Consider the following 72,089-nt stretch of genomic DNA (forward strand, 5'->3'; position numbering starts at 1 on the left):
AATCAAATGCACTACAATAATATATAAAGTTTTTTAAATTTGGATAATTAGATCAAAAATTATTAAAAACTGGTACATGTATGTCTGTGAGAACTATGGAGACACTGATAAAAGAAATTCAATAATAATGTTATTGTTGTTCAAATTTAAAAAAAATTATATGGTTAGAAACCTTAGAAGATCGGTGAAAATATGGTGGCAATTTTAGAAATACTCACTTGATGAAGTGTAAACCTGATGATGACAAAGTCGAGAAACCAAGTTGATAAAATAAAACACGTCAAAAAGGAGGGAAATGGAGGGAAATCAAACTTCCGACCCGTAGCTTTGTCATCCAGGCCTATTTCCAGGCCTAAACAATCAAAAGCACGTACGGGGTACCTATGGTATAAGAAGCGAGTATGCGTTATCTTTACTATAAACAGTGCATACACACTACTTTTGTTTAAAATTTGGATGTATAATATGATATTGTATATATAATATGTGTATATGCATATAATATATAATATATAAAATATATATATGTATATAATAATATATAATATATTAAGTATATATACACACACATGTGTGTATTGTCTCTCTCTCTCTCTCTCCCCCTCTCAAGCGCGTATAGGGCACCTCTCTTTCTCTCTCTCTCCCTCTCCCCCCTTCTCCCTTCCTCCATACCCTCTCTCTCTCTCTTGCTCTCTCTCTCTCTCCCTCTCTCTCTCTTTCTCTCTCCATCTCTCTCTCCCTCTCTCCCTTCCTCCATACCCCATCCCTCTCTCTTCTCTCCCTCCCCACTCCCTCCTCTCTCTCTCTCTCTCTCTCTCTCCACTCTTTCTCTCTCCCTCTCTCCCCCACACCCTCTCCCTCTCTCCCTCTCCCCCCCCCTCTCTCTCTCTCCCTCTCCCCCTCTCCCTCTCCCTCCCTCCCTTTTCCTTCATATTTTTTTACTACAAATAACACGTACGGGGTACTGAGCCTATTAGTTCCCTGCCCTACCATAACATTTTTAAGGCATAGGAGCGCATACGCAGTAATTATGAGTTCTAAGCGTGTACAAGGTGGAAAAAAATATATCGTTGGGTTTGCCAACATTTTAGGGACTAACAACGTGTATGCGGTACTTAGACATAGTTTTATTTACCCAAGAGCCTCAACGGCCTCAAAATAATTTTTTGAGGTCGTTGAAGGCCCCACTGCAACTGTGTCTACACTTCTATCACTATTGTATACATAGAAGCTAGTGAATTTTTTGTTTTTGCATGATTTCAAATGATGGAATTGTTATTCTTATTAGTTTTGTCAATATTATTGTGATTGTTTAATAGTTTTGATTCAAAAAAATAATGATAAGATGCATATTTATGTTTATTTGTTTGTTTATGAACTTTTGTTTACATATATATGTAATATGATTCTATTTAGGAAAACTGATATCAACCATGGGAAAGAACAAGCGAGGAATGATGGAACAATGAGAGGTTGAAAAGGAAAGACAAAGGAAATGTATGAAGAAATTACGTGACATAAGAATAATGGGATAAGAAGGTATGTCATCCTCAACATCTCAATTTGATTTACTAAACGAACATAATGCACCTAATGCTATTGAAGAAGAGACCACATTGAATAATCAATTAAATAATGAACATACACCTGCTCTATTTGATGAATTGAATGTACACGATGCACTGATGTTAACACCTCCTAGAATCATTTGTAGGAAACCAAAAGTATCTAATTGACATTGATGAGAATATATTGAAGCCAATGCCCGATAAAATGAATGAACGAACTTGTAGGAGAATGGTTAAAAGAATATGGCAAAACTATTTTGAAAACTTGAATCAAACCACAAGATGCCAATTAATTGTTCAAATGATTACAATTTTGAATTTTAGAGAGACAATGAAAATTCTAGGCCTAAGATCATTTGAAATTAACGGCGAAAGAACTATTGTGAGAAATATTTTTGATGCATATCAAGCTATTGGTTCAAAATCGCGTACTAAAGATTCTAATGCTACTTGACGTGTCATTACATTAACCATAATGAGCAAGAAAATAAAAAAAGATTGTTTGATAAGAAAAACAAGTAAGTCATTAAACGTTAGTAGAACAACATTAAGTAAAGCATTACAGATGCAGAAAAAATAGAGGAACCTAACAATAATTCTCTTTGGGCATTCTCGAGTAGACTACCACGCAAAGATAAGGTTGTTGTTGATGCACTAAGAACATTAATTAATTTTTTTTGGCATGACAACACAAAAGTTTCACCCAACCAAAGATATGTTGTTAGAAGGCGAATCGGGTCTACAAATCATGAGTCACATGCCAAACACTATTTGGATATGACTTAAACAAAATTTTATGAAAGATTCCTTGAAAAGTTTCCTCAAATAAGAAAATCTCAAAGTTTTTTTGAAATGGCAAAACCTTTTTATATTAAGATTAATCATGTACACACCACGTGTTGTTGTAGGATGCATATTGAATTTTCCATGTACTATGATATTTTTCGTCATATTTGCTCTACTTTGCACACTAACGATGTTTTGCAGGAATGCAATATACAAGTACCTCCTAAGTCGGTAAGAGAATTTATTTCAAGTGTGCTATGTAATAGACATAATGGTTGCATTTATTATAAGATGTCTTGTTTGGAAGGTTCTTGTGCTATATGTGATGGTTTGCAACATTTACCAAGATGTGTACATTTGGAGAGCACAAATGAAATTGGTATGAAACTAGTTTCTTTTGGAAAATACAAGACAGTCACATATGGAGCTAAAGATGGAACAGATTTGAAGAAATGTGAGCTAGTGAAAAACGATATATGTGTAGTTGAATTTATGAAAAATGTTTCAAGAGAAACCAGTTTATGAGTACCTAATGCATACACATAGAGCTCGATGGTTAGATGAGAAATTCAATTTATGTAAGTACACATTTCCTCTTGGCACCATTCTCTCTATCATTGATTTTGCTGAAAATTATACACTACAACCTCAAAATGAAGTGCAATCTATGTATTATCATTCTTCACAAGTTTCTATTTTTCTACACATAACATTCATGCATGCAGATGATAGCATAGAGGAGGATAGAAAGTTTGTAAGAGAGTATCATTTTTACATAAGTGAGGATCGTACTCAATCATCGAAGTTTGTACAAGGATGCTTTAAAGTTTTCTATGATAATTTAAAGGAAAGAAACATACAATACAACCGACATTTAATATGGTCAGATAATTGCACCGTACAATTCAAGAATGCAAGGATGTTTTATTGGTTGACAAGGATGCATATGAGAAGCAGTGTACAACATTTTTGAAGTTTCACTGAAGATGGACATGGTAAGGGAGAGAACGATGGTGCAGGATCATGTGTAAAAAGAGCCCTAGCTAGAGAAGAATTGAAGTATGAAGGTGGTGCTGAGTTGATAGATGCAGAAACAATTGTGCAATGGTGTAACTTTACGATGGGTCCAGGTAATCTAGGTACATCAATGGTTCATAGATATTTTTGATTGATCACTGAATCTAACATTGAAAACTATCTAGATTGTTGTACAGTTGCAGGATTGAGTGACATGCACTCATTTTTGAGTTCAAATGCAATTTCACTACTAATTTATACGAGACAGATGGTATGTTTTTGCTCTTCATGCGTGTATTGTTAGTGGGAAGAATGTGAATCACAAGAGTGGGTTGACAAATGGTATCTAGACCGTTGGTTCCCATTGATACATATCAAATTCCCAAAGCACTATAATTGAGCCAGATGGAGACATCAGTCGGTTTTGACCATGTATTCGACCTAGTGGATTCATGTGATTTTTTGAGTTAATTTTTTTGCAAGTATTCTTATTGGTTCATTTTGTTGTACATCACACTTTATTTTTGGTATTAATTATCACTTTATAAAATGTAGGTCATGTGTATGTAGTTGTTGCAGAAAAGAACAATGAAGAAGGAATGAATTACTATTTGTGTCGTTGTGTTGAGCCTAAAAGAAAATTGACAACCATAATCATTGACGAAGAGGGTATTGAGTACCCAATAGGGTCTGTTGTCGTGACAAAAGCATGACTTAGGAGATACCCTATCAAGAATTTTGATGTTTGGTTGTTCAAGGATTTTGAAACACACAGACATATTCTTCATTTCTCTAACCTTGTTGTTGCAACAAATATTCATTTGATGAAGTATCGTGGTAGACCTCACAACAATATTTTATGGAAAGTTTGTGAATCTGACTACAAGGCAATACTTGACACAATACGGGTTATAGTCGATCCTGAAGGCTCACTTGATTGATTCTACGGTTCAGAGTAGAATGATTTTGAGAATTTTGTATATATCGTCGACGAATTGTTCTATATTTGTTTTTTGTATATATAAATGCCCATGAGCTGATTTGTACATGTTTAGGGGCATAATTTTGTATATTTAAATGACAATGAGCTAATTTGTACATATTTAGATGCCAAATTTTGTATATTAAAATGGCGATGAGCTGAATCGCACATATTGTAATGCCAATTTTTTTATAAAAGCCCATGAGATGATTTGTAAGACATTTTTTTTGTATATTCAAATAGCCAAGAGATGATTTGACCATATTTAGAGGCATTTTTTTTAATAATATGTGACAATGTTTTGTGACTATTTTTTGTGTCTATGTTTTGTGACTATGTTTTGAGTTTATGTGATGTGATAAGGTCAATCATGACCATTATTGATAAGGTCAATCATGAGAATTATTGATTCTTGTATAATCATGGATAATTATTTGAGTCATTATCAGGTCATAGAAGTCATAGATTGAGTCTAGATACAATTTAAGCCAAAAAAAGTCATTATTGCCAAAAAAATTGTCAAAAAAGTTGTCAAGCAACTTGTACATCACGTCGGTAGGGTATGACTCTCAACATTCCGGTGCTTTGGGATGCACGAGAGGAGCATGCCTAGCGTAAACCTTCCCAACCGGAAGTGATCATGACGTTGGTTTGTGCATAGGATGAACGGAATCAATTCTAGCCTATCTTGCAACTTTGCATTGCATGCAACTGACAGTTTTTGTAGAAGAGGAAAAAATGCTACCAATTGAAAATGGCTCCAAGTCATCAAAAACTGAGAGGCCATTGTAGAGGAGCCTCACACAACCCCACAGGTTCAAATGGATCGATCATATGTATCCTGGATTGAAAGAAACAGTCTATCAAAGTTTGACAATTTTTTGGACTCAAGGCACTTGAGAGATCGCATCAGTAGGGTATGACTCGACGTTTTTTTGCTTTGAGATGCACAAGAGGAGCATACCTAGTGTAAACCTGCCCACCTGGATATTCTCGTGATGTCAATTTGTGTACACGATGAACCGAACCAATTCTAGCCTATCTTGCAACTTTGCATTGCATGCAACTGACAGTTTTTGTAGCAAGCAAAAAAATACTACCAATTGAAAATGGCTCTGAATTATCAAAAACTGAGATAGACCATTGTAGAGGAGCCTCACGCGACCCCACAGGTTCAAACGGATCGATCATATGTGTCCTGGATTGGAAGAAACAGTCCGTCAAAGTTTGACATTTTTTAAGACTAAGGCACTTGAGAGATCGCATCGGTAGGGTATGACTCTTCATGTTCCGACGCTTTGGGATGCACAAGAGGAGCATGGATAGTGTAAACTTGCCCATCTACACACTCTCATGACGTCAGTTTGTGCACAGGACGAACCAAATCAATTTTAGCCTATCTTGCAACTTTGCATTGCATGCAACTAATGGTTTTTGCCGCAGGCGAAAAAATGTTACCAATTGAAAATGGCTTTGAGTCATCAAAAACCAAGATAGGCCATTGTAGAGGAGCCTCATGCGACCCCATAGGTTCAAATAGATTGATCATATGTATCATGGATTGGAAGAAATAGTTTGTCAAAGTTTAATAATTTTTTAGACTCAGGGCACTTGAGAGATCACATCGGTAGGGTATGACTCTCGATGTTCCGACGCTTTGAGATGCACGAGAGGAGCATGCCTAGCATAAACCTTTCCACCGGGACACACTCGTGATGTCGATTTGTGCACATGACAAACCAAATCAATTCTAGCCTATCTTGCAATTATGCATTGCATGCAACTGACGGTTTTTGCAGCAAGCAAAAAAATGCTACCAATTGAAAATAGCTTCGAGTCGTCAAAAACTGAGATAGGCCATTGTAGCGAAGCCTCACGCGACCCCATAGGTTCAAATAGATCAATCATATGTGTCCTGGATTGGAAGAAATGGTTTGTCAAAGTTTGACATTTATTTTGACTTAGGGCACTTGAGAGAGATCATGTCGGTAGGGTATGACTCTTGACATTCCAACGCTTTGGGATGCATGAGAGGAGGATGCCCGGTGTAAACCTGCCCACCTAGATGCGCTCGTGACGTCAATTTGTGTACAAGATAAACCAAATCAATTCTAACCTATCTTGTAACTTTGCATTGCATACAACTAATGATTTTTGCAGCAAGCAAAAAAATGCTACCAATTTAAAATGGATTCGAGTCATCAAAAACTGAGATAGGCCATTGTATAAGAGTCTCACATGACCCCACAGGTTCAAACAGATCGATCATATGTGTCCTGGATTGGAAGAAACAATCTATCAAAGTTTGAAATTTTTTTGGACTCAAGGCACTTGAGAGATCGTGTCGGTAGGGTACGACTCTCGACTTTTCGATGCTTTGGGATGCACGAGAGATGCATTCCTAGCGTAAAACTACCCACTCAGACGTGCTCGTGACGTCAATTTGTGCACACGACGAACCGAATCAATTCTAGCCTACCTTGCAACTGACGATTTTTGCAACAGGCGAAAAAATGCTACCAATTGAAAATGACTCTGAGTTGTCAAAAACCGAGATCAGCCATTGTAGAGGAGCCTCACGTGACCCCAAAGGTTCAAACAGTTCGATCATATGTATCCGGGATTGGAAGAAACAATCCGTCAAAATTTGACATTTTTGTGGACTCAGGGCACTTGAGAGATCGCGTCAGTAGGGTATGACTCTCGATGTTCTGACGCTTTGGGATGCACAAGAGGAGCATGTCTAGTGCTAACCTACCCACCCAGACGTGCTCATGACATTAGTTTATACACACGATGAACTAAATCAATTCTAGCCTATCTTGCAACTTTGACAACAACTTAGCAAATTTTACATATTTCATCCAAATGAAACCAAACTTTGATAACTTTGACAATTTTGACGACAATTGAGCAACTTTGACAACAATTGAGCAACTTTTACATCTTTGATCCAAATGACTCCAAACACGAGAACCAAAATTTGACCATTGCGAGCATGAGGGTGCTCTCGCACCACACACATATTGTTGTTTATATTCATATTGTTGATTTTTTATGTTTATATTCATATTGTTGATTACATAGGCAAATATTCATTTAAATTTATAAAAGGGTAGCCACCAAATACAACGAATACACAATAATGAACTGAATACAAGGAGTTTTGTAAGGTTAATTCAACATTTTAAAATTTTTATCAAATCATATTCCACAATTGCAATGTTTTATATCATAGATTTTTGTTGTTTATATTCATATTGTTGATTACATAAGCAAATGATCAATTAACTTTATAAAAGGAAAGCCACAAATTACAACAAATACACAATAATGAACTCAGTACACATTTATTGGATTGAATATCAACATTTATATATATATCAAAAAAAGGCATGTCTGCCAAGTCAATACAAGGATTACATAAATGTGGCATATGTCATGTCCAAATCGATATACAATAAAAATGTAGAATATATCTACATGTATTGGTCATTCTATGACCATAACTAACACTATATGATCCTAAACTTGTGGTGGATCATCAAAATCGAGCCTCTTTGATGTAGTACGCGGCTCTGTAAATGGCTACAAAACGACGATTCAAAAGCCAAGTTAGAATTTTTTTGAATTCAAAGTGTATTATTCTATTTTAACATGTTATAAAATGTATACCTCAGGCATCAAAGTTGCAGCTGTAGTAATTGCAGGAGGAGTATGGGATACCGTTGTTGCATCCTAAAATGCATATTATTTGTATCAATTTAAATTGATGTATAAATGAAAATTTCATTTATGTAATTACAAATTTAAAGTGACTGATAAATAAAATGCTATGAATTCAAATCAACACACCTATGTCTGCGGCTGATGGCCAAACAACATGTCCATCAACTCCTCTATCAGTGCCACATCCTTAGTCATGCGGGTCTGACATCTACTCCTACAAATCGTGCACGAATGAGGTGTGGATCCATCTGCAGCTGCTGAGTCATTCATCCCTGAGCATATACCTGACCAACTGACACACACATGTTGAATGGGCTCTCTATCACCACCTAAAGCAACTAATGGCTCATCATCTAGTACAAGAGGGTGTGCTAACTATGTCCCATGTTGGATGATGGCACCAGTCCATGTTGTGGCCTCTTAAAGAGTCTGTAGCTCCATCGACTCTTTCAGCTCTACTAGGACAACCTGATGCACCTTGGGTTTTGGTGCTAGGGGACGATGACTCTCCGGAGCTACTCGCCTATGGGCTCCAGATCTATCTTGGGCAGAGTTGCCCGCCACTTCTACCATGAAACTCTCTCATGTCAAAATAGTTTGGTCGCACATTGAGGACAAACTCACAATATACTTTTCTCAAAAAATACAATGGCACCTCATAATTATTACAAGATGGATCATCAAAGAGCATCCACCACCTCTGCCAAAAAAGATTTTTCATCTGCACATTGGTACACCAATGTATGGGAAACCTCTTTGCATTAAGAGGTAACGACTGACCAGTTTTAGGATCAACAAAAAGGGCACATATTTGTTGTTTACTAATATTTTTGTTTTTCACTCCCTTGTATGATAACCCATCAGCATAGTATTGACAACACATATCCCTAAAGTTTCCCCATTTTGTAATTTGTGTGGAAACGACTGTGACACCACTAGCTAATGTTTCTAAGCTAGTGGTGAGGGATTTATGATGCTCAAGCTCAGATGTTTTCAATTTATTAATCAGTCTATTTATTTTAGATGTGTTTTGCCCTAACTGATTAATCAATTGCTCCTATGTTTCAAGTGTATAGTCAAAAGGAGGAACTAGAGGTGTATCTTGTGGGTTTTGTTCGGGGTTTTCAGGAGGTGCATTTTGTTTTTGTTGTTGTGGATTATCAGAATTTGGTTTTTGAAACAAAAAATAAAAAAACTTAATCAAAACAAATGAAATTAAATTCAAAACGTAAAACAAATTGAATAAACGAGAAAGAAAGACAAAAATTAAGAAAAACTAACCTTGATCCATAACGTTTGGTGGAGAAATTTGGCATCCCGTTCGCGGTTTCGTGGAGAAAAAGGAGGAAAAAATGTTATGGTCATGGGGAAAATAAGACCCAATCCTTTTTTTTAAACTTTTTTTGATAGGTACCGTGTACGCGGTTTTTTAGGGCTTAGAGTGCGTACGCGCTCACTTTCCTAAAAGCAGCGCGTACACGCTCACTTTCCTCAAGACAACGCGTATGTAGTATCTTTCTTTAGGCTCAGGAACAACGGACCTAAGCGCGTACACAGTGATTTCAAATTTTAGAACTGCGTACACGCTGCTTGTTTTTTCATGGTTTTTTTGGGTGGTGTCCACTTTTCTAACAACCATCTTTATGCACATACCCTCCAGAATCTTCTCACCTAAAGTCTCAACTCCTTTGTCGATCACCATCTGATCACCTAGACCAGTTTTTGAACCTCCATCACCACCTATCTCCACATTTGTCTTCTTCTCAGAATCAACTTGAATAGTACCCACTTCTAGACTAGTACTTGTGTTTGTCTTCTCTGTAGGAGAAGACAAAGTCTTATTTATCTCTTTCACAACCTCAGTTGTTGCATCTTCTGTGTATTTAGCCATCCTTTAACAATCATATGGATCTTCTCCCATAATGATATTGACTCTATCTTTGGTTTTGAACTTTGTATCGAGAGCATGGACAATTTTAGCTCTGTCTTCATGGGATAAAGGACTACATATCATATCTAATGCACGTGTCCACACATTGGATTCTTTCATTACTATTTTTATTTCTTTCTTATTTACTTCCTTCTCCTTTCTTTTCTTGACTAGGGTCTCTGCCAGAGAGACCTTGGTTCTATTTATCTGGCTAAGAGTTATAGTGTCGTCTTCACTTTCAATATCTTCCTCTTCAACTTTTGTACTTATAAGCCTCTTCCTTATAACCAAATTCTCTTTTTGTATGTCTTCATTGTGTTGTTGTTGTTGTCTACTTTGTCCACATCTATCTTTGAACCTTCCTTTATTCTTGTTGCCTTTTCTTTAGGTCATTAACCTTTCTTCTCACTTGATACTACTCTCACTAGGGTTCTGGAGGAACCAATCTTCACAAGAGGAGAAGTAGAAATTGACTTAGTTCTCCTCTGCACTTTCTTTCCAAAGGCCTCTTCCACCATGGGTATATTTATCTTCTTGTATAAGTTCTCCATCTGCTTTGCATGTCCAGCCTCCTACTTCTTCATGATCATCTTGTTCAAAATCTCAATTGTAGTCCAAATTTCTCTACTTGTGGATCTACAGGTACCTGCAACAATGTCTCCATATTCTTCTCCCCATACTCTAATATCTCATAAGGTAATTCAAGTAGCCAAGAAACCCTTGGCTCAACTACCTCAATGTAGCAATGCTCCTTGCTAACCAAAAAGGTGATCTCATTTCTATATTTGCAGACCAAACTGATGGGAATCCTCTCCATCACTTGCATCTTATCTTGGAAATTCTTAAACCACCATGAATATAGGGTGTTGTATGCCTTTGTGTCTTTGTTAAAACTCCTAATATGCTCCTTAATTTGAACTCCAATAAGGTGGAACTTGTCCCATACGTTACTCCTAATCCCTGGAAAGTCATTCATTAACATAAATGCTAAACAAATGATCAAGGACCCATACTTGAATGGATACTTTGTGTTCTTGGTCCTCTCCAGATTATCAAGCAGTTATTGTCTCATTAGCTCACATAGATCAAACTTTTCACCTTCGACACCCATTTATAATGCAGAGTATATGCTTGTGGCGGTGGAAGAACCATCACGATTTTGATATATATCTTGTATACCAACCCTTGTTTATAGACAAGACACCTAAATCAATGATATCCTCAACGGTCATTGCTCTCTTATCAAAAGTCAAATCAATCAACTGAGTGATCATCTCATTCTTAACCATCTTTAGAATAGGGACAATACCGAAGGAGCTCAAACCTTTCAAGGCCCTTAATGGCATCCTTCATGATTCTATGTAGCCAATCCAAATACATCACATCTTCATAAATGTGAGTCAAAATCATCCTTATGCATGCATGCTCATAGCTAAAGTCAGGGAACTCCTTCCAAATATTTAGACCCATCTTTTAAATATGCTTATACTTCTATTTGAATGTCATCAAGTTGTCTTCTACCAGTTGTTTCCACAAATCATTAAACTTCACATGATTGGCCTTAATAATGGTGCATGGTTGTATGCCCTAACATCCTCCATGTATACAACATAACATTCTATATCTTTCTCTGTCACCACAAAAGGATAGGATTTTAATTGCAACTGTGGCTTCAAAGACATGTTGACAACAATCGATGCAACCATTTTGAACAAACAAAACAAAACAAATTTGCAATATACCTTGAAACACACTATCACTAGGGCTTGTACTAGAAAACTTCCTTCGCACATAATAGCTCTCAAATTCGCAAGATTACAAATGATTGAAATGAATTTGAAAACCTAATTTATTTATTAACCTCAACTACTTAGGGTTTTGCTTTAAATGCATTTTATCATTACACAAAAGTTGCTACTCTATTTTAACAATGATCACTAATACCTTCGCGGATTACCACAAACATCTGGAATCCTCTGAAAATATCTTCACAATGCCTGTCATACTAAAAACAATCCAACATCCAAACCAATAACTCAACCATATTATCATCAAATCATATATAAATCCTTCTCAATGTCTTATAGCATCAAGGTTTCGAATACTTATCTTAATCGCAAGCACATGAATAGTCATTCTCACTCTAAAAAGATTCCAGTGGCCTTGGATCCTTTACGGCTATAGCACCCCACAAAGGAAATCGGTTCTTATATAGAACTTTGCAATGCTTTCACAACATACAAATCACAACCCTAGTCAAGACACTCCCAGGTGTATATTGTACCCCAAGTTGGACACAACGCCAAGTTGGACACATGTTGTGTGCCCCTTCTCACTAATGCTCATAGCCCACCAAGCCACCACCTTCTTCTTCTTCCATGAGTGATCTCCATGCCCCTTTTCCAAGTCTCACATAAATGCCATATATAAATTTTTAAGGGGCGATTTCCAAACCATCACACCCTTTTTGAAAGGTCACATTTAATTATCTTTTAATAAATATAATTATTCCTCTCTTTAAGAGAGTTTTTCATAAATATTCTTTATTAATCTTTCCTTTAACCAAAGGATTATACTATCCTTTATTTTTCTCTTCCTTTTTAATTCTCAACTTATTATTTCAAAACTTGATTCTCTCTTGGAGAAAAAGTCACATAACAATTACTACACCCATGTTGATTATTATCGTCTTGATACCACAAAGACGACACAAAATAAATTGCTCCCAAAAACATAGCTAGATAGAATTAAATGCATACAACAATAACCCACAATTAAACATGCTACGCCATGGTACACCTAGCAATGGAAAAATCCAAGCAAAAGGGTATGTATGCAAGTATGTGTATGTCTAGATGTAGGGTTTAATTGGAGAAGGTGAATACTCGCAAGCTTCGAATTGACAAACATGGCAATCAAAGAAACAATGAGAAATTACATGGCAATTTGTATTCTAAATGAAAATTCGAATGGAACAAGAGCTGCATTGCAACATAGTTTTTGCCAAATGTTGTCAGAGCAAGTACGTCATGATGTTAGTGCTATGTCTAAAAATGTATGTTGTCTGAAATCTCTAATGGCTTTAATCGTGCATGTGGAATGAAGTTTGCAAGGTTTGCAAAGTGTAGTTGACAATGTTCAGATATAATAAGTCAATAGTCATTTCAACAAAGAGATAAATAAAAGATTGATAATAGAGAATTAGATCTTTGTTAACATTTGTAATAGAAAAAGAGTGATCATAAATTATTTTAAATTGAAAAAAGATTAGAATGCAAAACAAATAAATGACAAAAAGAAACACAAGAAGAGTTCTTGATAGGTTACAATCATGCTTAATATGTTTATTAAAATTATGTTCGCAACTAGAAGAAAGAATACAAGTGTTGAAACATAGATTAAGTTTATCATTTTAGTGTAAAAAATCGTTATCATTTGCATTCAATATGAACAAATTAACAAACCACTCATTTCAACATTGTTCTTGTAATTTTGCACAATCAATCCATCCTTCCAATACACATGTATAAAAGGACAACAAAATAAATTTGTTTACAAAGGCAATGACATCCATCAAAGACCAAAAACTTTGATACATACATAAGCTGAGTTGAAGACTACATAGAGGCCAAGAAAGGAGAAGACAATGATAGTTCAAAGAGTGATATTTAGACATAGACACAACCAAGGGGATGAACAAATAAATCCTTCTCACAGACTAGCATAAAGCTGAGCAAAATATTCCTTGATGCTGAAAATAAACAAGGCAACGTAAAAGCATAAAGTTGTGTCTCACCTTTTGATCTTCAAGAGCTGTTAGGTCTAGCGCTCTCTCCAATGGGCACCTCTAGAATGTTGAAAGTGACTCTTGAGAAGAGAGTGCAATGTTAGGCGACTACCTTAAGTGAGGAGATTGATTTTGACAGTTGAGGAGGCAGCCATTGAAACCCAAGGTCATACAATCTCAAATTCAGACATGTCTATAATTTTCACATGGAAGTTCCCAATATCTCAATGTCACTATAGCAAGGAAAGAAGTTATATAAAATCACCATAAAACACTAATATATGGTTTCTCCCTTATGCCAATGGCTGTATAACATAATCCAAAATCCAAGATGTGATTATAGACAAACACTCTTACATAATCATAAAGAAATTATACTTAATGTACAAGTGAGTCAATATTTCAAGTTCTTTTAGCAACCCTAGTTATACCCATTAGTCAACTTCATGCTTATTGGTGAATGCAATATACATTCTTAATTTCAATGCTATTGGAATAGTTTTACGATAGATCATTATTTTTTATGTTGTTCCTTCATATGATTCTTGCGAAGTCGTCATTTTACGGAACTCGCTTCTTGTTCATTGGATTCGTAGATTTATAAATGTTTTGGCTGAATCTAAAAGGCTAGCAAGGATGCCTCGAGGTTTATGTAGAACCGCTCTCAAAAATCAAAATACACAGTTGTACTAACGGTATTTTATTTAGAACTCCTTGAAACATTTATAAAATGTAATTGATTTCACCATTTCACTGATAATGGGCCTAGTAGGTACATATAAAACTTTAGAATTTAAACATGCTATGCAGTTTGATTCAGAAACATCGAGCATAGAAACACACCATTAACAAACCTCTCTCACGGCAAACCATTTATATAATACACTAACATGAGTAGCCAAGTTACACACAATCTTGAATACTAAAGAAAAAATTTGGTTTACGATTTGAAATTTTACCAACAAACCAATTCGAAAAATTCAAGCCATTAATTACTAACCTAGGGGCAATAAAGAATCTGGTTTAATTGTTCCCAAAACACGCTGAACGACACCCAATCCATAATATCATCATAGAGACACTGTCGGAGACGACATCAACAACAAGTGAAGAAATATTTCTCAAAGAGCACTACAAAATAACAAACTAACTACTAAACGAAGACAATTGGGTATACAATTAAATATATGCCAAAACAATATGGAAGAAACTCGTAGTCCAGAATAAAGTAGAAAGGATATATGATGGAGGGCTTTAAAAAATAAACACTTGAAAGTGACTCAAAAGTCATTTGAGAGGTTCTCAAATTCCCTCAAAGCCTCCATCTCTCAAGAGTGGCTAGGTTTACATGTAGAGTTAGATAAAAGTTTGCAGTGAAAAGAAACCCATGCCTTGGAATGTTTAGGATGTACTCACCTTGCATATTGAAACCAGATTTTGAGTTTTCAAATTTACAATTCAAATTTTATAATTTACAAACTATAGATGTATGCGTTCAGAAGATCCCATAGCTTCACACTCTTATATTTATAATTCTTATAAATTATCTTCCAGTTTGTAGGCAGTGATGAGAAAAAAATCGAGATTATATACTAATCCCTCAATTTAGGAACATCTAATGATATAACAATTATTAGGTGTCTCTAGTGTATTTTTTTCTGGATTCCATTGTGTGAATATTTTTCCATCAACGTTTCTAATCACACTCCGTGATTCATCATCAGGATGAAGAGAATTCCCAAGACATGAAAGATGCCTTGAATATTAACTAATCAGAAATCTTGTTGATACGAACTTAAACACCATTAATTTTCATTAACTAATCAGATATCTTGATGATACGAACTTAAATACTATGAATTTTCATCATCCGGTTATTGATCTAATCTGTTACTAGATATATTTTATTATTTTGATAAAGTGACAGTCTATTCCCTTCACAGAAATTAATTTTGTGTAATATCCAGAAAGTGCCCTTCATAGTAAAAGATTATCTGAAAATTTCTTATAAATTTTTTATTTGCATAAGGTAAACCAATGGTCGGTATATTATGATGCATTTAGAGTTTATTTCTGGTGTTGATAAAGTTGTTGAAATATTGAATTCTGGTGCAAGAGCACCCGGGCGAATTGGTAATCAGCACCACCAAAACGATTTCCAGTTTGTTCTCTTAAATTTTCGTTCATTTGGTTTTATTTTGACATCTCGCCATTCAGCTTTGCAGAGTAGCTCTATGACATGAGCACCTAAACCTCTTAAATTTCTACAATCTCATTACTTGAATTAAATGGAGACATTGGTTCTTGGGATCATGAGATATTCACAAAATGGTTGACAAGGCTGAAATGTTTTCCCCGAAATGCCTCAGAGTAATGAAGTGTAGTAATACATAATCTTTGAAGCAAATGCAATTGGCTGGTGTAAAGCCAATCTCCACAACTTTTGCCAGCACCCTCGCGGCCAGTGTTAAGGTGGGAGCTTTGGATCAGGGTATGGAGTTCCATCAAAGAATATTTGAAAAAGGAATTTTTAGAGATGCCTTGATACCCTGATTGATATGTATGCAAAAAGTGAAAGCATAAAGAAGGCTGCAGAACTGTTTGAGAAAATGCCTAACTCATGGAATGTGAGGATAAGGCTTTCTAAAGAAATGCCTCAATGAAATGTGGTCTCATTGACTGCATTGATTGGAGGATATGTACAAAATGGAATTGTTAGAAAGGCTTTACAAACTTTGAACTAATGCAATTCAACTCCCAGCGGTGGATGGGCATCGAGGTGGAAAGGAAATCAAAGGTCACAGGGGCCGATGGAAGGCTGGGAGTCATCGATTAGTCATGAACTATTCTCTGGCAGCAGTGCAGATTATTTTAGTTGCTTAAAAACAGAGGAACGAGGGGGGTTTCAAGCAGAATCGACCCAAGAAGAGGAGACTTGGGAGACAGCTGTGTTGGTGGTGCGTAAGAAAGTAAAAAGGAGATTGGAGTGGTTGCGAAGAGAGAAGAGGGAGACCTGCGTAACACACTGAGCAGAGGAAAGTTTGAATTGTGCAAGGAAAGAAAGAAGACTAAGGGCAAGAGTGATGTGTGAGAAAAGATGAGAGGGTGAAATAGAGAACTTGCGTGGAATAGGGATTACAGTCCAAGACAAACTTAACATTAATTGGCTGCATGGTCTGAGTTTATAAAGAGTTGCTTTGCACCAATTGGTATCAAAATTGTACAGATAGAAAGGCCACTGAGAGGCCAGGACTGTAAATATTGGGTTTGCACATTTGAAGAAATAAATTATATTTTATTGTTGTCTCTGTTACTGTCTTGAGTATTTTAAGTTTTGAAATCAAATGCTCGAGGGAGCACCTCTGCATCATATTCCTTTTGGAGCCCCTTCTTACTCTGTCATCTGAATTTCCTTCTGCCTGTGACTGAGAAATGATGCCATCCTGCCCGTATTGTAAAAAACTTTCAGCACTGTCCCTTCACTCAGGACAGTAAAAGCCTCATTCACAGCTGTGGAGGGATGTTCAGAGTCAGACACCCCATGCAGCTTTAAAAACCTTCATAACTGTTTGCAATCTGCAAAAAAGCCTTTATAATTTATGGAATATAAAAATCATAAATCAGATACGGATCAAAAAAAATCACAAATCAGACTGTAAAAATTGCATGTTTTTGATAAAACTTGGGCAAGTCACAGCAACTATACAGAACAGTACTAGCAAGGAAACCTTGAAGGATCAGCATGGTTTCATTTGACTCACAAGTAGCCCCAAGTCCATGTGAGTCTTCTAGCTAAGATTTTTATAAATTATTACCCAGTTTCCTGAAACCTTTTACTGTCGATCCAAATACTCAAAAATAGACTCTAGGCCAAAAAAAGCAAGGCTTGGCCGATTGTGTAATGAAAATAGTCCCAGACAAATTTAGCAAAATGTATAACTCTCAATCCTTGACCCCCAACAAAAGAAGGTCTATCCTCCATGCATATGGTACCAACAGGATGTTGAAGGTATTCAATTAAAAAAAAGTTATAAACCTTGAAGCCACTTTCTATTAGTTTTACTTCTTAGTTGATATTCTGTTATTCATGCAGAATCATTAATCCCATAAATTTTTATAGTGGTCTTTTCACAGTGCATTAGATTATATGATATAGCTTTTCAGGATTCAGCTACATACTCTTGGGTGAATCTAACTTGGCCCATGTTTAATGAGTTGTAACACAAGAACTCATCTCTCATGAGCATAGTTGAAAATCTCGGACTCGGCAAGCCAAAAATTTGGACTCAGACTCGGACTCGTGAAAGACTCGCGAAAGACTCGGCAAAAAAACCGTAGTTTTACAAAAAAAACATAAAGAAATTAATGCATTTAGAGAACATAAGTGCCATAATTGAAACATTACACATGTCATATGATCTACAAACATGCAATATTTGAAATTTCATCATTCATGGCAGCATATTCAAGTTTTGCAGCATATTCAAGTTTCAACTTTCAACTCTAAAATGTATAATACCATAATGGCAGCATAAGTATATAAATGTTCACAAAATTACATATAATGATATGTCCAAGTCCAACTCCAAATGTGAAAAACAACAATGTGAATGAACAAACCAAAGAGAAGACTACATCTTCCTCTTTGTATTTTTCCTAATATAGCTCAATTTTTCAGGCCTTGAGCTAGAAGTAGTAGCAGTGGGTGTTGTGGTATCTAAATGGTGAGATGATTCTTCTTCAAAGTCAAAGTCCTCATCTTTGTCCTCATCTTCATCCTCCATTTCATCCGATCTTGCTCCTTCTGCATCTTGTGCTGCTCCTCTCTCTATTTTTGCAATTTCTTCTTCGGTAAGGAGGACATCGTCACCATCATTTTGTTCATTCATGGTCCAATCACCATATGGATCAATTTCCAAGTCAATGGCCTCATGTGAAACACCCTCCACCTATCTAACTTGAAGGCGAAGGTTGTACCGAACAAAGACTAGATCATTGAGCCGCTTTTGTGACAATCTATTTCTCTTCTTTGTGTGAATGCTCTCAAATACACTCCAATTTCGTTCACACCCAGAAGCACTGCATGGCTGAGACAAAACACGGATAGCTATCTTTTGAAGATTAGGCATGTCAGCACCATAATTCTCCCACCATAAATCTACAAAAAACATTTAGAAATATTAGAATTGAGAAAACCTAGTTGTTGTTTTCCTCTCCTATCAATTGCTAGTTGTGATGAGAAGAGTCTCCCCTCTGCACTTTTGTAGATCTTGAACAATGAACATTTCCAAATTCAGAAATAGATACTCAAAGTGTCAAGCTCAAATTCAATAATGAACATTTCCGAATTCATAAATAAAGATAGAGCAATTGCAAATGTCAAATCTCACCTCCAACTTATCAAGAACCTTGTCTCTCAACTTGGGATCAGGTGTCATCTTATCAATGCATGTAATAACACCTGCCATGACCTCCTCATCAGCCCTAAATGAATCAGAGAAGTAGAATTTCAGGTTCAAAAAGTAGGCGAAGGCATGTATTGGTTGGTGGAGTTGGTTTGTCCACCTACGATCAATGATGCGCCAAAGGATTTCACATTTTATTGTATTTCTACGATAGTAATGTGAAATGGCCTCTTTGGCCCTATCCATGGCCTCATAAATGAAACCCATCGGCATGCCCTCTCCATCCACCATACGAAGAACCCTTACCAAAGGTTCTGTCACCTAAAAAAATGAAAACAAATTTTAAATTAGTACAAAATCAACCCCTAAAAAATAAAATCAGCAAATAGACAAGATTGTATAAACTTTACTTTTGTGTTTGTTACTTACCGTAGTCAACTCCTCTCCACTTTTATTGAACCCTTCATCAAAAACAATGCTCACAATCTTCTCTGCTTCAGGTCTTTTGGAGTATGCAGACCCCAACCAAGCATTTGACACAAACATCTGCTTAAGATGAGGAATGGCACTAAGAATGCTCTGCAAAGTGATGAAGTGGCTAGCAAATCGTGTCACTCCAGGTCGCACAAGGTCCTTGCCATTTGTGTGTTTTCTCATCAAAGCAAGCACCCAAGTATGGTTGTAGATGAATTTGGTGACACTTCTTGCATCTTCAACCACCTTCTTCACCCATCCAATCTTCCCAATGTCCTCTAGCACCAAGTCCAAGCAATGTGCAGCACAAGGACTCCATGTAATCGAAGGATGCCTCTCCATAAGCATTCTACCTGCAAATACATATGCAACTGCGTTGTCCGTGATAATTTGGACAACATTCTCAACTCCAACTTCCTGGACCACACCATCCAACAAATTACACAAAGTCTTTGCATTTTTTATTTCATTTGAGGCATCAACAGACTTTATGAATACCATTGCACCATTTGAAGCCACCAAGAAGTTGAGAAGAGTCCTATTCCATCCATCTATCCATCCATCAGATAAAATGCTGCATCCTTTTCTCTTCCAATACCTTTTTTGATCATCAACCACACCTTGTGTATTTTTCACAGCTTTCTCTAGCAATGGCCCACTGAAGTCATGACCTGTTGGGGCCTTAAACCCCTTACCCGCAACTATTACTGCATTAACAAAACCTTCCCAATACACATTGTTTGCTGCATTGAAAGATAGATTATTGTAAAACCAAAAGTTTGAAGCTGCTATCCGTGCTTGTTGATGCTTCTCTTTATTCCATCCTGTACCTTCAAGTGAAGGTTGTGCACCTAGAACATTGTGTGGTACAAAAAAATTAGGGTTTGATCTAACAGGAGTGCCACTAGCCTCACCCTCATTGTCACCAAAAGATGAAAGTGACTGACGACCCCGAGTGTGACCAATGGGACCCGAAGTGGACAATGTGGGATTCATTACAGCTGCCATGGCTTCTCTTGTTTTTTGCCTTTCTTCCTTATGCATATCATTCTCAGCAAGAATGGCCTTCATCTCTCTAATAATTTCAGGAGTTGATTTGGGGCATGCCTCCACACCATATCCAGGTATTTGTGCAAGGTGGTATTTTAATCTATTGATTCCACCAGTCATCCATTTTGTGCATTCGGTGCAAGTGACCTCCCCCTTTTTGCTTCCTGCAATCCCATATTTCCATGCTTTATCTCTTTGTCTTCCTGACCTTGGGGTTGCCCTTGGAGTTGAACTTGCCCTTGCTGCTTTAACATGAAAAAAAAAAATTCAGCAGGGTTTTATGGAAAATCAACAAAAAATATGACAATGAATCATTTGGAAAAAATAGCATTCAAAAACAAGAAAAAAAAATGATAAAATAACTTAGAAAAGAAAATAGAAAAAAATTTGGCAGCATATCCCCTTGTTTTTCAAGATTTTTTTGAGTTTCAAAACAATGAAATGATTCAAATGAAAAAAAAAGAAAGAGAAAAAATCCTTACCTAGATCTCTCTCTCTGATTTTTTCTTCTTCCCTCTACTCCTTCAAACCCTACAAACCTGCTAAAACCAAACAAAAATAAAAATGAAGTGAAAAACAAAAAAAAAGTCACTTTTAACCCATCACGTGCGTCTTTTCTGGGCCTACGAGTCCTTCCGAAAGACTCCCGAGTCCGAGCAAAAGACTCGTGCGAGTCCGTGGCGAGTCCGCGGCGAGTCGCCGAGTTTTAAAACTATGCTCATGAGCATGAATAGACCACTAGTTTTCAAATACTCTATCCACCTCTTTGATGCTATAAAGTTACTTAAATCCATTGGAATATGGACAAAGTAAATGAAAATATTGTTGTTAATTCATTAAAATCTGGACAGTTCTGTTAAATTGAAGTAATCTAATTTATCTATGTTGCCAAGGTATTTCTGCAATATGCAACCTTAAAATATATGGGACAGAAGAATAGGACTAATTTAATTGTTTTATACCCAACATTATCCCAATAGCTTTTTTCTATCAAATTAAAAATAATTTATATGAAGCTATACAAGATTTGAAATGGGAAATAAAATTTGTAAATTACGAGAAGTGATGGAATTTTAAGCAATCAAGAAAGGAACTATACCAATATCCATGAGCGATCAAAGCAGGTGAATTGGAACTCGGGGATACAACCTTGTAGACGTGATTAAAATAGGTCAATGGAACTCAGTAATAGATACAAGTATGATAGACAAGTGTTAGAGACAAGACATACCCTAACCCAAAAAACTGACAGTAGATTACTACCAAAGCCAGAGAGGGTAATCCAGAATTGGTATGCAATGCAGCTCACACCCCTATAAATGAAAGTGATATGGGTAGTGTAGTTTTACAGATTTGAAAAGAATTCATACAAAATTATTTCTAAGAGATGTTGAAACTGCAAATATCATTAAAAACATGCATGCAACTTGTAGAAGAATACAAGAATTCAAACGAATAGATTACTGAAAAAGTGTTTGGCAATCTCCAAGTAATTACAATGCTTTGGCAGGTTAATAAGAATGGACTCCCCCATGCCTAGTCTAGAATGGAAGGGTTGATACATAGGTATGAATGTTCTTTGAAACATCTCAAACATGGTAGTGATCATGACTACAATTTCTTCTCTTTTTGGAAAAGTTTTATAAAACTTAATTTACATTTTTTGCCCTCTGAATTATTTTACCAAATGATTTGAAGAAATGCATGCAAACTGTCTGACATAATGTCTTAGTATACATTTATGTAAAATATGAACATAGAGCTATCATGACAATTGTTTGACAAAATGGATCAGTAAATGTTGATACAAAATAAGGAAATTTGTATTCATATGCAAAGGCAGCTTTTCAAGAAGTATACTAGACCAGCTAAGCAACTCTAGCAGACATGCATGCAAAATGTTTTGGGGCAGCAAGGTATGTGAACTGTTTGACAGAATACCTCAAAGAAATGTGGTCTTGCAGCATTACCAGTAAATATTTATAAGCAAGTACGAATTTCAAGTTGTTGGAACAAGATATTATCACTTCTAGATTAAATATAATGCAATATCAGACAAGAGACATGGGACAATGCCTGCAGGTCTAGGGAAGGAGAACAAATGAACTACAAGTGAAACATATTTAGATGCATTTACAGGCTGAAATAGAATGGAAAAAGTCGTATGAATGCATTACCTACTCTTACAGGTCATGAGAAGATTTTCAACTTTTCAGTCAAGCAATATAAGCCATTGGAACAAACATTTTAATGCGTGCAGAGCATGGACAACATCTATTACATGTCTTTTACACCTCTCCACAGTAAAAACCCCTGGGCTGCATATGGAATGGGTAAGAGCAGAAGTGGATCAGTCGGCTACCAATACTTCTGAGAATAGGATAGGATCCCTACTGCCTACACCTCCATTTCCTTCTCCCTGGAAGACCAGGAAAGGTGAATTTTCTGGGTCATGAAGGTTCCCAGATGAACAAGCTGCTCAGGTCTGGTGCTTCAGATAGGAGAAGATAAGCTCACCTGAACCATGTTTGTTTCCAAATAAAACAACTAACCATTGTTGAAAGCATAAATGTATTTCTTCTAAATCTCTCCCATTATTGCCATCTAAGAGCAGCATGCAAGTACAACTCGAACCCTAACTGCCAACTGGAACCTACAGTCTACAGAGATTCTCAAGAATTCACAACCCCCGAGACCTTGTTTCCCCTGCCCAAGACCTTGCTTACCATGCGTTCTCTTAGCTTGATTTCTGTGAACGCCTCTGCACACCGTCTGAATGCCAAGCAAAAAAAAAATTATGCAACTTGTACATTGCATATTTATAAAATGATATATATGTAACAAATCCCAACGATTCCATTGGTCAGATAGCAAACATTTAATCACCCTTTAATAGTTTGGGCCTCCACTATAGTTCCAGCAGGCAGGAAATAATAAGGTGACTGCTTTAGTGGAGTTAAGGGGTCAGATTAAGGGGATGCGATAAGGGGAATTAAGCAGGCAGGGTATTCTTAGTCAAGAAAGGAAAGCTATTTCAAAAAAGATAGAAAACACGAAGAACATATAAACTAATAGTTCAAGCCTCCATGCATTTAAAATTTTCTATCATTCCAACTCCCAAAAATTCTTAGTGTCCCAATACTTTCCATTGGTCGGAGTGAGCCATATGGAAAACTCTATTTCTGCCAACTCAGCTTCCACAATTATGATTTACATGCTATTTTCTGCATGGTTTCATCTCCCTATCTTTATTTCCCCTAAAACAAATTTGCCATCACGCAGAGAGCAGCTCTCAACTCTCCAAATCAGGCCTTTCATTTTTCACAATAGCAAGTAGAATAATTCTCACCAACCATGTGCATTAGTAGTTGGTGGTACTATCAATGATTCCAGCTCCTTTCCCAATGATGGATTGCCCCATTCCTATTCCTATGGTAAACACACACTTTCCAACATCCGCTTTGCTAAATGTCTTTTCCAACAGAGATTTTGGCTATTCGTAAAGCATGATCCAATTTACGGTACTGGCATATCCAGGCCATCAATTAAAGTTTGCGGCAAAAGAATTAGATGCTTGGAAATGTAGTGCCACATATGAGATCACGATAAACAGCGCCACAATATTTTTTAAATTTTTTTATCACAAAAGTAATTTGAAGAGAGGCAAGGTCCTACCCCATTGTGAAGTGGGGAGCCTACCTATACAGTGTTGGACTATGAGAATATATTCTCATGCTCCAGGCGAATTTGTTTTACCCAAGTTAATTTCAGTCATAATTTTTTGACCGAAACCAATGCTGCCATGTAGGGGGCAACAATTTCAGGCAAATTTTAATTGTTTGAACCTTTTTGAGAGAAAACGTTTTGCCCAAAAACATTTAGTTGTTTCCATTCCAAAATATTAATGCATACATTATTTAAGAAATGAAAACTCAAAATACTATAGACTAAATATATATATACAGAACTTCAATGTGATACAAATTTCTTTTGTAGCTAAGGGCGGCAAAATGCAAAAGTAAGGCCATTCAGTCATATCATGTTGGTCCCCAGATTTGATTACCTAGTATGGCAGAGATTATCCCAAAGCTTCAACAGGGGGCACCCCTTTAATTAATTTCCAGAGACATTGGACTTTTCTCACCATACAGTTGTCTAGTAAGAGCATGAATGACAAGCTATTTGAGTTCTTAAAATTCAGAGTCCCTTAACAAGAAAACTGTATGTGTTACTTCCCAATATTCCCTCAAGTATAAAGTCTTTTAACAAAGGGACTCTATATGTTACTTCTCAATTTTGCCTCATGTATAAAACCTTATTAGTAGAATATATGCAGAAATTACACACCAGTGACTGACAAACTAGGAAATGCACATTTTGGCATGGAGAAGCAAGACAGACTAGAAAATGCACTTTTTGGCATGGAGAAGCAAGACAAACTAGGAAGTCCATATTTTGGCATGGAGAAGCAACCACATAATCAATGAGCAAGGGCAGCACACTGAAGATCAACCAATGAAATATATGATGCAGAAGAAGAAGACAGAGAAGAGATTTGCAGTCAAGCACAGAAGCTGTACCAGAAAATGATGCCTATTCTGACTGTCTTCAGAGCTACCAATAAGAGAGCTATCAGCCAGATAGATTGGCAAAGAATTTAGCAAGTTGATTTGGTTGCATACAAACTCTCATCAAGAGAGCAAAGTAGAAATTTCGTCGAATAGTCTGCCACCAGAAAAATAAGAGAGCAGATGCTGAGTGATTTTTTAAGCTCATCGGGGAGGCCTAGGGTTTCCTCAGTAAGATAAAATATGTTACTCAAGTTCCCTACTTGACAAATATGCAATGCATGTTATATTTCATACATCAAAAGCACATCTTGCTGAAAGAGCCCACAACGTCTTTCATATATCAATAGTAAATACTTATCTTATTTAATTGCCACTTTGATTCTATCATTTTCGATGCAATGCAATTGTCAATAAATAGGGATAAGGAATCATTCATATCTTGTTGATCTAAGAAAGGAAAACAACCGGGTTCATCACTAAAAGCATAAAAACACTGAACACATCTTACAAAAGAAATGCATACAGAGTTCATCAAATATTGTCAGTTTTGTGGAGACACCCAGGACAATGGCAACTTTTAAGCACCAAATTTGGACATTGTTGTATGATAAGTGGCACTTTCCCCGCAGATGCCATGTCATGTTTGCATAATATGTACAATATGGTTTTGTGATGGCGTTATGAGCAATTTAGCAATTGAAATTGGCAGATTCAAAGCAACATGCGCTTTAAGAAAATAAGAACAAGCCTGATAGCACAAGTTTTTTCAACGCTAGAAAGATTCATATAGCTTAAATAGATCAAATATATCCTTACCTGCCATTCGGATGTGTTGTGTGACCCACCTTTCATTGCAAAATTAAACCCTACCTTAAGTCTTCTTTTTAAGGAAAATTAGAACTAAAAATCAAAATAAGAAGTAAACTATGGGCACTTGAAATTAATAACACAGCCAACCAGCAAAGGCATGCATTTGTGATTAATCAATAGTTGACTCATTAAGAGATTTAGGTGTAACAAAAGGAGTGGAAGGTTAATAGCCAAAGCATATATAACATACTAATCCCAAAAGAAGGAAAAGAGAGAAAAAAGGAGATTCAGAACTCTCACATTCTAACTTGAATGGTATGAACAAGATTCTACATAAGGTAGGGATGCATTACAGACATGGAGTCAAGTTGAAGTTAGGCAATAGTGAAGAGAATGAGGTCGCAAATCGGCATTATTATTTTGTGAGGCGCCCCCTCCAAATCAGCAGTCACAATCTCCCAACATGCATTGATTGTGTTAAGTTGGAATATATACACTCCTTACTAGAATTCATAGTATGCAAGTTTGTAATCATTTTCTTAAGCTGTATTTTATAGCCTAAAAGATCATTAAAGCTTAAATTTTCTTTTAAGTGTAATCTCACTAGAATCATTACAAATTGATAAGATTTGGTGCTGAACCATCCATTTTTCCACACCATAACAATTAATCTTCTGTAACAAACCCAGATGTTAGCAATTCAATATTACAAGAGAATCAACTTTCTTCGTAAGGTGAAGGTATCTGAAAAAGTATGGCAAAGGTGTTAGGCTCACTTCAAAGTTTCCAAACAAAAGCATCCTACTAGCAACAAAGCATTCAGATTTCAAATTTAAAAATTAATACATAATAATAACTATTCTTAAGCCAAAGGAATACAGTCATTTGCAAACAGTATTCAAACACACTTAAAAAATGCAACAATCAATATGGATCACAACATATTCACACTTTTTCTGCTGGCAAACACAACCAAAGTAATAACACAAATAACATAGAAAACAGAAACCATAACAAAAAATCACTAATTCATTCCTCATCCACTTTCTTCTTCCTTTTCTTCTTTTTGCTTTTTTCCTTTTTAACTTTGATTCCTTTTCCATGCTTTTTCTTTGATTTTTTGAACTTGCTCTTTCCATCCGCATCACTTTGCATTCTTGAATGCCGTTTCCATTTTTCTTTGCTCTCTTTATTTCTAGAATTCTTACTATTAATTTTATCCGAAGCTGCAAGAGCAACATCAGTCCTGCTGGAAGATGGCATGCTTGGTCCAACAATACGCTGCTCCCAGTCCTCCTTTACTCGAACCTCTGAAGGCCCTGTCAAGGATGATTCCCCTGCAGAAGACATGAGGTAGGGACCTCGTTCATCCATCCGAGATCCTACAACTCCCCTACCTCGTTTGGCTCTGTGATTCACAACAATGTTTTCTTCAATCAGTTAAAATGAACATATCTCCAGTAATGGCCAGAGTAACACTGAACATTCTTATGAAACAATCCTCTAAAAACAATCATTGTGAGAAGACATGCTACAGAGTACAGACCTTGACCGTAAGAAGGCTTCAATTTCTTCATCACATAGGCCTTCATTCCTAAGGCCACAATGATGCATTTGGCAGTCATGTGCTGAATCATCTGAATCTATTGCATTCTCACAAACCTTTTTCCTCTTAGCTGAATAGTATTGCTCGTCTTCAGAACTGTCTGACAAATCAGAAGAATGAGAAATTTCTGAGCTACTGAACTCCTTTTTGCAGCCCTTGACCTCTTTAGAACTTGAATACGCTTTACACTTTGAATCCTGCATCCTATGCTCTGAACTCTCGGATGGCATATTTTTCTGATATTTAAATGATTGGTTCTGATGCATTCGTCACTCAAGTTCCAATTCCTTTTCCCAAAGGCGCCACATTTCATTTACATCTGCCATGCGGTTAGCTGCAATTGCATACAAACAAATATTGAAGACAAAGTTCAAACCAAAACCAAATTTGCTTTGATATAATGGAGCAAAAGAGAGTAGAAAATGCAAACAAATATCCAAGACAAAGTTCAAACCAAAACCAAATTTCATTTGATATAATGGAGCAAAAGAGAGTAGAAAAAAATAAATAAAGCATTGAGCTCGAAAAGCGTTATAAAATAGTACCTGAGAAATATAAGCAAGGTAATTCACTAACAAATCTTGCATTTATACACCATCAAACAACTTTTGGTTAAGTTATAGTCCCTTGATAAACTCAAAACAGTACTGCAGAAAAAGGAGATCAAACAAGCAACCTCGTTATATTTTCTTCTTCTTTTCACCCACTTATAGCCAACTTACGAAGAAAAGGGAACCTTAAGGATATAGTGAAATGTTATAAGAGGGTTCAAAAGGTAGACACACTGACACAGTTTGCAAATAAAACAAAGTTACGTAATCATCTGAAAACTGGACTTTATCTTGGTTCATAGTTCTGAATAATACAATTAGATCTGGTCAAAGACATATTATGCAACTAAGTTACTAATGATAGCTATGGAGAAAATAAAGTGCTTCAGTACAAGAAAGTGGATGCATATGGGTAAGAAGAATTATAGAGACAAAACCATGTCATAATTGAAAAATGGATTTATACTAACAGAAACAAAAAAAGGGTCTTTAATCAACATGAAACTGCTGCTCATACAATGGCAGACAAATACTCAAAACACAGCCATCCTTAAGGGCATCAGGTGAATGATGACAAACCTTGTTGGACACCACACACTGTTGCAGTTAGAAACTGTGAATTGGGTCGTCCTCGAACCTTTGGTTTGGCTAGATAAGCATGCACACCTTCTTTATCAGCTTGTAGTCGTAACATTTTTGCTTCCTCCATGATCGATGCTGCTAACTGTCTCTCAGTGTCAGGGTCCATAATGCATGCAAATGTAGTGTCTATACAAAAAGCTTCAGGTAATTTTAAAGATAAAGATCCATTTATCCTTTATGACTACCATTGCCACAGTTTCTCCACAAAAGGATCCTGCTTCAATTGAACCATCCAAATCAGTCTCAAAACTTTAGATAAAAAACCACACTACTTAAGTCATATAAACTTATAAAGACTGGAAGTTCTTTATTTCTACAAAGAAAATCCAAGAAACAAGATTCACTTGCCAAGGGCAAGGTAATTATGTTCACAATTTCACTCATGCTCGTGAATATACATAAGCATGTCTAATAATAAGTTCTCCACTAAATATTTGATTTATTAAGTTTATCAAGCACACAAAAGAGGGAGATTCATCCCTATCATTTTCACTCATCCTCTAGCACACAAATGCATGCACAGATAGAGGAAAGCAGATATAAACTTTAAGTTCTATTACCATTGGTATGGAATAGCATTCCTATTGTAAGAACAAGACAGAGAATATGAGATTTCAAAAGCAAGGAAGAATGCCACATGTTGCAATAGTTTTTACCTCAGCAAAGTAAAAATAAGCAGCAAAAAAACAACAATAGAATTGTGGCCTTACAAAACATTCCTGATTGAAAGTGAATGCCATTACTCCAACAAAGAGCACTAAAACTTACAAATGACATTAAAACACCACCTTGCAATTAAGATTAGAATCCAATCCCTCGGTCACCAACAACATTGATCACCAGCTCAAAGTTCACAAAAAAAAACCAGAGCCACTCGATCTTAGAAAACTCTCTGCAGTAAGGCAGCTCAATGTCCCAGCAAAGATGTGGCAAGTTGCAACGTTTTTGTGTAACAAATATGGGTTGCATTTGAGAGAATCCCAAATTTAATGTGCCATGTCCATGCACAATCAAGGTTTGCAACTTCAACTTACCATATTCTATGAATCTATCTTAAACACAGCTCACAACCCTAAACAAGATGTACATAAAAAATGAATCTGCATTTTCAAAACCCTGTTAAGTTCAATAAGTACAGCTCAAGAATTTGTTAAAAAACTCATCACAGAAATATAAACATTATTGAAATAAACTAGAATAAACTCATATCCAGTAGTCTAAAATAAGAAATAAGGAGGAAAAGAAAATGAATTTTTTAAATTAGAATTGGTGAAGCTCAAAGCACAAATGTGGGTCCTATTGACATGTTTTTTATGACAGAGCCTAACACAGAATAAAGTTACCAACGGTCACCTTACTCCGTCTTGATCAAAGTGAGATTGTAAGCTAAGATTGCGAGAAGTTAAAACAATTGACTCCAAGGTTCCTTCATGCAACGGGCGTGCCTTAGTTGACTAATGTGATATACCGGTAATCCAAGGGGCCTTACATACACTCAAAGAAGATTAGACAATTTTGCAACTTCAAGGAATTTAATTCGTGAATGATTTATCTATGGGAGCTCTTTTTTTTAATTTTTGGGTTTAAAATTTGCAGAAAGTAAATAGGGAAGGGTTTAGAAAGCTAGGCTAACTTAATCTAGAGCCAAGAACAAGGAGACAAGGATTGCTCAAGTGAGATCAAACCACACTGTGCTTCGCCACAAGGAGACAACTACCTAGAGGCAATGCAATCTTCAAAGGCTATGCAAAATATTTTCAGAACACTAAAGAACACCATCAACGAACACTGTTCACCCGATGATCAAAGTTAAGTTTCCACGTAGAAAAAGCTCAGACTAACCTTCCACAGTTAATAACAATCAGCTACCAACCAAAGGTATGAGCAAGGGTCTACACTATAAACAATCTCATCAAATTTTGTTCGTCTAACAACTTTAAAGCAAATCTAATCTAAGTGACGAGAGTGAGACCATGCAAATCATAAAACAACACAAGAATACACAAACAAATTGAACAATGTATTAAGTTAACTGCTTCAAAACTTATAGCAACAATCTCAAAATCAATCTCTCCTCCCTTACAAATGAGGGGGTCACCCCTTTATATAGGCTTCATGCCAAGTCTACATGCAAACCCTAATTAGGGTTTTCCCCCAAAAAAATCCCCACACATGATCTACAATAAATGCCCATGAAACCCATATACAATTAATTTTTAAATGCCCACATTGTCATCCATTTGTGCATTAAATGCACCACTTTCATCAAATTAACCCATATGCAATGAATATCAGCCATGCAAAATCGTCCAGGATGTTTTAAATGTTCCACCATCTTTACCTGTGACGGCTACATGCGAAGGAATCTGCCATAATGTCATAAATGTGGAGTGGTTATTAATTAATAGGTTCTGCCCCTGTATCTGCGCTGGTTGCTTCCCGGTCAATTCAATATGCTACTGGTGATTCTCGATATGTAAGGTCGTCGTTTCGATCGTTCAATTTCTCACTTTATGGAGTTGATTGTTCCCTACCACGCCTTTTTCTTGCTGTTGTCTGTGCTTCCGTCCCAATCTATGACTCTGCCTCTCGATCCGGAGAGGATGCGATAAATCCTGCTATGGGCAATGATCCTTAAACCATAGGCTCTGCATACGGCCCTAGAACGGGAGAAACTCCAAATGGTGGTTATTGAACTGGATCAACAAGTTACTCTCGAACGGGCCCTGCAATAAGCTATGACTCTGTGGAATGAACTCCAACTCCTGCTCCCTATGTCCTTGCAAATGAAACTTAAGGTGGAACTGCTTCTTGCTTTGTTGCTGAGTAAACTTAAACTACTGCTACCTCTGCTACTGGTTTGACTCAAATTCTTTGGTGCTGCTTTATCATCCGTCCTCGCCACGAGTTCCGCTGCTGCTTATACGGATGCCGGTTAAACTCCAACTGGTGCCCATGGAATTGTAGGGGCTCAATCAACAGGTGCTGATTCAACTGAAACTGGGTCTGCTCCTCTCTTTACGCCCTCCACCTTAGCCGTTGCTTCCTCTTAGCGGGTGAAACTGGAACTTAGCCAACTTGCCTTTCTAAATTTCCCTTTAGAATAGTAGGGCTCCGCCTCCTACTCGGATGCTACTTCCACTGATGATGGGCCTGGGACCCACCCCGTCACAAGCCTATCGTAGCAGAGTGAATCATAGCGACGAATATTAACGAATCGAACGTATGGGATGGTTTGCCAGCGCACTGAGGAGACTGTGACTCACAAGGACATCACGTGGCCTTTGTCACCGTTCGTAGAGATAACTAACCACCCGACGACGGTCTTTCCGTTTTACATGCAAAAGATGCTCCATTAATTCTGCATGCGTTGACCCAGCTGCCACTTGGTCAAAATATTCCAGCAATAAGTACGCCACTATGCCACTTAGTCAAAAGATCCTCATCCAAAAATGGACGACCACTATCTCACTCATTTATGGCATACACAATGAATTTGGTGATGACGGCTTCTAATTCTCCTACGGAAACACTTGGTATACTTTCTATCTAGAACGCCATCAAAGTAATTTCTTCTTCGCTCTTGGATAGAAAAATTTCTCACTCTGCCACCATTTCCTATGTCCTCCACATAGTGCTTGAAAAGAAAGAAACATTTTCAAAGTGGGCTTTGGAAAACGATCCCACAAAAAAGAACTCATGCAATTGAGTCCTTAGGAAATTCACAATCACTCCACCCTCATCCAACCTTTTTGCAAACAAGCCTCAACTACGTTGATGATTTCTTCTTGCACTCTCTTGATTGAGTTTTTCAACACTAAAGACTCCATGTTGAATCTCTCAAAGGCCCCTTCCGATGCAGATGGCACAAAACCACTGCAAGAAGTCTTAAATTTCATTTTCCTGAATCACCTTCCCATCAATCAGCATTTGCTTCGGAACTTTCATTAGGGCTTTGAGTCGCGGAATGGTCAAATACTGATAAATGTGAACATCTTCCCATAGACCATCCGCCACCTCTATCCTATTCAAAAGGGCAACAAGTCTGGAATGGAGATGAGCTAAGTCCTCAATAAATTTCTCAACCGCAGCAAAGATGTCCTCCACCCATTCCTTGGCATCTTGTGCTACTTTCCTGATTGTTTTAGCATTATCAATGAACTCTTTAGGGAGAGGAGGAACAAATGATGGATCTGCTTCCTTGAGCGAATGTTTGAAGCTTTTGACATATTCGCACAAGGCCTTGTTTTCACTTTTCAGCCTTCTACATTTTTTCTTCATTTTCAGCATCTTCTCTCTCATGGCCAAGGAAGATCCTTCAAAATCTTCCACAGCCTGCATCATGGAAGCATGCCCTAAATCAATTTCTCTGATCACATAATCACTTGGCGCAATTTCTTCTTTGCTGGCTAATCTATTCTTTTCAAAAGTTCTTCCAATTCCCGTGCTGGATCAATTTCCTTTTCTGGTTCCTTCCTCAACCTATCCTTCAACCAATTAGAAGTGGTAATTGATTGATCCTCAATTTCCATTTGCACATGAAATTGTGAAACATCTTCCATCTCCCCAAGGATGGCTTCTACAAAACTATCCTGGCGTGACTCTTCTGGATGAGAGGAAAGTTCTTGCCTTTGCACCCTTGGCTGATTTGGCCTGTGTCAAGCACTGATTTTGAGAACATCTTGTGCCGAAGCGTTGTCAAGAAGATTGCCCTGCGGCGGATTTGCTGGATTTTCTTGTGTAAACATTTCCACCTCCCGCACATTGGAAGAGCTAGCCGACGATTGAATCCCTTCCAATCTTACCCTTTTCTGCGGTGGTTCTTCTTGCTGGACATCTTGCTGAATTTCTTTTTTCTTATTGTTCTGGGCCTCTTTGGAGCACTCTTTGCTTTACTAGGCTCAGCTTCCTTGTGTTGAACTTCCCCTTCCTCAGCATGGGCTTGTGAAGATCCCCCCGTGGCCTCACTGTGGGAATCCAGACTTCACATTAACTAGTAACTCAAGTGGACATTTTTATCCTTCAATGCCTTCAGATGTCGATCAACCCACTACCTGGTGAACTTCAAAACCGCCCTAGCTAAAATGTCTAAATCATCTACCTCGGGTTCTAACCAATCCGGCAACTAGATGGGCCGGTCCTTAACCTTTCCAAACTCTGGCTGCACAACATTTGTATCCTCTTTCACCTGATCCAGCACTTGAATTATTTCACCTATTCTGATTGTGTCAAGGGGTAGCTTGGAAAACATCTTCTTCCTGACCTCAAGATCATCCTTGGCACCTACCCAATAATCTTCTAGGTGAAACTTGTGCACAAATTTTAATCCAGCAACTTTCCTAATTTGATGAAACATGTAATTGGCATTTAAGGAATTAAGAACACTAAATTAAAATTTGAAATAAGATTTCAACGACTTCCATGACGAGGGGTATGAATGAAATTTCTTGAATGAGATGTATTTGGTGGCAGCATTGGGTGATCTAGAAGAGGTAAAAGTTGAGAATTGTAGCATTGGTTTATGATTTTATTATTATTAGTGTTTGGTTAGGTTTATGGTTTTATTAGGGTTAAGGTTTGATTATGATTAGGATTATAGTTTGATTAGGGTTATGATTAGGTTTAGAGTTTGATTATGGTTGGTTTTATGGTTTGATTATGATCATGATTAATTATAGGGTTATAGTTAATTTTAGGGCTAGGTAATGGTTAGGTTTTAATTATGGTAAGATTTGATTATAATTAGGGTTCAATTAGGTCTAGATTCTAAGGGATATTGTCAAGATTAGGGTTTAATTATGGTTAGGGTTAGTATTAAGTTTTAGTTATGGTTTGAAGTAAGGGTTAGAATAAGGTTTAATTGTGGTTAGGGTTAGGGTTTGAGTTAAATTAACGTTAAGATCAAATTTCATTACAAATAGAGTTCAACTTGTAGTTAGGGCTTAATTGCAGGGTTATAGTTACATTTAAGGTTCTAGAGGTTATGATAAGGTTTCAATTATGGTATTTTCGGTTATAATTAGGCTTCAATTAGGTATAGATTAGGGATATTCTCATGGTTAGGGTTTGACTATGATAATAGTTTAATGATAGTTGGGGTACTATTAGATTTCATTTTGGGTTAGAATTAGGGTTAGGATTTGGACTATAATTCAATTAGGGTAAGAGTTTAATTGTGGTTTGATTATGATTAAGGTTTGGTACAGTTATGGTTTTAATTATGGTTATATTGGGATTCAATTAGAGTTTTAGAATAGTGGAAATGGTTATGATTAGGGTCTGATTAGAAAATAATAAATGTCAATGGCCCTTATATTTTAGAATTGAGTAATCCTAGATTTGTTTTAAAATAATCGAATTAATTTATATTTTGAAAAAAAATAAAATTAAAAAACAAAAACACTTTCAAAGAAAGCAATGCTATAAAAAAATATTTATTTGTTAATTTAAAAAATTGTGAATAGTTTGAAACATTTAATACAAATTTGAATAATAAATAAAATATTATATCATACATTAGTATTTTTTTAATCTTTCAAACTTTCTAAAAATAAAATATAGTACTAATATATCATGCTCTATGCCTTATGATAGTTTCAATTGTATACAATGCTTGTATTCAACTCAAAGCATATGGGGGTGCCCATGGCATGGGTTGTTATGTCCAGGTCATGTGCATGTATCATATTGCATATTGGATGTGCATTCTTCTCCAATGAGTTCACATGAAGAATATTGAGTGGAGTCTAAACGCATTCATTTGTCATTCAACCCTTGCATTTTTTGTTAATATTTCAATACATCCCCTAAAAGAAAATTAAATATTGAGTAAATATATTCATGATACAAAGAAGTGTTTCAGTTTGATATATATCTATGCTCTTGGCATGTTGGATGTGTGTGGCTGAAGAATTTGATTGGAAAGGTCAAAGAGAATGCAGTTAGATGAGAGATAAATGATAGAATTGGATTTATCATACACCATTCAATGGATGAGGGTTCTATAAACAATGAGATTCATAGATTTATTGAAGACTTTAAATATACATAACACTCATTCTTTGAATATTTTAAGGGATGATGGTCTAATAGATTGAGTATGTGAGCTAGATGTTTCCATGCATTAAAGCATGCAGGACAAGAGACAAATGGTGCCATAGAGTCTTACCACTCACACTTACAGAGACGTTTCTTAAAAACAATCAAGCATGCTACAAGTCATTTTGTTGATTGGTTGGTATATCAGCTAACGACACATGTTTATATCTATTACTGGTGGGTGAAAGTCAACAAGAAACATGGTTTTTATAGGAGCTTTCATATTGAGAAGATTGAAAACATATCTTGGGTTTGAGCATTAAAAATTAGGGATGACCATGTTACATTCAAAGACATAGATGATCCCATAGCATGGGTGACAAGTGAAAGCAATCCTTATTTTTGATATGAGGTGAATAGCTCCTCACCTAGTCTATCAATGTTCTCTTGCAACTTTTCAATAAAAGGATACATGTGCAAGCATGTGATGAAGGTGAAATTAATGAGGGAGAGACAAAGACAACATCTATCTAACAACTTGCATGTAGACCTTGATAATGTTGCTAGTACAATTGGTTCCATAGAAGAAGGATGACCCATCAATGTCTCTAATCATCTGGTACTTCAAGAGTCAAGACAAACATTGTTTATTTTATTTTATTGCTATATCATTCTTTGCAAACTATGTGTTTTAAATGTGTTGCAATGATAATGTAGGTAATTAATGAATTTGATGGGATTATTGATAATGAAAATTGTCAACTCTTGGAGGATAATTCTATACATACAGAGGTGAATTTATAAGTACATTTTTATTATTTTGGTTCTTGTTAATTTTATTATATTATATATAAAATATGTCTATATCTTTTTTGTAGGGCATTGGCAATAAAGATGAACATGCAATGACATAAATGCAGTTATAAATAACACAAGAGTTGCACAAGTTGCAGGGAATTTTGCCCCACATAGCTGATTTGGCAACACTTAAATTTCATTTATAAGCATTTAGGGGACTTGTCAAACAAGGTGAAGAGTAGACATGTCTCATACCAACTTGGATTAGACCATCCAAGTGTGTATCAATTTCACCATATAGAAGATGTATTTGGTCACACCGTTCATCAACTAAGAGACTTGATTGAGTGTAAGAATGTGAGGAGAAGGTTGAGTATCTCCAATAAAATACCTATATTTCCATTGATGCCACAAAATATCAAGCATCAAAATTGGTTTGATGATGTTGACAGGGAAAATGAATGAGAAAAACACCAAATTTAGTACAATGAACATATTTTTGATATGGTTGATAACATGCATAGTTTGAAATCGTCCAAGATACTATTGCAAGCACACAAGATTTTATTTATTTTGGTTGCGTACTACAAGACATTTTTAGACTTTGGAATGCTATTTGTATACGGTGAAAATGGATAACAACAATGTTGAAAGACTAAATGAATTCAATCACAAAAACCCTAGCCTAACAACAACAAAGATCCACCATAACATATGAAGATTACCTAAGAAAATGCAAATCAAATGAAATCACAAAGATTATACCATCACATGTCATATAGGGTTTGAATCTCCATTGATCTTGCTTGATATATTTGCTCTCAGATTTTATGTGCACAAGAGCTCAACAAAGAATGAAAATGTGGTTGCAAGTAGGATCGCATATGAAAGGCGTAGTGTCGTCAATTGATCAAGTAGTCAGTTAGTTAATTGGGGATTTGATAATGAAGGAAGCATCTACTTATATAGAAGACACTATATGAAATGGAGGGATAAGATTGAGAGGTGTAAAAAGAGGTCGGTTATGATTAGAGGGTAGGTAGAGGAAATAAGAAAATAATAAGAGGGTAGGTAGTGTATGAATTAAGAGATGAATGGCATGTGTCATAGGTAGAAAAGGTTAATGAATTAATTAAATAAATAAAGATTTATTTAATTAATAGAGGAAGTGAGATCAATTAAATAAATAAGATATTTATTTAATTTAGGAAAAGGATAATTTAAATAAATAACTGTATTTATTTAAATGAGAAATAAGGCTAGAAGAGGATAAATGAATTAATTAAATAAATAAAGATTTATTTAATTAATAGAAGAATTAGGATAAAATAATTAAATAAATAAAGATATTTATTTAATTAGACATGACAATTTTAGGTGTCTACATTTTGCCCCTCTTTGAGACAATGCGGCTTGTCGCGTTGTTTCAAAGAAGATAATATGAACTGATACAAAGTTGCCCCAAGATGGGAATAATATGCCCCCTCAAGAGATTGGATGAAAATGTCTGGAAAGATCGTAGACAATCTCTCGATAAGAAAGAAAGGCTAGAAAGGACCGACTGGATAGGATATAGTGACAGAGTCACAGGATAATGAAGACTGACTCGAGAAACAAGGGCGAGGGTAGTCTATAAAATAAACCACAACGGGAAAACATCCTTATTTTTATCCACACATCCAAGAGATCAGAGTGCAGAGCGAGAATAGAGTAGCAACAGTCAGCAGCGATGGCATTGGTTTATAGATTCGATCACATTTGTCAATTTCAGAGGCCAACCAATGCAGGAGAGCTGGTGAGTACCGCAAAACCTCCTTGTACTTTATCGCATTAATTGTTGTCATAAATGCATGCTAGGTAGTGCAATAAACGTGCTTTAGGATAATGTCAAAAAATGTCAAAGACGTGTAGGCGCATCTGCGTTGGTGCCAGGCGCATCTAGGTTGGCTAGGCGCGTCTGCGTTTGTGCCAGGCGCGTCTATGAATTCAACAACGTCTATGTCATATGCAAACACGTCTATGTTGTGTAGACATGTTTGTGCAATGTGGGAACATTTGTGTAGGATAGGCATGTCTGTGCAGAGCATAGGCACGTCTGTGTATTTCAGGCACGTCTGTGTAGAGCAGGCGTGTTTGTGCAGTCTATAAGCGTGTTTATGTCATGAAGGTGCGTTTATGTCTTCAAGGTCAAATCGACAGTTCTGTGATGAACATACACTGTCGATTGGATAAGCCGTTGAGAGGATACACTCAAGCAGGTCCTCTAGGGAAGACTAGAATAGCAGATAGGGCTAGGTTTGACAATTCTGTGATAGAACATACATTGCCAATTAGGAAACTACTCAAGAGGATTCACTCAAGCAGAGGCCCCAGGATAGGATAGATCAAGGCACTTTGTGATGAACAATGAGTACCAAGACATAGTACTTTGTGATGAACAAGGAGTACCAATAGGAGCAACACTTTGTGATGAACAGGAAGTGCAAATATGAGCAGCAGTTTGTGATGAACAGGGAGTGCAAATATGAGCAACACTTTATGATGAATAGTGATTGCAAATATGGGTAGCACTTTGTGATGAACAGTGAGTGCAAAAATACGTAGTACTTTGTGATGAATAGGGAGTACCACTAGGATAAATAGCAACACTTTGTGATGAACAGTGAGTGTCACTGGGATAGATAGCAACACTTTGTGATGAATAGTGAGTGTCACTAGGATAGAAGCAACACTTTGTGATGAACAGTGAGTGTCACTTTGACTGACATGATTGCTTTTCTTGACTGCAAGAGTATTTACCTATGCTAGAGTCACGGGAGAGATTCCCATCGACTCAGAGGTTACGACCAAAGCTGATATTTGAGGATAGAGTCGTGATTGAGGTTATGGGTCTATGATTTATTTTGTATGTGCCTGAGTTTCAGGCGAACATGGGGTTTTTGACTGTGCTGGCTGAGAGATGGCACTCAGAGACTTGTAGTTTCCATTTGCTGATGGGTGAGATGACAGTCACCTTAGAGGATGTATGCAAGATTTTGAGGATACCGATCGATGGGGAATTAGTTCCTTATGATCGAGACGGAGATAGGGATGCACTGAGACGAGTGTTCCAGGATCCAGGACTGGAGATGAGGGTTGGACATGTGGCATGGGACATGATGACACAGATAGGATTGGCGCTAGCGGTGGTGCTGGTAGGAGTGATCAGTGGGTTCCTTTGTCCGGATAGGGTGACACGAGGGGTGGTTGCAGAGGACATAGGGGCCAAGAGAGATGATCTTGGGGCGAGTCCTTCCAGGGCTCAGACTCCGTCGAGGCCAGGGGGCTCCGAGGGAGGGAGTTCATCATAGCCATAGAAGGCTCCCTATGTATCAGTTTTGTACTATTTTGTATGATGATGTAGACACCTTCGGGTGTTTTTGTAGCCATATGTGTTTTGACATCATTGTATCATGACACTTTTGATTATATATATATATATATATGAGATGATTCATCTTTTGTGGCAGCTATATGCATGTGTACTTATGTGATGAGATGCTTTATGATGTATGTGTTATGTGTTATGTGATGCTTATGATATGGATGCAAATATGTATATGATGAAATGCAATGTTTTTTGTTCTTTTATGTTTTATATGTTATGCATATGTGAATGTGAATGTATGAAATATAGATGGATATGATTATGCAAATAACTATTTACATGATGAGAATGTAAAATGTGCTAACATGTGTTGTGTGTAGGATATGGTGCAATTTGATATCTATATGTATATATGAAATGCTAACATGTGCTAATGCACGTGCAACTACATGAAATGCAAATGTTTTTGGTGTGTCATTATACTCAGTCATGTGATAGCAGGCTACATGGACTCAAGAAGGATGATGGAAGTCAATCAAGAATGGGGGATGGAAGATAGAAGATATGAAAGTGAAAAGAGCTTCTTGTGTGTTATCATCATTGAGCTTTATTATGGCAAGTAGGTTATGACAATCGAGGCATATGTTTGACCCAGAAAGTCATTGTACCCATTTGCATGGAGATAAGACAGTTGCAAACAAGGAATGCCCCAGTTCACACTAAGACAGTTGCAAACAAGGAATACCCCAGTTCACACTAGACTCTTAGTGTCCTCATATCCTTGGACAAGTCATAGCATTACTAAGAGACAATCCACAGACATCAAAGAAAAATAGGTGACAATACCCCATCCTCGCCTTTCTAGTCAAAGACATCATGGAAATAGAATCTCTAGTTAGAGACATCCTGGAAAAGCTAAAAGACATGTCACCAAAAGATAAAATCAAAATAACACCAAAACTCGACACCAACATCCACTGTAGTCCTCAAGTTTAGTGTCTCTTGTCACTTGTATAAGTCTTATTTGATTGTGGTCACAATGTTTACTCTCACAAAAAGGATAGATAGCACTGAACCATATGTTGTCTGAGTCTGTTGAAAGATTTGATTTGTTGAAACCCATTGTTACTGCTGTGTCTCATCTGAAACTGACTGAATCCATGCAACTGATACTTTATTGCGGAGAAGATGGAACTTTATTACAGATTGGTGATGCAAATGCTACTTTATTGCGGATTGTACGCGGATAGACTGAAGAAAAGTAGAAGAAATTGTACTCCTTAGAACATGTGATGATCTCAGTTCCACACCCATCACTAGACGTAGGATTTGCCTTAGCCACAAATAGGAGCTGATTTATTATGGATGGAAAGGGTGAAAAGGAAGGTTATTATGAATGGCTAACCAATCTTGGGTAGATCAATAACAAGCCATGATGGGAATGTGTAAGTTTATTATGGATATGTAGGCTATGAGTGAGTGCAAAGTGAAGGATGAAATGGAATCCTGAAGGAGGAAGGAGCAATGTCTCTACACATGGTGCTGGTGACCTAGTTTTCACCATGGTACTTGCGCAGGGCGCCACCAAAGTGGTTTTCACCGTTGGACGAAATGTTTTTTTGTTTTTCAATTTTTTTGTGTCACAAGGCGCCTGTTTGCCAGGTTTTCACCAAGTAACAATTTTTTTATTTTATGATTTTTTTGTATTTTTGATTTTTTTGATTTTTTTTTTTGGTATTTTTGAATTTGGGATACTCTGAAGAGCTATGTGTAAAACCTGCAAAGGTGCATGCTATTGATAGGATCCTCTAAAGGTTCACCCTCTGTGGTTGAGAGTTAATATGCTCCAAATCCATATGCTATTGACAGGATCCTCCAAAGGTTCACCCTATGTGGTTGAGAGTTAATATGCTCCAAATCCATATGTTGCTGTGATGATGTAAGGACCAAGCTAGTTTGGTTCAAATTTGCCCTTCTTCTCTTTGTCTTGCTGATTTTTAGGATTTTCTCTGAGAACCAAGTCACCTACCTCAAATGTGTGAGGCTTGACTTTATGATTGTAGTTGCGACTCATTCGTTGTTGATAAGCCTTGAGATGATTAAAAGCAGTTTGTCTTCGTTCGTCTAATAGTTCAAGTTCTTGTAAGCGAGAGACCCTGTAGTCTTCATCACTGATAATGTTTTGCAAAGAGATGCGTAAAGAGGGTAACTCAACCATAATAGGCAAGATAGCTTCAGTGTCATAGACAAGTGAATAGGGTGTAGCTCCTGTAGGTGTGCGGACACTTGTGCAGTAGGCCCAAAGTGCGGGATTAAGTTGGATATGCCAATTACGGCCAGCGTCGTCAATTGTCTTTTTCAAGATTTTAAGGATTGTTTTATTAGACGCCTCAGCTTGACCGTTACCTTGGGGATAATAAGGAGTGGAAAAATGATGGGTAATATGGAAGTGGTCACAGAGTTCACGAACATCTTGATTTTTGAAGGGACGCCCGTTATCAGTGATGATGGAAACAGGAATACCATATCGACAAATGATATAGTTGAGAATGAAGGTAGCAATTTGTTTTCCTGTGACTTGCATGAGAGGTATGGCTTCGATCCATTTTGTGAAATACTCTATGGTAGTGATGAAGAATTTATGACCATTGGAAGATGGAGGGTGAATCTTGCCTATGAGATCGAGTCCCCACTGACAAAAGGGCCAAGGAGTCGCAATTGGCTGAAGTTCTTGCATTGGCGCATGGATGAGGTCTTCGTGAAGTTGACACTGTTTACATTTCTTGACAAACTGATATGAATCTTTTTCCATATTGGGCTAGTGATATCTAGTCCTGATGAGTTTCTTGGCTAAGGTAGGACCACTAGAATGTGGACCACATATCCCTTCATGTACTTCACGTAACGCAGTCTGAGCTTCATCACTTTCTAAACATCTAAGAAGAGTGCCATCTAGACCTTGATGGTATAGGATATCGACTAAAATGACATATTGAGAATATTGGCGAATGAAAGTGCGACGCTGGTTATTGGATAGATCAAGAGGTAGGGTATTGTCACGAAGGTATGCGAAAATGGAACCGTATAACTGGGACTCAGGACGAACAACACATATCATCTCAGTAGGAGTGATTTCATATGAGGGAAGCAAAAGGTTATCCACCAAGAACTCATAACAAGTCTCATTTGGTGGTAGATCAATTAGTGAAGCAATTGTAGCCATGGCATCCGTGGCTCGATTCTGCTCTCTGGGTATCTGCTCAAAGTCTATCTTCATGAAATGTTGTTTCAGGTCATCCACCATTCTTTTGTAAGGAATTAGTTTATCATCCTTTGTTTGGTAGTCATTAGTTGCCTGACGAATCACAAGTTGAGAATACCCAAAAATACGAAGTTCCTGGATCTTCCACTGAACTGCAATCCGTAATCTAGTTGTTAATGCCTCATATTCCACTATGTTATTAGTGCAAGGAAATAATAATCGATATGATTTTGGTATAGAATCCCCTTGAGGAGTTATGAAGAGGATGCCAGCTCCTACCCCATGCTATGTGTATGAGCCGTCAAAGTATAGTTGCCAAAGCTTTGCATGCGACACTATTAAAATGGATTCATCTAGAAATTCTGAAATTAGAGGAACATCACCTATCATGGGAGCATCTGCTAACTGATCTGCGATAGCTTGTCCTTTTATTGCTTTTCTGTCCGCATACTCGATGTTGAATTCACTCAGGATCATCACCCATTTGGCTAGTCACTCAGTAAGTGTTGCTTTATTAAGAAGGTATTTCAATGGATCAATCCTTGGAACCAACTTAGTCTTATGAGTTAGCATGTAATATCGTAATTTCTGTGAAGAAAAGACCACAGCGAGACATGCATGCTCAATTGGTGTGTAGTTTAGCTCGTATTCCACCAATGTGCGACTGATATAGTATACTATCTTTTCTTTGCCCTCAGCAACTTGTTGTGCTAAGAGTGCCCCTAGTGTTGTTGAAGTAGCTGATATGTATAGTAATAAAGGCTGATTTGGAACTGGTGGCATCAAAACTGGAAGATTCAGAAGATAATCTTTGAGTGCCTGGAAATCTTGTTGACAATTATCATCCCATTTGAATTTGATGTTTTTATGTAGCAAGTGCTGAAAGGGATTACACTTATCTGCAAGTTGTGCTATGAATGTTCGTATGGACTGAAGTCTCCCTTGCAAAGATCAAAGTTGACTGATATTTCTTGGTGGTTGCATCTCTAAGATGGCCTTGACTTTTGTTGGGTCAGCTTCGATTCCTCTTTTTGAGACAATGAATCCCAAGAGCTTCCCAGAGGTTACTCCAAAGACACATTTCTTGGGGTTTAATCTTACTTTATACTTTTCCAACCAATCAAAGACGACTGAAAGTATGTCCAGATGTGTATCTTTGTCTATTGATTTTCCCAAGAGGTCGTCAACATAATCTTCCACAGTCACATGCATGAGATCATGAAAGATAGTAGTCATGGCTCTTTGATATGTAGCGCTTGTATTTTTTAGCCCAAAGGGCATGACATTCCAACATAATGTTCCCCAAGGACAAGTAAATGCCATTTTGTGTTGATCCTCGGATGCAATTTTTATTTGATCGTAACCAGAGAATCCATCCATCAAAGATAACATCGCATGACTTGCTGTGAGATCGACAATCAAGTCAATATTTGGTAATGGGAAATCATCCTTAGGACAAGCTTTATTGATGTCTTTGAAATATATACATATTCTGATACTATGATCTGGTTTACTGACAGGCACTAAGTTGGAGATCCATTCGGGGTAATCAATTGGGCGTATGAATCTGACATCCAATAATTTCTCAAGCTCTGCTTTGACTAATAATGCCACTTATGGATGCATCTTTCTCAATTTTTGTTTCACTAGTTTTTCCCTTGGTTTAACTGTCAAATGATGCATTACCAAATCCGGATCCAATCCAGGCATATCAGCGTATGACCATGCAAAGTTGATTTGTCGTTCTGTGAAGAAACTTATGAATTTCGACCTTTCTGACTCTGTCAAAGATTGAGCCAGGAATATGTTGTGTGGAACCTCTTCTGTGCCAATGTTTGTTTTGATAGTCTCCTCTACCAACATGGATGACTTTTCTTCATATGATGCTGGGAGAATGTCGAGCCTTCCATCTTCGGGTGCCTCAGTGAGGTTTTCACCCTTAGATACGTCCTTTCTTTTTACTTTTTTGGGGTCAGATAGTGCCACAATGTGGTTTTCACCATAAGACCCTTGATTTGTTTTTATTTTTATATTTTTGCGACTGGAAGGCCCGACACCCTCACCAAAATATGCCACACTATTGAGTTCTATAGTGTATCCCGCTTTATGGTCCCCAGGGGGAAGATCATCTCGTATGCCAAGATAGTCAATTGTAGCGTCCTAAAATTGTGACACTTGCAATTTTGATTGCATTTGGGTCTTCACGATGGTGATGCAACACTGAACCTGAATGGAGACCCCGAAACTTGTTCATGACATCAAAAACTACATTTTTTTAGCACCCTGGCCTGATCCTCCTTGCACCCTGCTGTCCGTGGAGGTGGGACCATGGCGCCCAGCACCCTGGTCCTTCAGGACTAGGGCGCCCAGCACCCTGGTCCCCCAGGACCATGGCACCTAGCCCCCTGGTCCCTGGCCCTATTTTTGGGCTCGGTCTCTTTTCGGTCTCGGGTCTTTATGTTTGCAAATGGGAAGATAATGTTTCCTGGTCGGCCTAAGGTCGGGAAAATCAGTCTTTTAACCCTAATTGACAAGTATATAAACTACATTTCCTCTCCCATTTTGGTGAGATGGAAAAAAGGCAGAAACAATATTCAAGCATTCAAGCATTCAAGCATTCCTTCAAGCAATTGATCATTCTAAGTCTCCATTCAAGGCTAAGTGTTGCATTCAAGACAAGGATTCAACCATTGAAGAGGAGATCACTTACAACATACAACATACAACATTTACACCTTCACATGTAAGAATACAAACATTCTTACAACAAGGTTGCAGGTACGTGGCTGTAATTGAAGATCTGGAATCCTTGTGCAGAGACGAACAGATCCCCCTTCGTTTCATGGATTTTTCGGAGGACTGTGTGCACACCGGGTGCCATCGTCCCGTCAACTTTCGCTCAAATTTGCAGGATAGCGCCGTCTCGACATTTTACTACTAATTCCAGGTCCGCAGCTCCATCCTATATTCCTATCTCTGTTTATAAGTGAATCTTTCTCACTTTTCATGCATTCCTAGCTTAATCCTTCTATCTACATTCTTTACAAAAGAGGGTAGCCTTGTTGTCTTAACCCTTGAAACTCATTTAGAATCCAATCTTGCATTGTGTGGGATTGGATCTTGTGGGTTTCAACCCCTCTTTTGAATGTAAAGTCTCCTCTAAGTGAAAACCGTCAACCTTAGTGATCCCCTTTCTCTCTCTTTGGAGTGGTGGGGGGAACACTTAGGGTTCACTCGCGATTTTTCGCTTTACATTTTGGTGAACCCGACGTGAACATCCTTTCTGATTATTGATGGTTAGATCTGAAAATTGGATTCCTTAATTACATTTCCATGTTTGTTCTTTTGCAAATTTTAGAGGTTAATTGCATAGAAACCCTAAATTTTCTTTTTAGTAATTAAGCTTGTGAAATGTTTAATTGTTAATGCTTGTTTCAGATCTACCCTTTACTGCAAATTATCAATTCATATTTGTGCTTTAATTCTGAAAATTAAGTGGTTAAGTGTCAAAACCCTAATTTTTAAAACCCTCTTGATTCAATCTTTGACTGACAATTTCACTGATCAAAACATCTCCAAATCAGCTGTAACTTTGGATTCCGCAATAAAATCATAATATCTTTCATCCCTGAAAATTTGGAAAAAAGTTGCGAGGACCGTGTGCACTCCGAGCGCCATCGTCCCCGACATTTTTTTCGAAATTTCGGGAGTTAGATCTTACTGTATTTTTCTGCTAAAATCCAGAATTTTGGCTGATTTTATCAATTACAACACTTTCAAAATTAAAGTCAAAGTTGGTCTAGTGATTGCTTGGATTAAGGCTTCTAATCATTCAAAAATTGCTGAAATTGAAATTTTGTGTCAAAATTGTGTTCTTACTATCCTAAATCTGAAAAGTGTGTTGGCATTCATTCGAAATTTCAGTGCTTTATTCAAATTTTTGCAGTTTGTGACTTTTGAAATTAAATGTTTTATTGCAACAACTTTGATTTCCGCTTTCAAAATTGAATTTTGCGTGAAATAGAGTCAACTTTTAAAATTCAAAACTTGCATTGCTTTTGGTATTCCCTCTAAAATCATAAAATTCAAAATTTTAGTTTCCCTCTCTTTTTCAAAATTCAAAATTTGCATTTTTCAACAATCTTGGTAGGGTTCAATTTTGAGATTGCAACTTTAATTTGGCCTATCTACAGATCGTAAAATCACTCAATTTTTTCAAATTAGCTTTAAAATCATCATAACTTTCATCCCTGAAAATTTCGAAAAAAGTTGCGAGGACCGTGTGCACTCCGTTCGCCACGGTCCCTGACATTTTTTCTGAAATTTCGGGAGATTGTCGTGATTGCATTTAACAACTTAAACCTAGGAGATTGGCTGATTTTATTGAAATTTGCTACCTCTAAATTCAAAATCTTCTCTCCCTCTCCAATGCATGAGTTTTACAACAATAAGCCCTACTTACACTATTCCCGTTAGACGAAGCCTTAGAATTAAGTCTTTCTGAGGTTTAATTACCAAGGAGATGGAACCTAATTTGAATGGCCTTTTTAACGAGGACATGGGTAATTCCTCTAATCCTCTTAATGATGAAGAAGCTCTCCATGAGGTTTCTGTAGAACAACTTTCGAAATTGGATAACCAATTTGATGATTTTCAACAATGGATGTCTCATGAGTATCCCGATAGTCAAGCTCTTTCATTAATTGAGGGTCTAAAACGTACGGTTCAAAGTGATAAGAATGGAATTGATATTTTGCGTAGTATTGCACACATTGTAGATTCGAATGTGATGCCTATGAAGAGTTGTGCCGAAACTTTAGGTTATACACAACCTCCTACTCAAGTCAATCATTCTATTCTGTTGACAACTTCTATTGCTAGCATACCTACCTTTACATCAAACATAATGACTACTTCTATACAAAACATTCCACCTATGATCACCAGTCATGGGGGCAATCCTTCCTCTTCAATTAACCCTCTTCCTTCATTCAATCCAACTTCTTCATTCATTCCTTCAATAAGTGTTCCTATTACATCTTCACAAATGAACATGACGCAAGGGGGCAATTCATTTAACCATTCCATTCCTCCTTGTAGTGCTCCTCTTTTCCAATCATCTCCTATGACTAACTATCATAGTGTCCCGCCACCTTACTCTCAATCAATACCTTCTTTCAATAACATAATACCTCCATCACAATCTAACATATCTAATATGAATTCTTCGACTGAAGCGACCATTAACAATCTTGCACAAACTGTCTCTTCTTTACAGCAACAAATTGCCTCTATGAATCAATCTAAGTTTAGTGTGCCCACATTTGATGTTGCGAGCCCACTTTCTCTTGACATTGTTCGAGCTATCCCTCCTAAGCATGTTGAAATCCTGCATTTGGAGCTTTATAATGGTAAAGGTGATCCTCTAACACATGTTAAGACTTTTCAAACAATATGTACCGATTTTGCTTATGACCAAAGGTTGCTTGCAAAACTGTTTACTAGGACATTAAGAGATAAAGCCCTACAATGGTATTGCTCGTTGCCTTCTTGTTCTATTACTTCTTTCGAACAACTTGCAAATGCTTTTATTCAACAATTTCAAAACAATATAAGTCCTAAAGTTACTTTGATTGATTTAATGCATTGTAAACAAGGTGTTAAAGAAAAAGTGACTGATTTCATTGGTAGATATAAGCATTTGTATGCTCAAATTTCTTTTCCAGTGCTTGACAATGATATTCAAAGAATCTTTATTTCTAATTTACAAAAAGATATTCAAGAGAAACTTTTCTTTTCTGAGTTTACTTCTTTCCAACAGTTGTGTGCAACTCTTCACAATTATCAACTGACTGTGAGTCAAATGGAACAAGCAAATCCTATGGCTCCGAGTGATAAGGGTGATAGTAGTCAACAACCATTTGGGAAGTTTAAACCGAACAGAGAGTCCATTAAGTTCAATGAAAACATCATCAACAACAATGTGAATGCAGCATCAGGTGTGCCTCCTATTTCTAAGTTTTTCAAGAAAGAAAGAAAGTTTACTCCTTTGAATGAATCATTGCATAGTATTATGAATAAGTTATTGGAACAAAATGTGCTTACTCTCCCTCCTGTAAAGAAAATAGATCCTGTAAAGATTAATTCACCCTATTTTGATAACAAATCTTTTTGTCAATTTCATCGTCAACCTGGGCATGATACTGAAAAATGTTTTGCTTTAAAGGGTAAAATTCAAGATTTGATTGATAATAATACTATCTCTATTTCAGGAGTGAATGACAAAGGCAACACATCTGTAGCTCCTCCTAACCAAAGTCTTAAGATTTTTACTAATCCATTACCTTCTCATACCTCTAATGCGATAGAGGCTAATGATTCCTCTTTCTCATCTGATGGTCTTGTGTCTATGACTCCGAATGTGATTAACTTTGTAGAGCAGCAAGAAAACCCTAAAGAACCTTCCATCACATTTGATTCTAGTGAAACTATCAGGGCACCTGATGGTCCTTTATATATAGTTGCAAAAGTCAAGAATACACCTTGCCGTGGAGTGCTTATTGATCCTTCGTGCATGGTTAATGTTATTACTAAAGAATTTCTTTTTACTTTGCAATTGAATCAAGTGATCTATGACAAAACAGATGTGGTTGTGAAATTATTTGATGCATTTTCTTCTCCTGCAATTGGTTCTATTACATTACCTATTGAGGTCCATAACAAATCCCTTGATGTGAACTTTGCTATTATTCCTTCATCCGAACAATTTCGTGTGAAGCTGGGCTATCCTTGGCTGTCTTCCATGAAAGCTATTGCTTCTCCTATTCATAAATGTTTGAAATTTCCCTATAATGGTGAAGTTGTTACTGTCAATCATAGTCTCTTTAAACCAGCTGAAAGAACTTCTAGTGTTCCTATTGATTATTTTTGGCCTAAACAATTCCAATCTCTTCCTCCGCGAAGTGATCATCTTTTCAAATCTTATCAAAAGTGGAAAATAGATATGATCCTATCTTTAAGTGAACCTAGAACACCCAAAATTGATATTCCTATTGTTCTTGAGAAGGAAGTTCTTCCTTTGAAAGATAAAACTAATGTCTTTCCTCAAGAAGATTCCCAACCTATTCCTATGGATGTGACTATGTCTAATAAACTTTCTAAAAGTAGACCTATACCTCCTCGCCATGATGGACTTGGTCTTCTTCCTAAACCAAATATTCCTCCTTTATATGGAGCAGTTCCTCCTCCTTCCTTTTATAGAGAGAAGAGACCTTCCTCTTCTCCTATTATCCAACCTAAGAGACCACAACCTAAACACCCAAGTGATAAGGATGAGAACATTCCTCCTCCTCAATCTTCTCCACTTCCTACTAAGACTAGATGAAATCGTTCTGCGTGTGAACGCCGACGAAAGCGTTGTCTTAGAGCTCAGGCAGCTGCTTCTCAAACCTTGCAATCCCCTAAAACACCTTCAGCTAGCATTATTCCATTTTCTCTTCAGCCGAAAATTGAGCCAAAATCTCCTAAACATAAGGTGCATGATGGTTTGGATCCTGTGCGAGTTAAAGATCCTATTTTTATAAATCTTGATGATGATATAGATGAAAATGTTATTCATGATGAAAATGTTACTTCTCTTGCTTCTGATAGTGAATATGAATATGTTGATATTGATAACCATTTATCTAACGAATTTTCTAAAGCACTTATCCTAGCTCCTAGACAAGAACAATGTGGCTTGGAACATGAACATAGCCCTTGTTTGGATCTTGTGATAGCTCCATCTGCTATGTTGGATGTTCCTCCTCTAGCGTGTTCCCTACCTTCCAGAAACATTGATCAGCAAGATCGGGGGGTAGATGACGTGCTAGACTAGTTTCATTAGCATAGCAGATTCTCTCCTCCTCTCTTTTACTTCTTCTATGTGTTATTCTCATTCTTCTATTTGTTGTCCTTAGTGTTGTCTACTTGAGGACGATGCAAAGCATTGAGATCTCTTTTGGTCTCTCTCATGTTGACTCAAAAGACACGTGTTCCCTTCTTCTAGGTGACCTTCCTTGATTGGGGAATGAAGAACAATTATGCATACATACATATGATATACATGAATTATCATACAGCATACTGACCCCGAGGAAAGCGAAGTCACCTCGTGCTTTGTGTTTTGTGTCTATTATCCTTGGGTTTATCTCACACTTGGGGGCTAAATCTTTGTGATAATGTGCTCCTTTCCCTTCTCATTCCTTATGCGTATCACTACCTTAAAGCAATCACCCCCGTTGAGGCGTGTGCGATCGCTTTAACATAGGGGGGCATACACCCCGTCTATCCCTTCAAGATACTTGAAAATTTCTTGGCAAACTTAGCTTTGCCTTGAAATTTTTTGGTATTTCTCTTGCATGACTCATAGTGAGGGAACCTTACTACTGATAGTCATGGTTATCCCTCATGATCTTCCCTTTTACTTTGTCAATCGAAGTCGTAAGATCCTTAGTCCACTGGGGGCTTGGTGTGTCTTGCCTCCTTGACGTGGTGAAAGTCTTTCAATGTTGTTTCCTTGTACTTTATCAGAAGTATGAGCGTACGCTTATACTCTCGCTAAAGTGGGGGCTAAATGTAGCGTCCTAAAATTGCGACACTTGCAATTTCAACTGCATTTGGGTCTTCACGATGGCGATGCAACATTGAACCTGAATGGAGACCCCGAAACTTGTTCATGACATCAAAAACTGCATTTTTTCAGCACCCTGGCCTGATCCTCCTTGCACCTTGCTGTCCTTGGAGGTGGGACCATGGCGCCCAGTGCCTTGGTCCCCCAGGACCATGGCGCCCAGTGCCCTGGTCCCTGACCCTATTTTTGGGCCCAGTCTCTTTTGGGTCTCGGGTCTTTATGTTTGCAAATGGGAAAATAATGTTTCCTGGTCAGCCTAAGGTCGGGAAAATCAGTCTTTTAACCCTAATTGACAAGTATATAAACTGCATTTCCTCTCCCATTTTGGTGAGATGGAAAAAAGGCGGAAACGATATTCAAGAATTCAAGCATTCAAGCATTCCTTCAAGCAATTGATCATTCTAAGTCTCCATTCAAGGCTAAGTGTTGCATTCAAGACAAGGATTCAACCATTGAAGAGGAGATCACTTACAACATACAACATACAACATTTACACCTTTGCATGTAAGAATACAAACATTCTTACAACAACGTTGCAGGTACGCGGCTATAATTGAAGATCTGGAATCCTTGTGCAGAGACGAACAGATCCCCCTTCGTTTCGTGGATTTTTCGGAGGACTGTGTGCACACCGGGCGCCATCGTCCTGTCAACTTTCGCTCAAATTTGCAGGACAGCGCCATCTCGACATTTTATTGCTAATTCCAGGTCCGCAGCTCCATCCTATATTCCTATCTCTGTTTATAAGTGAATCTTTCTCACTTTTCATGCTTTCCTAGCTTAATCCTTCTATCTACATTCTTTACAAAAGAGGGTAGCCTTGCTGTCTTAACCCTTGAAACTCATTTAGAATCCAATCTTGAATTGTGTGGGATTGGATCTTGTGGGTTTCAAACCCTCTTTTGAATGTAAAGTCTCCTCTAAGTGAAAACCGTCAACCCTAGTGATCCCCTTTCTCTCTCTTTGGAGTGGTGGGGGGAACACTTAGGGTTCGCTCGCGATTTTCCGCTTTACATCAATAAAAGCTTCATCATTTTGGAATGTGTCAAACTGTGTAGGTCCTTCATGGTCCCAGTCAATAAGTTGGTGGTGAACAAGGGGAAGGCCTTTGATTTCTTCAAAGTTAGCAGGGCTAAGAGTGAAGATGCAGTTATATTTAGGTATGTCGAGGTAGTTATCAAGGTCATCGTTGGCACTCTCCTCATCAGTCTCGATCGTGAACGAATCCAAATTATCATCACTAGTAGCACATTCTGGGATAGGTGTTCTCATTCTATGTGATTTCAACCTAAGATCTAGAGGCAAGGACTGTATGGGATCCTCCGAGGTTGTTCCTTGACCAACTTTGAATTTTCTATTAAATTCCTCTTCTTCTATTGGTTCACCTGGTTCTTTGAATGTCTCGGTGAGCTCATAGTCACTAGAGGATTTGTCTGAACCCCATTCCCATTCATTGGAGTCTATGGAATAGCGATTCTCATTGAATTTTGGCAGCTTTGATTTGTAATGCTTCTTTTGTCTTTTGAGTATGAACCTTGGAAGTCATGAAACCAAGTCCTTTTGTGCATTCCTTTTTGAATGTCAATTCAGGTAGTAAAGGTTCAATGATGCCTTCCTTTCTTAAGCCAAGAGGGCTTTTACCATCATACCCAAATTTTTGTAGGATCTTGAACCCTTTACCATACTTTTCACATGGTATGCTGATATGATCTTGTTTATCATTTTCAAGGTTTCTGTAAAGCATTTTGTATAAGTCTTCTTCTTCCACTTCTCCCCATTTTTGGAAGATTGTAGGATCCCATTTAAGCAATGATGGATACCCACTTATTAGGATGTGGTCATCCATATTCTTTTGGTGAATTCATGACTTGTTGTAAGTACATGGTTTGATTCAAACTTGTGTATTCACCCATGCCCTTGTCTTGGAATTTGCCTTTAAGTTCAGCTTGTTTTGATGTCGAAGGTTTTAATGATTCAGGATCAATGTATGCAGAAGAAGGAACATCTTCCTGATTACTTGGAATGATTGTCTCAGTTTTCAGTCTCAAGTTATTACAGTATATGAATGGATTAGGATCTCCATTAAGTGTTATTTCAACTCCATTGTGAGGAAACTTAATGCATTGGTGGTATGTAGATGGGACTGCCCTCATTTCATGAATCCAAGGACGTCCTAGTAATATATTGTATGTGAGATCTAGGTCTAGGACTTGACAAACCACATCCTTTGTAACTGGCCCAAGTCTGAGAGGTAAGGTGACTGTGCCCTTGGATGAACACTCTTCATCATCATATGCCTTGATGGTAATTTTGTTTGTAGAATTCACAACTTTATCAGAATATCCCAATTGTTTAATAGTGCTCAATGTACAAATGTTCAAACCTGCTCCTCCATCTATCAAGACTTATTTTATTCGATGTTTGTGTATGAAGGCTTCAATGTGTAAAGGTGCATTATGTGGCTGACTTACAGAGGCGTCATCGACTTCTGTGAATGTAAGGGAGTGTGGAATGGAAAGGTATCCCACCATGGCTTGAAACTGGTCCACGTTTAGATCAGTAGGGACAACAGTGTCTGTCAAGATTTTGTCAAGAATGACTTTATGTGCGGGGGATATGCGTAAAAGCTCAAGGATTGAGATAAGTGCGGGTGTCTTCCCTAACTATTCTACAAGGTCATACTCAGGCTTTGTTGATGAGGAAGCAGTGTTTTTAGTTGGAGCACTTTGCAAAGTGAATTTACCTTGACGGGTTGTGACATGACATTCAGAGGTAGGTTCGGAAGAAGATCCAATGCCTTTTAGGACAATTTTGGGTCTTTGGGTAGAATTCTCAGGCATTTCATCCTTGATGATAATGGTAGAGACATAATTATCCATTGAAATGTGATTGATAGTTGAATCATAGTTATAAGATGCTCTTGTATAGTTGGTTTGGTCATCTGTGGCTGTAGCTTTTCCCTTGTCATGCTTTGGGAATGGTTTCTTAAACATCTCGTGTTCTTGATTGGATGAGTGTCCCTCGATCTCAATGTCACCTCTATCAATAAGATCTTGTATAATGTTCTTCAGTCGATGACAATTTCCTATCTTATGACCCTTGCTCTTATGAAATTCACAATACTCATCATCATTCCACCAATTTGGTTTGACCTTTGGTTCATATGGAAGAAAATCTAGAATAGTGATTACTTTGTTTGCCACTAGCTTCTTGAAAACTGACTCAAGTGGTTCTCCCAATGGAGTGTACTTCCTTCGTGACTTTGAAGTTGTTTGAGTATTCACTTGATTGTTTGTAGAGCTTGATCCTGAAAAAATGATTTTGGGTCGCACTGTATTGGCATCAACAACACCATCATTGACTTTGTTCTTGTTTTTGTTCTAAAATATTGACTTATCTTTTCCTTTAAAGTCATCTTTGTTTTCTTTGAATATCTTAATGACTCCTTGCTCAATTAGGACCTTTTCTATTGCTAAGCCTTTTTTAATGACGTCCTTGAAGGTGGACAAACAAGATTTCCTTAGGTCATAACCAATGTCTTTGTTAACATTCTGGGTGAACATCTCTACCATTTGTTTTTGTGGAATTTCACAAGAGCATCTGTTGGCTAGATTTCTCTATCTTTGTAAAAATGATGAAAAAGATTCTCCATCCTTTTGTTTGGTGTTGCACAAGGTAGTGACTGATATATCTGTCTCTATGTTGTATGAGAAATGTTGGATAAATGCCTCTGCTAGATCACCCCATGACTTAATTCCAGGTGGAAGTTGAGAGAACCATTCCATAGCTTGATCACCTAAGCTTTGTGGGAATAATCTCATCAAATATGTCTCTTCTGCTGCTACCTCAATGCAAGCTATGAAAAATTGTCTTATGTGTGCCTTAGGATCCCCTTTTCCTCTATACTTATCAGACTTAGGCGTCACAAAGTGGGTAGGAAATGGAGGCATTGGAATGCTCTTGTCAAATGGATAAGGACATATGTCTCTCATTGTGTAAGTTGGCTTCGGTGTATTTATGTCCTCCATTTTCTTTTGTAAGTCCCTGATTTGTTGCTCCAAATTGTTCTTTGGTGGAGACCAACTTCTTGGACCATACCCCATGCCTGAACCACCGGGTGGAGGAGGAGCATGTTACATATATGGATGATATTGATCATACACATGTTCATATGGAGGAAGTCTATAATGATGTTGCATATAAGGACCACTTGGTATAGAGTCATGATGAGGAATGGAATATCTGCTTTGTCTATGTATACCATACTCTATAGGAATGTCATGAGTTTGTTCTAGTGTGTTGCCCCCAAATTTGAGATGGGGTTTTCTTGTGTCCAAATTTTGAGCATGCCTTTGAATATCCAATGGCTTTGGTGGTTGATCCTTAGCATTGGTATGTGATTGAGCATATTTTTCTGCATAAGACTTCCATAATGGTCTGCGAAGTTGAGTATCATATGCTTGACCATGTGTGTAAGGGACCTTTGGTTTTTGAAACAAAGATGATGGTGATTCAAGCACCATATGTGGTCCTCTATTGCCTCCTCTATTAGGCCTCCTTTGATCCATGTTGAGGTGAGGTTGTTGCAAAGGTCAATTTTCCATTATTTGAGACATGTCAAAATCATGAGATATCTTGGCTCCACTTTGTGCCATCACTTGTAGAAAGTATTGTCTATCTCTTCTCATTATTTCCTCAACCAATTGATTGAAACGGGGATCCACAATGGAGTCTTCCACTTCTACTGAATGTATTGAAATTTTGTCCATATTGTCATTGTGTGTATCATTGTTGTCTATAGTGTCCATGTGCTCAACATTTGGAATGTTTCTATAGGCATCCATGTCAAGTAATGTAGTATGATCATAATTGAAAAAGATATCATTGTCATATTCATAGGCACTCATGTTTGCAGACTCTTGAGCCTCTTTAGCTTCTCTTCTAGATTTTTGGGAATGAGTTTCAACCATGAACTAGGTCTTGACCAAGATGTGTGAGACTAGATGAAAATGGAAAAGAGTATGGAAGACCAAGAGTTGAATGGAATGTAAATGAATCTGAGGTTTACTTGCAATGTCCAAAGTGTAAGACCAAGTATGTATGTAGTAGAGTAGGTGTGACTTCCAAAGAGATGATAGTTTCTCTTGATGAGGTAAGCTGTCCTTGACTCTAAGTAAGACCAAATGAGACCCAAAGGTGATAGACCTTGATGAGGGACCACTTATCAAAGTGTTGTTGTATGTAGTATGTTGACAAAGTAAGATGAGGACAAGCAAGTGACCTTTTGACTCAATTTTAGACAAATGTGAGTGTAATGTAAGGTGTAAAGCAATGAAGGACTTTGTGAGACCCAAAGACAGGTTGAATGCTAGATGAAAACCCTAGAGAGATAACCTAGGAAGCTCAATAAGTCTGAAACTGACTGTTCTTGTTTGCTGAATTATGAAAGTTTTCAATCCTAAACACAGACGTGCTTGTATACTTCACAGACGTGCTTTAATGAAACAGATGCTATTTTGTCAGACACAGACGTGCTTAAATGACACAAACGTGGTTCTATCAGACACAGATGTATTTCTAAGATGTTGCAATGTTGCTCAAAAGACACAGACACGTTTCTGCCCTTCACAGACGCGTTTAGATGACACAGACATGGTTCTATCAGACACAAACGCGTTTTTGCAAAATTTGTGCAATTTTTCCAATCTGTGAAGCTATTTTGTTGTGACCAAATCTGAATGTTTGACTTTTTTTCATGACAAGAGGACACAGTGTTGATGAGGACTCAATATTTGCAAGTGTTTAGACTTCCCAAAATGACTCAAAGACAAGTGTGTTGTTTGATGTGAAATTGTTTTGCATACACTTGAAGACACAAAAGACACAATGTTTCAATGTTTGGTCTTGAATGTTTGAATGTTCAAAATAAGTCAAGCACAATTCTTATGGCTGGCCAAGACAATAGTTGTTGATCCCACATGGAGTTTCCCCCGAGGCTACGCTATTCAAAGCGGATACTTAGATGCTTGACCCCACTGGCTCCACCCTCGGCACTTACTTCTTGGGGTAGCCAAGCATCAGTCCCCATGAAAACTCCTCGTCGCAAACTTTGTATCTCTACTAAGAACCGTATGTGTGTGGGCCGCTACTAGAGGTCCGACCTTCCCCAACAACTAGAAGGATTTTGGCTTCTAAAACAAAAAGGTGCTAGTAAGGGCATTCGCTTGTGTGGCCATACATGCGACACTTTCAGCTCTGTAAATACAGAAGGCTCCTAGCCGGTAGGGGTTACGCCCTACAATTGATCAAATAAATTTGATCAAACGGGTTTATGGGGAGACATAGTGTTGGTATGAACTAATCAACACACGTTATCCATAGTTTTCACCATGGATACTGATCCGGGGGATATTTTCACCAAAAATTGAAATATCTCCAAAGCTCCAAAAATCAGCATCATAGTAAAGTTCTTGAGATCCTAAATCCAATGCAACTTGAATGGACAAAAAAAGAGTCCATACGTCCGAGTTATGACCGGTCAAAGTTTGGTCAAACCAGATATAGAGGCTCTCGAAAGGTTAAAAAAAATAATCATCCCAAAAGTGCTCAACAATGGGTTTCAAATTAAAGAGCTCATCAAGAACTTTCCAATGACGTTTATTTTATCAAAAACGGAGTCCATATGAAAAAGTTATGACAGTTTGAAATTTGGAGGGAAAAGTATGGTTTGATGATGTCAGCATGATGTCATCGGACCGTTTGGGCGTTTAAAACTATTGTGGGTTTTGAACCCATAACCTCATGAAATTAATTTCGCCTCTCCACCATTGAACCACGAAATAAGCACTTAACAAAAGTTAGCGCTTAGTGTTATTTACAGAAAACTGTTTAATGCTATTTTAAAAAGAGCCAGTGGGAGTTGAACTTCCAACCAATGGTCTCCTAAAATCAAGGATGACCACTGCGCTATTAACAGTGCATGCAATATTTTCGGAGTAACATTTATTTTACCAATAATCAATCCGCCTATCCTTAGTTAAATAAGGGTATATGGTTAAAACAACCCCTATTTATGGAGTAAAATCATATCCATAAAATAGTAAAGGGTTTATTACGGAGATTCAATTAGTTGGAAGGTTTATTTTTGTACTTATTTGTTTTAGCCTTATTTTGGCTAATTTTATGTATAAAAGGAGGTATTAGGCCTTTGAAAAATCATTCAGGTGATGAGAAGGAGATTACGAACTTGAAGGCTTGTTGATTATTCCTGCACACAGGAGAATAATGTTTCCATTGTGCTTGAAGGGAATATCTTGTAACAGTTGTAATTGATTTTGGAGCTAATTGGATCGGTCCCCTTATTGGAGCAGGACCCGGAGACGTAGTCTACCAAGACGAACTCCGTTATCAATTGTGTTTTGTCTTCTATCTTTTTACTCTATTTCTTTTAGTTCATTACCTTGTTATGCTATGTTCATTTATGCATTTTAATTACGTTAATTCGCTTAATTAAAGTTTTTGAATTAACTTTATGTAATTATGTTAAGCATTCCTTTGTAATCGTCATAGATCCTAATCAGATCAGATACAGTTATTTGTAGTGGTTTGGAAGAAGACGGCTTTTCTTTTGCTACCACTTGGGTCGTTCTCTCCTTACTAGTAGTCCTAATGACCACATGGGGAGACAAACCCTCTAAAGATTAAAAAAAAAGAGCCTATTGCTCAAGACACAAAAGACAATGATTCAATTTTAGTGCACCAATTGAAGTGTTAGCTAGTCTATAAAAACAAGGCACACAATAAGGATAAAAAACCCTTGCCAAAATTCTACACCAAAGATTTCTTAGTAGTTTTGCAATAATACCCCTCCTGCAAGCACACAAGTTAGGTCAATTTTAGATCCAAAAGACTTTGTGAAAATAGGGGCCTTCAACAAAACGATTTTGCTTGCAAGACAAATTGTACCACTTTTGTTAGCTAGATCTAAAAATGTTAGCTCAAAATAAACCAGATCTGAAATCCGAATGATGAAAAACTGAATCAATGAAACAAAAAATGCAACAACCGAACACAAACACAGTTGTCACAGACACAGACACTTCTAGAACACACAGACGTGCCTAGATTTGACACAGATGTGGCTCCCGAATGTAGACGCGCCTGAAGACCTCATAGACGCGATTATGGAATACAAACATGTTTCTCGAAATCTGCAAAAAAAAAAAAAAATATTGTCGAATATGTAGACATGGTTCCAGATGTCATAGACGCGACAGAAAATCAAAAACGCGATTCAAAAGTGCGCAGATGTGAAATATCAAAATGTTGTCGGAAATGTCAGATTTGCAACCTCAAAACAAAATCTGCAACAAAAGATGTTAAATGCAAAAGGGACAAGAGTCCCATCGGGCATGCCAAAATGTAATAGTCTCAGAGTGCCAAGTCTCAGAGTGCGAAAATGTATATGGTGAAAATGGATAACAACAATGTTGAAAGACTAAATGAATTCAACCATAAAAACCCTAGCCTAACAACAACAAAGATCCACCATAACATATGAAGATTACCTAAGACAATGCAAATCAAATGAAATCACAAAGATTATACCATCACATGTCCAATAGGGTTTGAATCTCCATTCTTCCTATCTCCATTGATCTTGCTTGATATATTTGCTCTCAGATTTTATGTGCACAAGAGCTCAATAAAGAACGGAAATATGGTTGCAAGTAGGATCGCATATGAAAGGCGCAGTGTCATCAATTGATCAAGTAGTCAGTTAGTTAATTAGGGATTTGATAATGAAGGAAGCATCTCCTTATATAGAAGACACTATATGAAATGGAGGGATAAGATTGAGAGGTGTAAAAAGAGGTCGGCTATGATTAGAGGGTAGGTAGAGGAAATAAGAAAATAATAAGAGGGTAGGTAGTGTATGAATTAAGAGATGAATGACATGTGTCATAGGTAGAAAAGGTTAATGAATTAATTAAATAAAAAAAGATTTATTTAATTAATAGAGGAAGTGGGATCAATTAAATAAATAAGATATTTATTTAATTCAGGAAAAGGATAATTTAAATAAATAACTGTATTTATTTAAATGAGAAATAAGGCTAGAAGAGGATAAATGAATTAATTAAATAAATAAGGATTTATTTAATTAGGAGAAGAATTAGGTTAAAATAATTAGATAAATAAAGATATTTATTTAATTAGACATGACAATTTTAGGTGTCTCCACTATTATATGATTTTGGATGTTATAAACATAATTGGAATGTTGGTCTAAGCTTCCACGATAAATGACTTAGTACATGCAACCCCTTGTGAATATACATGATTTTAAAAATAGAAGTGTTGAATGTAATATTTTTAGTATGTGCAACATCTAATGATTTTTAGTATATCTAGCATCCAATGATTTTTAATATGTGCAACATCTAATTTTGATATCTAAATAATAATACTTGATGATTAGAATTAATATAGTTCAATTCTTTCATGTCTACCTAACAATTAGACATGCCCTCTCTATCAAATAGGTCACATAGATGGTCTAGTCTTCCATATCTTGCATACATGTATACCAGAACATTTCCAATTATAATATCTAATAAAAAAATATCTTCCCATTATGCTTTGATGGATGCCCTATTCCAAAGCTCCCATTTGGCATAAGTGGGGATGCTGAGAAAGGTTATGAAATTCAGATGTACACCCGCTAATTGCTTTTTATTTGAATGTCATTCCTTGATATGACCTCTTTGATCCACTATGTTATATAGTCCACTTTCCTTATCTATGCTTCCATGTCTAACTAGGAAATGACACATGCCTTGTCTATGCTTGCACATTTTGCATACACGAGCAATTACACATGCATTGTATATACTTCAGATACTGCATACATGTCAACTTGGGCAGTTATAAATGCCTAGCCTATTTTGAATGCATAGGCAGTTACACATACATTGTATATCCTTCCAAATATTTTGGAAGCATGTCTACCTGGACATTTACATCAATAACATTTGACAAAATTCTTCCAGCATTTACCTATAATATGTGACAAAAATCACCCTTCTAGTATGCTCTGATGGATGTCCATACCTTGTTCCAAAGCTCCCATTTTAGCATTGATAGTGAGGATACGAACAAAGGTTATGAAATGTGGCTTTACATATGCAATTTTCTTGAAATTTTCAACGAACTTTTTAACAAATCCTTTTTTTTGGCATATCCTGCAATTATGGAATTCCATTAGATAGACATCTCTTTGAGGAATTCTGAAATTCCATCAAATGACATCTCTTTGAGGCATTATGTCAAGGTCTTTGCATGCATTGTCTAAATCCCCCTTCTAATATAATGGATGTCCATATCCTACTCCAAAGCTCCCATTTTGGCACTGGTAGAGAGGATACTACCAAAGGTTGTGAAATGTTGCTTTTACACTTAATTGCATTTGCTTGAAAGTTTCAATAGCATTTTAAATAAATCTTTTTTTTTTTTTTTCCATATCCTACCACATCTGAGACATATAAAGGCAAAAAAAAAAGGCTTTTTATGGGGTTTAAATCACATGTAAGAGTAAGCAATGTAAGAAACATAAAAGAAAAATAGGCTTTTTATGCATATCCTGCATTTCTAGTATTTTGCACTCGAGTTGTTTGTTTACCAAAGTAGAATGATAGATATACTTGCTAATAATGTCTCCTACAAACTTAAAAGAAAAAGTATAAGAAACACCCATATATATATATATATATATATATATTTTAGATATATGAGGAAAAAAATAGTTAGAGATTTTAATAATAAAGAGCAAAGCATCGCCATGTGATTCAAAGATTTTTTTTTGAAATTTATGTGGCGTGTTTGCAAAGAATAATGATGTTTGGTTAAAATAATTATTGTGGAAAAAATTTAAATCTTTGGTTTCAGAGAATAATTTTGAGTTGGGTCAGTAATTAATAATGAGTCTCTCGGAACATATATTGAAGGATACCATGGTCAAATTCTTGGTAATATTTGATGTTTTTAATCCATTTTTTAGGAACCCTCTATTTTTCTTTGTGCTGGATGGTTATGCTTTTCTTTAGGTTATATTTTTGGCTTAGGTTCATTTTGAATTGTATGCAGGACACTTGATAATTAGTTGATTTTGAATGTCTAGGAATATTCCTATTGTATTTTCAGCTATTTTGCCATGCCACTTATCACCTACTGGGGTGATGGTCATAGTGTGAAGCTTCCTTTCGAAATCAATATATCGGTGATCTTGTAACCTTTTTAAAAATTTTGAAATAAAATTATTGTAGTATATTTTTCTCTCTTGTAGTGAGATATGCTATATTTTAGTGCTTTGTAATGATTTCTTTTAGGGGTTTTCATTGATTTATGGTTTTTACAAAATGAATCTAATTTTTCATCAAATTAGGGGCCTTCTGATGTGTAGTTAAATTTTATTGTCTTGGGTGCCATGATCTCTTGTTTGATCTTTTGGGCAGGGTATTTATAATCTCAAAAGGATTTTCTATGTAAATTGGTGTTTTGGTTTGTGTAATGCCTCACCAAGAAACCCCAAAGGGATGAAGCTAAAACACAAGAATAGATTGCAAATATATATATATATATATATATATATATATATATATATATATATATATATATATATATATTTTAAATCAAACACATTATAAAGATACAATGAGTTATCATAAGCTTAGATAACACAACAGAAGACTAAATAACACCTAAAAAGTTTCCCAACGTGATTACTTAATTCAACACTTAACACAACTCACACTAATTAATCCAATTAAGTTGATTAACTTAATGACATGATAATACTTTAAACAAGGATAAATCTATTCGGTAAGTTAAAATTATGGATAACATGATAAGTTCATCCATTAAGGTTTAAAATAAAGATAACATGATTAAGTTCATCCATTACAATTTAACCATACATGATGACCAATCTTATATTCAAAACATATGATATGCATCTAATTTCCATGCACACTCTAATTCCATTATAAACTAATAAATACTTTTCATGCGTACTTTAATTGCATTATCAATAATCGAATACATTCCATTATTCAAATCTACATTCTTCTTCATCCAAATTACTGCATTTAATAAGATGACTATATACATGCATTTAAGATTAACATCATCCAATCCACATCATATATTTTAACCATAATGCCATCCACACATACTAAATTAAAAAGGAAATAGAAGAATCATAAACACCACGTAACACCGAAATGATATCGAAGTTCACCCCTAGTGGGCTACATCTTCAGGTCTTCTCAACTGCAAGACCCCTTTGATAAAATAATAAGGTGAAGAAAACCTAAGGTTCACATCATTTACATCCTGCCATCAAGGCATACATAAACCAATAATACATACGACCACATTGGTCTAATAGATACATGAATGATCCCTAAATAGGAAAAGGATCCAACCGAACATAATAAGAAGCAAATGCAAAGATCAACTGGAGCATCCGTGAAACTAGGTCTTCACATCCCATCATAAGTAACCCAGGGTCTAACATGAATATCAAGTTCTCACAAGGGCATAAACAACATGATGACTCCACAATAGTGCTCCTATCAAAGACAACACAAACAACACACTAGCGAACATAAGGGACAAGTGTCATCACATAACTTGGTATGGTTACCATGCCAGTTCTCCATAGGTCCCAACCCCATCTACTGGGTTACCCTAGAAACCTATTTTGAACCTCCAGCCCATCCAAGTCCCATGTGGACCCAACACATCCTTTCGTGAAGACAAGGTTGATGGTTTGCCATTTCATGCCTTCTCACTACATGTTGAGTCTGTACTAGCCCTCATCCCATGCGTGAGGCACAATTATCTTCTTAGTATTTTCAATAACTAAACTCTCTAATATGCTATTAGGTTATCACTGATTTAGACACACTTCTGATGGGTTACCCTGCAACCACTTTGGGCGCGACTCCCAATCGAAAGCCACTTTCCCATATGACACTAGACCATAAACATACGAAACTCCTAAACCAAGGCATACACGAGGACAAGATTATGGACTTCAATACGGTAGGAATACCCACATGGTCAAAAAAGACTTCATACGAGGTGCACTACCTGGCGGTACTCTAACTAGAGACCTGACCAGCTATGGTCAACCACGAACCAATAATTGACACCCAAATAAAGGACATGACCAGATACAAAACCATCACATGAAAATAGTCAAAAATCGAGATCAAGGACATAAGAAGGTACCCAAATTAAAACTTAAATCTAAGACATTTATGGAGTTTTAACCAATTTTTATTAGAACAACCAAAATTTTATTCTAGAGGTTGGGAAAGAAGCAAGGAGGGTTCGAGTTTGTGATTTCATTACAACTCTTCCATTTTTCCACAAAATATAAGAGCTTATCACAAACACAACCAGAAACTTCAAAATCCATAAAAATCTCTATTTAGCAAATAAACCAAAGAGGTAAACCAAAAACCTACCTTATTCAACAAGCCTAGAAATATTTGAAGGAGAGCCCAACCTGCAAGCTCCAAAAATCATTCTTTCCCAAATTGCCCAAAATTTTCTCCATCCAAAAATATTTTTCCAAAAATACTCTCCAAAAATAATCCTCCAAAAATATTTTTCCAACCTAGGTTAAATGGAAAATTTTTGACCAAAATTTCATTTTTGGATTTAAAATACTTTCTTTCAATTAAAATAAAAAATCACTTTTAAAACTATTTCAATATGCTAACTTGCTTTTCTTTTAAAAATTGATTTTCTTAATTAATTGAAATTAACCTTTCTACTTCCAAAATGCCAAAGAGGGTAAATTATTTCTATTTCGACTAAAATTCAATCTTTCCTTTCAAATGCATAAACTGAATAAATTCATCATTTAAAATAACCATTAAAATCGAACTTGCTACAAACATGAATAGAGCAATTCTAATTAATGATTAATCGCATAAAGGGGGTCCTATTTAATTTAGTCCCTTAATTACTAATGCATAAAAAACACATTTAATCAAATTAAATACTAAGGATTAAATACTCAATTTAACCACACGTAAAACACACAACCGAAGAAATCCAACCATACATGACCCGCATACCCAACCAAAGGGGAAACTGACGGACGACTGACAATGCTCACTTGAGAATGACTAGGGTAAAACGAGGATCTTACGACCACCTAAACCAATCTCTAAGGATCAATGAGGAACACTCAAACCTGCGTATCCAGGTGGAGATGAACCTCATACCTACAAGGTACTGTATCTGCAATCTCTTGCAACCTTGAGTCACACATGCATACATATATATATTTAATGAAATTGTTAGCTCGAGATTAATAACACGAATCAAGAGAGAAAATAAACTTACATAAGAATTGATGCGAAAACCACATTAAGAGGTACGCACAATAATCAAAACATCTGACTATAACATTATAACATAGTAAACTAACCAAGGTCAAACTGAGATTAGGATCTGATTAGGGCAGGGGTACTACAGTTTGCATGATATATATAAATATGTGTATGCTATTTTTTAATCCTATTTCTAAACAATTATGCATCTCTCCTCTCAAGATTAGTATAGGAAGTTGATTATCCTCATTTGACATACTTACCAAAAAAGATTAGAACAAAAAATAGATTGACAAAAAATCATGTTCTCTAAAACATATGCCCACCAAATAAAAATCTTCACATAATTTTAAATAAAAATTGATCATATAATCTATGTTCTAGTATAAGGATTAAAAAAACATTGAATTTTTTTTTACTATGTCTTACCAAACATAGGAAATACTTTAATTAGCATTACCATTCATATATCTTATGAAAAACCACAAGGTAGAATCATTATTTTCCAAAAATATAATTGTTATTCAAAATTTCATAGTAAAAATAATATAAAATATTTTACCTTATAAATATTTTAATTTATAATTTTAATAAAAGAAAACCATGTATATTTTTAGAGCGCAAACTAGCATATTTTTTCTCTATCAATGTTGATGTTAGTAGTATTGTATGTAATAAAAGGTTTTCCCTAAATTTATTACAAATTTAATCAAAACTTGAAAAAAGTATAAGAAAACTTTTAAACAAGCTTTTCAAATATAAGGCAATCTCATACAAGCATACTAATCCAATTAAGAAACAATATAACATTTAGTTATTAAAAATAAAATTAAACTATCAATCATATATCTAATATGAGATATATACATTCTCTTAAAAAACAAAATGAACCATTAACATTATGAGCATTGAATAATCAAATATATTTCTTAAAATATCACAATCAAATTAGAATAAAAAAAATTGAATGTTTAAAAAGAAGTTAGATGGATTAAAATAATATTTTTAAATAGAATGTTCATAAAACATTCAATTCAAACCCAACTCTAATCTATTACATACAAAAGACATAAGGCATGCCTATGAAATTAAAAAAAATAAAAATAAAATATGAAGTGAAAAACTAAAAATAAAATTAAACATCTAAGAATTTTTCTTTAGGAGACATAATAAATTGTTGCTATAAAAAAATTAACAATGCTAAAAGTACAATTTTTTTTCTTAAGTGGATATTCTAAGATAATTGAACCATTATATTTTTTTATGACTTAGAAAAAATTAAAATATAATGAAACAAATATAATTTTATTTTTTCTTTAAAGAAGATAATTATAATTTTTATAATGAAAAGTAAATATGAAATTGTATTCACAATTTCCATTCAAATTACACGATATTGAACCAAAACAAATATAACTTTCATTTTTTATTATATTTGATAAACATCACTCAAGAACTTCTTCCAATTCTAAATAACAATACAATCGACATGAATAAAAGAAATATTTTTTGATCATTTTCTATGACACCCTCTTTTTTAAATGAATATAAATCCCTCCAAATAATTATAGGACAATCTTATTACTATGTTTAAAAAAAAACCCTGCCTACTCTATGAACCATCTATAGATAATAGTGCATTTATCCTAAGAGATGATGAAAATTCACTATTTTCCAATAAGTCCAATACCGTACTTTTTTTCCAATAACTCCATCTAAGTGATGACTCACTCACTACAAATATAAATTCCCAAAAATAATTATGAATAAATTATGAATATTGAATAGATGACAATGATAAATTTTGAATATTGGTTGCACAGAAATATTTTTCTACCTTTCCGTTCTAATGGGCAAATTAAGCATTCAAATGGACCTTCATTCAAGGAATTGACCACCTATGCATGAATGACATGCGAATTAGGTAGAATTATACATGTTCATAATCAATCACAATTATTTTTTGTTGCATTCAATATTCACTATTACTTATTAGTACTTGTCATAGGCAATACTATTGTATTCAATGAAAGGATCTTAAGTTGTCTGTCTTTCCGCATGTATTGTATGATTACCGGTCGAGTGCACTCTCTATCCTCTTTGAAGCTGCTTTATTCAATTAGTATGCACCGATCAAAAGTGATTATTATTTTTTCTTAAAAAAACCACTTGGTTTTTGTAAACCTAAGATTTATATTTTTAAATTTAAGATATTATAAAAATTATTTATCTACACTATGATTGGTTTAAAAAATTTGGTTTTATAGGAGCAAATTTTTAAGGATGATAGATTTTTTAGGTTTTTTTTGGATTTCTTTGTATTTTAAAAACTAAAATATCTATTTTAAATAGTTTTTTTTCATTTTTTATCATTTATAATATTGTAAATAAAATATTTTTTCTAAATAAATATATGTATTTTTTTAATATTAAAGATCGAGGGAGAACAGAACAAAAAAATAGTTGTCACTACCACATGACAACAGAAACAAAAACTAAACTAGAGTGAGAGTCTGAGATCGCACAACAGTGCACGATAAAAAAGTCCGAAACTATCCAACAAAGAAATTACAAGAAAACAACAGATAAGCTAGGATAGGATGTCATCAATGGCCTCCACCCAAGCCGTCCACCCCTGCAGTCCTTCCATCCAGACAATCTTCTTCCGGCTTAGGATTTGAGATCACATCCCAACCTGGGCATAGGAGGGTTCCCTGTTAGTTCTAACTTCATTGTTCAGCCTCTTGAGCACCTCCTCAAAGGACGAGAGGTTGTCCCTGTTGCGTCTCCATTCATACCCATATTTCATCTCATAGATGAACATGGTGGCGTGCCCACAGGAACCTCAACAACAATTATAAGGATTTCATTTAATTTAAACGAAATTAAATTAAAATTAAATACAAATATTTCTATTAAAAAATAAACCTAATTATTATATGTAATCTTTATAATTATATTTTATATATTTTGTGAAATCATTATATTCTTTATACTTTTTTGAAAATAATAATTTTTTTAATCATTTTAATATACAAAAAATAATTTAATAACTTTTAGTCATAAATTTAAATTTTTTCATTAAGTTATTTAAAAATGTATATTTTCACTTTTATAATTATTAATAGTTATTTTATTAAAACTAGTTATAATTAATATTACATAAATATAAAAACTAATATAATAAAATACTACAAATTATTAATTATATTTGAGATTAATTTAATTATTATATATATATATTTTTTTCAGTACGCCAGGAGTATCCCAGTGACTCGGTCCAGTGACCCAACCTGCCTTACCTTGGGCTTACTTTTATTGCCAAGTTGGGGTCAGGAAGGGGCAAACTGAGGTGAGACTAGTCCCCTAGGGAGAGAATCTAGAGCCCACAACCAGTCCTCCCTCTTAAATCCGAGAGGGAGTCGAACCTGAGACCGATGGGGAATAAACCCACCACCCAAGCCAACTCACCTACCTGTACGGGCTGTTTAATTATTATAATTATAATTATATAATTTTTTAAAATTAAATTAGGATTATGCTTTTAAGAAAAATATATATTTTCACAATAATTTTTTTATTATATTATAATTATTATGTCAAAGCATTCTCTATATATTAAGTGAACCACCTACTTGTTGAAATCAATGGTTTAAAATTGGGGAGAAGATTGAAGACTATAGAATTAATTGCTTAAATTATATTAATTTTAAAAAAGAGATCTTTTATAATAAAAATTAAAAAATATGCATTTTAATATTATTTATTAGGAGTTAATTTCATTAAGTTTAAAATTTATTTTAATTATTTGTCTTTTTATAGTAATTAAAAAATTATTATAATTTAACCTATAATTATTTGCCTTATTAAAATTTTAATTATGATAGAATAATTGTATTTTGAATTAAAATATTTCTTTTAATATTATCTTTTTTTATTAGATATTCTATTATTTATTTATTTATTCTAATTCTTTCACTTTTTTAAGGGTTAATTTTTAATTAAGTTAAACTTGTATTCTAATTATTTGTGTTTTTTAATGGAATTATAAATAATAATTTAAAGATATTAGAATTTATACATTTTGTCTTATTTAAATTTAATTTATTATAGAATAATTATATTTGAATTTTATTCTAATTTATATAATAAAATAAATTTCAACTTAACACCTAAAATAAATGTTTAGAATGAGAGAGAAAGAAAGAATAACTAACTTTTGATTACTCATTTCATGCCAATAATTTAAGGATATCATATGTCTTTAGGGAGTTATGTTGATGGTATAAAGTCATTTGATTATTATCTCCATCTCTATCTCTCTTCTTTATCTATATCTCGTTACCTCTCCTTATATCTCTCTCTTTTCCCCTTCTATCCAGGTTCCCATTCTCTCTAGTTTTGTATCTCTCTCTCTCTCTCTCTCTCTCTCCCTCTTTTTATATCTCTCTACTTCTATATCATCTCCCTCCCTCCCCCGCTCTCTATTTTTTGTATCTCTTTCTTCCTCTTTATATCTATCTCTATATATCTTTTACTCGCACACATTTTGTCTTACTCCCTCCTTATCTTTATATCTATATCTCTCTCACTCACACAAACACATACTCCAACCTATTTATCCCTCCCTATCTCTATTCTATCACACCATCTCTAGATATTATACACTCATCTTCATCTCTCTCACTCTCTCCATATCCATCTCTACCTCTCCATATATCGCTTCCTATATCTTTATCTTTCTATCTCTCTATCTCCCCCTCTCTAATTCTCACCATTTTTCTATATCTGTTTCTTCCTCTCCCCTATTTTCTCTACTTCTATCTCTCCCTCTTGCTCACCCCCTCTATATTTATAGGTTATATATTTACTCTCTAGATCCTTTCTATCCCTGTATCTATCTCTTTATATCCTTATATATCAATTCTCTCCCTCTTTCTATCCTATCTCTCTCTATCTCCCTATCACTCCCTCTTTTTATATTTCTCTACTTTTGTTCTCTAATGTATAAACACACACTCCATATTTCTCCCTCTCTCTCTATATCTCTCTATCTCTATCTTTCCCCCTCTTTATCTCTCTCCCTCTCTCTAAAATCTAAACCTTTCTCTCTCTATTACTTGTCTTTGTCAGCTCCTTTTTATCACTCTTTCCCCTCCCTCTCTCTCATTTTCTCCATATCTCTTGCACAATATATATATATATATATATATATATATATATATATATATATGTCTATATTTATCTCCATCTCTTTTTGGCTCATCTATCTATCACTTTCTATACATATATCTCTCTCTATGTCTCTCTATCCCTCTCTATCTATCTATATTTTCTACTATCTATATCAATTTCTCCCCACTCTCTCTCTCTAGGCCATCCCTCTCTTTATCTTACCCTCCTCCCTATTTATCACCATATCTCCCTCTCCCATTCCCTCCCTATCCCCTTATTTATCTCTTTATCTCTACCTCTCTCCCTTTTTCTTTCTGTATATCTATATATCTCCCTCTTCCTCTTCCAATATATATCTATGTCCCTTATTTCTCTCACCCTCTCTCTAGCTCTATTTGTTCATTTATCTATCTCTCTCCCTCTTTCCCTCTCTCTATATCTCTAACTCTCTAGTTCTA

At 36.1% G+C, this 72,089-nt stretch overlaps 1 protein-coding gene and 1 non-coding gene across 2 annotated transcripts; both read right to left on the reverse strand.

Moving 5' to 3' along the window:
* Window positions 1-18,275: 18,275 nt before the first annotated feature.
* Window positions 18,276-26,122, reverse strand: LOC131874086 (uncharacterized). Its single transcript, XM_059217320.1, has 4 exons — window positions 26,116-26,122; window positions 19,634-20,970; window positions 19,190-19,525; window positions 18,276-18,957 (listed from the first exon to the last, which is right to left on the reverse strand). The coding sequence occupies exons 1-4, from the start codon at window positions 26,120-26,122 to the stop codon at window positions 18,907-18,909; spliced, it is 1,731 nt and encodes a 576-aa protein (XP_059073303.1). The 3' UTR covers window positions 18,276-18,906.
* Window positions 26,123-26,911: 789 nt separating this feature from the next.
* LOC131053331 (uncharacterized) lies at window positions 26,912-29,080 on the reverse strand. The gene is made up of 3 exons (XR_009371976.1): window positions 28,846-29,080; window positions 27,656-28,049; window positions 26,912-27,517 (listed from the first exon to the last, which is right to left on the reverse strand). It is a non-coding gene; the product is annotated as an uncharacterized LOC131053331 (transcript).
* Window positions 29,081-72,089: the final 43,009 nt, after the last annotated feature.

Source organism: Cryptomeria japonica, chromosome 3, assembly GCF_030272615.1.
Source record: "Cryptomeria japonica chromosome 3, Sugi_1.0, whole genome shotgun sequence".
Taxonomy (NCBI): Eukaryota; Viridiplantae; Streptophyta; class Pinopsida; order Cupressales; family Cupressaceae; genus Cryptomeria; species Cryptomeria japonica.

Coding starts and splice junctions, on each gene's coding strand:
- LOC131874086 (XM_059217320.1), bottom strand. Junction 19,526..19,633: donor GTGGAGAGGAGTTGACTACG/GTAAGTAACAAA, acceptor TCATTTTTTTAG/GTGACAGAACCTTTGGTAAG. Junction 18,958..19,189: donor AGGTTCTTGATAAGTTGGAG/GTGAGATTTGAC, acceptor TGTTTTTTGTAG/ATTTATGGTGGGAGAATTAT.